Raw genomic sequence first — 72089 nt, forward strand, 5'->3', positions numbered from 1 at the left:
TATCATGTCTCACGTATCATGTCTCACGTATCATGTCTCACGTATCATGTCTCACGTATCATGTCTCACGTATCATGTCTCACGTATCATGTCTCACGTATCATGTCTCACGTATCATGTCTCACGTATCATGTCTCACGTATCATGTCTCACGTATCATGTCTCACGTATCATGTCTCACGTATCATGTCTCACGTATCATGTCTCACGTATCATGTCTCACGTATCATGTCTCACGTATCATGTCTCACGTATCATGTCTCACGTATCATGTCTCACGTATCATGTCTCACGTATCATGTCTCACGTATCATGTCTCACGTATCATGTCTCACGTATCATGTCTCACGTATCATGTCTCACGTATCATGTCTCACGTATCATGTCTCACGTATCATGTCTCACGTATCATGTCTCACGTATCATGTCTCACGTATCATGTCTCACGTATCATGTCTCACGTATCATGTCTCACGTATCATGTCTCACGTATCATGTCTCACGTATCATGTCTCACGTATCATGTCTCACGTATCATGTCTCACGTATCATGTCTCACGTATCATGTCTCACGTATCATGTCTCACGTATCATGTCTCACGTATCATGTCTCACGTATCATGTCTCACGTATCATGTCTCACGTATCATGTCTCACGTATCATGTCTCACGTATCATGTCTCACGTATCATGTCTCACGTATCATGTCTCACGTATCATGTCTCACGTATCATGTCTCACGTATCATGTCTCACGTATCATGTCTCACGTATCATGTCTCACGTATCATGTCTCACGTATCATGTCTCACGTATCATGTCTCACGTATCATGTCTCACGTATCATGTCTCACGTATCATGTCTCACGTATCATGTCTCACGTATCATGTCTCACGTATCATGTCTCACGTATCATGTCTCACGTATCATGTCTCACGTATCATGTCTCACGTATCATGTCTCACGTATCATGTCTCACGTATCATGTCTCACGTATCATGTCTCACGTATCATGTCTCACGTATCATGTCTCACGTATCATGTCTCACGTATCATGTCTCACGTATCATGTCTCACGTATCATGTCTCACGTATCATGTCTCACGTATCATGTCTCACGTATCATGTCTCACGTATCATGTCTCACGTATCATGTCTCACGTATCATGTCTCACGTATCATGTCTCACGTATCATGTCTCACGTATCATGTCTCACGTATCATGTCTCACGTATCATGTCTCACGTATCATGTCTCACGTATCATGTCTCACGTATCATGTCTCACGTATCATGTCTCACGTATCATGTCTCACGTATCATGTCTCACGTATCATGTCTCACGTATCATGTCTCACGTATCATGTCTCACGTATCATGTCTCACGTATCATGTCTCACGTATCATGTCTCACGTATCATGTCTCACGTATCATGTCTCACGTATCATGTCTCACGTATCATGTCTCACGTATCATGTCTCACGTATCATGTCTCACGTATCATGTCTCACGTATCATGTCTCACGTATCATGTCTCACGTATCATGTCTCACGTATCATGTCTCACGTATCATGTCTCACGTATCATGTCTCACGTATCATGTCTCACGTATCATGTCTCACGTATCATGTCTCACGTATCATGTCTCACGTATCATGTCTCACGTATCATGTCTCACGTATCATGTCTCACGTATCATGTCTCACGTATCATGTCTCACGTATCATGTCTCACGTATCATGTCTCACGTATCATGTCTCACGTATCATGTCTCACGTATCATGTCTCACGTATCATGTCTCACGTATCATGTCTCACGTATCATGTCTCACGTATCATGTCTCACGTATCATGTCTCACGTATCATGTCTCACGTATCATGTCTCACGTATCATGTCTCACGTATCATGTCTCACGTATCATGTCTCACGTATCATGTCTCACGTATCATGTCTCACGTATCATGTCTCACGTATCATGTCTCACGTATCATGTCTCACGTATCATGTCTCACGTATCATGTCTCACGTATCATGTCTCACGTATCATGTCTCACGTATCATGTCTCACGTATCATGTCTCACGTATCATGTCTCACGTATCATGTCTCACGTATCATGTCTCACGTATCATGTCTCACGTATCATGTCTCACGTATCATGTCTCACGTATCATGTCTCACGTATCATGTCTCACGTATCATGTCTCACGTATCATGTCTCACGTATCATGTCTCACGTATCATGTCTCACGTATCATGTCTCACGTATCATGTCTCACGTATCATGTCTCACGTATCATGTCTCACGTATCATGTCTCACGTATCATGTCTCACGTATCATGTCTCACGTATCATGTCTCACGTATCATGTCTCACGTATCATGTCTCACGTATCATGTCTCACGTATCATGTCTCACGTATCATGTCTCACGTATCATGTCTCACGTATCATGTCTCACGTATCATGTCTCACGTATCATGTCTCACGTATCATGTCTCACGTATCATGTCTCACGTATCATGTCTCACGTATCATGTCTCACGTATCATGTCTCACGTATCATGTCTCACGTATCATGTCTCACGTATCATGTCTCACGTATCATGTCTCACGTATCATGTCTCACGTATCATGTCTCACGTATCATGTCTCACGTATCATGTCTCACGTATCATGTCTCACGTATCATGTCTCACGTATCATGTCTCACGTATCATGTCTCACGTATCATGTCTCACGTATCATGTCTCACGTATCATGTCTCACGTATCATGTCTCACGTATCATGTCTCACGTATCATGTCTCACGTATCATGTCTCACGTATCATGTCTCACGTATCATGTCTCACGTATCATGTCTCACGTATCATGTCTCACGTATCATGTCTCACGTATCATGTCTCACGTATCATGTCTCACGTATCATGTCTCACGTATCATGTCTCACGTATCATGTCTCACGTATCATGTCTCACGTATCATGTCTCACGTATCATGTCTCACGTATCATGTCTCACGTATCATGTCTCACGTATCATGTCTCACGTATCATGTCTCACGTATCATGTCTCACGTATCATGTCTCACGTATCATGTCTCACGTATCATGTCTCACGTATCATGTCTCACGTATCATGTCTCACGTATCATGTCTCACGTATCATGTCTCACGTATCATGTCTCACGTATCATGTCTCACGTATCATGTCTCACGTATCATGTCTCACGTATCATGTCTCACGTATCATGTCTCACGTATCATGTCTCACGTATCATGTCTCACGTATCATGTCTCACGTATCATGTCTCACGTATCATGTCTCACGTATCATGTCTCACGTATCATGTCTCACGTATCATGTCTCACGTCACGTTCATGTCTCACGTATCATGTCTCACGTATCATGTCTCACGTATCATGTCTCACGTATCATGTCTCACGTATCATGTCTCACGTATCATGTCTCACGTATCATGTCTCACGTATCATGTCTCACGTATCATGTCTCACGTATCATGTCTCACGTATCATGTCTCACGTATCATGTCTCACGTATCATGTCTCATGTATTATGTCCTAAACGCACAACCAGACGAACACACATCAAACAGACCTTAAAGTCCTTAAGCCGAGTACTCTTGCAGGAGATCTGCCCATGATGGGTCCACTTGATGGGTCCACTCGATGATGGGTCCACTTGATGATGGGTCCACTATATGAAGGGTCCACTTGAAGATGGGTCCACTTGATGATCGGTCGACTTGATGATGGGTAGACTATATGAAGGGTCCACTTGATGATGGGCCCGCTCGATGATCGGTCGACTTGATGATGGGTCCACTTGCTGGGTCCACTCGATGATGGGTCCACTTGATGATGGGTAGACTTGATGATGGGTCCACTCGATGATGGCGTGTAAAGTAGCTGTCGACAGCATCACATAAATGTTCTCCCCAACTTCCGGTGAAAGTTCCGGTATCCAAATCACCCTGTGATGAAATAAGTAATAACATAATGAAGAATTTTGTAATGTTTGTCATCTTATCAACGATTTAATAAACTTGTTGTTTTGTTATACGGTAATTTATTTTTATCTTACAGTTTATTACTTTATTTCCATCATTCAGAACAAAGAGGAGAATACTTTGTATTGACTTCAGTGTTTTATTATTTACAGCAGACAACTCTGACTATACGTTAACAGACTGAACATTCAAGGGAAGTAGCTATGATATGTATAATACAAGGGACGTAACAATAACTAACAAGATATAATTTAAATCTTACTAAAATAATTTTATATTCTATATATATTGTATTATGTCTTTTGTGTCTATGTTCGAATCGTTTAGGAAATGGTCCTGTATAACATAATTTTGAAAAAAAAAAGACATGCTATAAATGTAGACCTTTATAATTTTCTCGGGCAAAAAAATACTTTAAAAAACAACACGAATAACAGCCGGGCTTTTAACGGAATCATTTTTTAAGTCTGTTAATCAGTTTGTGCATTTAATATGGTTTTGCATTGACTAATAATGTATATAATTTGATTTTTCTAATAGGTATTGGTAGCCTATGTTATTTTAAAGGGGTCGGATTTTTAGCTATCTAGTTATTTCTTTATTGTGTCACTAATATCGTTCAACGTGTAGTAAAGAACATTGCGTGTTGGCCAATAACTATTTTATAAATTATTTTTCTCAAACAAGAATAACAAAAATGAGGGATATAATGACGGGTACCGATGGCTAGTAGTTTACCATAGGTATTCGAGGCTATGCAAAGTAAATATCTCATGCTACTAACTACTTTATATACTTTGTATATTTCGTTTAGACCTATATGAGTAAGTGAAAAGTAAAAAGTTAAAAATGTTAGCCCTTATCAATTTTAAATATTCTGTACGATGATAGTATACAAAACTTACCTCAACCCTCGTCATCAATGTGATGCTGTTATGTAAATCAGCGTTGTTTCATGGCAGTAATAAAGATAAGTTATCCAGACACATGAAATATGAGCACCTCGTCGTTAATGTGATGCTGTTATGCAGGTCGGTGCTGTTTCAAGGCCATGAGAAAGATAAATTATCCAAACACATGAAACATTTTATTGAAATTCCTAAATTCAAGATGGAGGTCTCAGTCCAAAGGATCAGCGCCTGTTCCCAAAGACACATGACTAGATTCTGCACTAACAGATGGCCTACACTGCGCATGTCATCTCACAATATCCTGTCACACAATGAACTTTTACCATCCTAGGCACTTGTCAAAACAAACACGGGTACTGGATGACATTCTATTTGCCACTGTGCTACACACATCCATTGGCGGAACTAGAAAAAAGCCCACCCGCAGAATTTTTTTGGGGCCCCTATATATATATATATATATATATATATATATATATATATAAAACAATGTATGTATGTGTGTGTGTGTGTTTTGTATGCATTGCTACACCTCTTATCACATCGCCGTGAAACTTTGGGATGTTTTTGAGAATATTTCTGCGTAGGTTACTGCGAAAAAACATATTTCAAATTCGTGGGGTGGCGCCCTGGCAGGGCGCGATTTGTTTTTTTCTCTATATACGGTATATAAAAATAAAAGTCGATTTTGGTTTGACACCATTCATCCTATCGCCATTAAACTTTGGTGAGTTCCTTAGAACACTCTGGGGAAGGTTTCTGTAAAAAAATCATTTTTATTTTCGCAAGGGCGGCGCCACGGGAGGGTGCGATTTTTCTCTATATACAGTATATAAAAATAAAAGTCGATTTTTATTTGAAACCGTTCATACGATAGGCATGAAACTTTGGGGACTTCATTATAACACTCTATGAGAAGGTTCTGTAAAAAATCATTTTTAATTTCGCAAGGGCGGCGCCACGGGAGGGTGCGATTTTTCTCTATATACGGTCTATTAAAAAAAGTCGATTTTAATTTGACAACCTTCATACGATAGTAGGGGGTCGGCTCATGGTTGCTAAACCGAAAAGTCTCGAGTTCGAACCCTCGGGCAGATGAGGCTCGTTAGCTGGGGACAGGAGAGACAACTCCAAAAATCAAACAACTCCTGCCTTGTAGTTTGTTCTTGGTTGGACAAAGGCTATGGAAGCAAATCCAAAAAGAAAGCAGGCTGAAATCAGAGTTAATGGCCTCAATGGCGCATAACCAGTTGACACATAACGCTTAATTGTGTTGGAGGCGTGGTCGAGTCGGCAAAAAGCTCATGGTTGAAGAATTCGAACTAAGTCTCGAGTTCAAACCCACTGGCAGATAAATCTCGATCCCCTGCAACACTAAAATTAAAAACGAAGAAGAAGATACGATATTCATTAAACTTTAGGGAATTGATTATAACACTCTAGGAAAGGGTTCTGTAAGAAATCATTTTTAATTTCGCAAGGGCGGCGCCACGGGAGGGTTCGATTTTTCTCTATGTACGGTAAATAAAAATAATAAAAGTGAATTGCAGTGACACCGTTCACACGATCGCCATGAAACTTCGGGAAGATGTTGACAATATTCATGGGGAGGTTTTTGGGTAAAAAACATTTTCAAATTCGCAGGGGTGACGCCCCGGCAGGGCGCGATTTGTTTTCTCTCTATATAAGGTATATAAAAATATAAGTCGATTGTAGTTTCACACCGTTCATAGATAGCCATCAAACTTTTGGGAGTTGATTAGAACACTCCAGGGAAGGGTTCTGTAAAAAAATCATTTTTAATTTCGCATGGGCGGCGCCACGGGATGGTGGGATTTTTCTCTATATACGGCAAATAAAAATAAAAGACGATTGCGTTCGACACATTTTATCCGGGTGCCATAAAACTTTAGGGAGCGGGAGTGGGGGTGGGTGGTGGGGGGAGAGTGATTTGATTTTGCATGGGTGGCCGCCCGGCAGGATGCTATTTGGCGCCCTTGTCTTTCCCATGAGCGCTATGGTGACTACGATCGGTCTAAACAGTGTGATAGACAATGGATAGGATGGAGCGTTACAAATGCTCACTAAATTGAATCAGGCGTGTCCACTGGCGCCCTGGTAGGGTGCGATTTGGCTGCAAATAAAAATGTCTCTTTCGGCCCCCAAAATTTCACATGGGCCGCTGAGGGCCATATAATACGTTTTATTTTAATAATCAGAAAAATTAACTAAGGTTAGATTATTAACTGAGATTTTTTTAAAGTTCGCGTAACTAACAATCGATTAATTAAAAGTAAGAATGACCAAACCGATCAAACCATTGTAAAAAAAGGGATGACAGGACTTAATTATGAGTTTTTTAGAAACACAACCCACAAAGTCGAGACCAGCTTATGCCTGGTTACATAACATTTTTGAATGAAGTAACTGATGTTACATAACCTGTGACATTGTTACGTCATTTACGACATTGCGTTGTCAGGCTAAAAAAAAAGTCAACAGTATATTTTGATGCGACAAGGAAAGGGAATGGGGGTGGGAAGGGGAGTTTAATTTTATCATCACTGTTCAATAATGCAGTATTAAAGAAATCTTCTGAAATATGAGTTTCAACTGCGGAAAAGGAAACAATTTATTGTTTATTACATTATTGTGAGAAATAGGGGTGTCAGAACAGATCAAACCATTGTGAAAAAAAGGGATGCCAGATTAGTTTTGAGGGTTTAAGAAACACGTGAAGTCAAGCAACGTCTGGCGTGGTTAGTAGTTAGATGGGTGACAGCTTGTGAACACCACGTGCTGTAGATTGAATTTTTTTTTTTTTTTTAATTTTTATTTTTTTATAAAAATGTATTCTTTACTTTTTTTTCAGAAATAAATAGAAGACGAAGGTTGAAATTATTTTTCTTGAGTTATTTTTAATCAACGAATATTAGTTTTTAAGTGCGTGTTGCTTATGTCAAAAGGTTCATGTAGACATCATTATAAAATACTACTTTTTTGTTATTGTATATCTACGGCCATACAATGTTGAACATACCGGTTCTCGTCCGATCACCGAAGTCAAGCAACGTCTGGCGTGGTTAGTACTTAGATGGGTGACCGCTTGGGAACACCACGTGCTGTAAATTTAAATTTTTTAATTTTTTTCAAACATTTAGAATTGGGGGTGGGTGGGGGTGAAATTTATATTGTTGACAAACCTGTTTAATGAATATGGAATCTTCTGAAAAGGGGTGTTAGGCTACGGAAAGTAGTAGGCCTAAAGTATTAGGTTGTTTATTAAAACATCCTTCGGAAATTGAAAGCCAACCATTACATATTATTAATCAAACCCAAATCCAAGTTAGAACAAAGCCCAAACCCTAATCCTTGCCCAAATTACTGTAGGTGATAATCCGAGATTATTTTTATTATAACACACCCTTTATAGGAAGAGTCTATTCGTTTGATACAAATATTAAGAATTTTTTTAAAGCGCGCGTAACTAACAATCGATTAATAAAAAGTAGGGAGACAAAACCGATCAAACCACTGTGAAAAAAGGGATGACAGGACTTCATTCTTGAGTGTTTTAGAAAAACAGCTCACTAATTCGAAACCGACTACACCGTTACATAACACTTCATAAAGACATAACTGATTTTATGTAACCTGTGATCTTGTTACGTCATCCACGACTCCGATGTTTAGCTGTTGGACTTTTTAAAAGTGTGAACACTTTTCATGAACGAGATAGAAGGGCGGAGGGGGGGGGGGGGTTGATTGTGTTGTGATTGGCACAATTATTAAAGAATTATGAAATCATCTGAAAAGGGGTGTTAGGCTACGGAAAGTTGTAGACCTAAACTATTAGATTGTTTATTAAACATCCATCGGTAATTGGAAGCCAACCATTATATATTATTATTCAAACACAAATCCAAGTTATACCATAGCCCTAACCCTAATCCTTGTCCAAATTACTGTAGGTAATAATACTATGATTCCTTCATTATAACACACCTCTTATAGGAAGAGTCTATTAGTTTGATACCAATATTAAGACATTTTTTTACATGCGCGTGCAGAAAATTAAGTAAAGAAGTAGGGGTGTCAGAACAGATCAAACAATTGTGAAAAAAAGGGATGACAGGACATAATTATGAGTTTTTTAGAAACACAACCCACAAAGTCGAGACCAGCTTATGCCTGGTTACATAACATTTTTGAATGAAGTAACTGATGTTACATAACCTGTGACATTGTTACGTCATTTACGACATCGCGTTGTCAGGCTAAAAAAAAAGTCAACAGTATATTTTGATGCGACAAGGAAAGGGAATGGGGGTGGGAAGGGGAGTTTAATTTTATCATCACTGTTCAATAATGCAGTATTAAAGAAATCTTCTGAAATATGAGTTTCAACTGCGGAAAAGGAAACAATTTATTGTTTATTACATTATTGAGAGAAATAGGGGTGTCAGAACAGATCAAACCATTGTGAAAAAAAGGGATGCCAGAATAGTTTTGAGGGTTTTAGAAACACGTGAAGTCAAGCAACGTCTGGCGTGGTTAGTAGTTAGATGGGTGACAGCTTGTGAACACCACGTGCTGTAGATTGAATTTTTTTTTTTTTTTTAATTTTTATTTTTTTATAAATATGTATTCTTTACTTTTTTTTCAGAAATAAATAGAAGACGAAGGTTGAAATTATTTTTCTTGAGTTATTTTTAATCAACGAATATTAGTTTTTAAGTGCGTGTTGCTTATGTCAAAAGGTTCATGTAGACATCATTATAAAATACTACTTTTTTGTTATTGTATATCTACGGCCATACAATGTTGAACATACCGGTTCTCGTCCGATCACCGAAGTCAAGCAACGTCTGGCGTGGTTAGTACTTAGATGGGTGACCGCTTGGGAACACCACGTGCTGTAAATTTAAATTTTTTAATTTTTTTCAAACATTTAGAATTGGGGGTGGGTGGGGGTGAAATTTATATTGTTGACAAACCTGTTTAATGAATATGGAATCTTCTGAAAAGGGGTGTTAGGCTACGGAAAGTAGTAGGCCTAAAGTATTAGGTTGTTTATTAAAACATCCTTCGGAAATTGAAAGCCAACCATTACATATTATTAATCAAACCCAAATCCAAGTTAGAACAAAGCCCAAACCCTAATCCTTGCCCAAATTACTGTAGGTGATAATCCGAGATTATTTTTATTATAACACACCCTTTATAGGAAGAGTCTATTCGTTTGATACAAATATTAAGAATTTTTTTAAAGCGCGCGTAACTAACAATCGATTAATAAAAAGTAGGGAGACAAAACCGATCAAACCACTGTGAAAAAAGGGATGACAGGACTTCATTCTTGAGTGTTTTAGAAAAACAGCTCACTAATTCGAAACCGACTACACCGTTACATAACACTTCATAAAGACATAACTGATTTTATGTAACCTGTGATCTTGTTACGTCATCCACGACTCCGATGTTTAGCTGTTGGACTTTTTAAAAGTGTGAACACTTTTCATGAACGAGATAGAAGGGCGGAGGGGGGGGGGGGGGTTGATTGTGTTGTGATTGGCACAATTATTAAAGAATTATGAAATCATCTGAAAAGGGGTGTTAGGCTACGGAAAGTTGTAGACCTAAACTATTAGATTGTTTATTAAACATCCATCGGTAATTGGAAGCCAACCATTATATATTATTATTCAAACACAAATCCAAGTTATACCATAGCCCTAACCCTAATCCTTGTCCAAATTACTGTAGGTAATAATACTATGATTCCTTCATTATAACACACCTCTTATAGGAAGAGTCTATTAGTTTGATACCAATATTAAGACATTTTTTTACATGCGCGTGCAGAAAATTAAGTAAAGAAGTAGGGGTGTCAGAACAGATCAAACAATTGTGAAAAAAAGGGATGACAGGACATAATTATGAGTTTTTTAGAAACACAACCCACAAAGTCGAGACCAGCTTATGCCTGGTTACATAACATTTTTGAATGAAGTAACTGATGTTACATAACCTGTGACATTGTTACGTCATTTACGACATCGCGTTGTCAGGCTAAAAAAAAAGTCAACAGTATATTTTGATGCGACAAGGAAAGGGAATGGGGGTGGGAAGGGGAGTTTAATTTTATCATCACTGTTCAATAACGCAGTATTAAAGAAATCTTCTGAAATATGAGTTTCAACTGCGGAAAAGGAAACAATTTATTGTTTATTACATTATTGAGAGAAATAGGGGTGTCAGAACAGATCAAACCATTGTGAAAAAAAGGGATGCCAGAATAGTTTTGAGGGTTTTAGAAACACGTGAAGTCAAGCAACGTCTGGCGTGGTTAGTAGTTAGATGGGTGACAGCTTGTGAACACCACGTGCTGTAGATTGAATTTTTTTTTTTTTTTTAATTTTTATTTTTTTATAAATATGTATTCTTTACTTTTTTTTCAGAAATAAATAGAAGACGAAGGTTGAAATTATTTTTCTTGAGTTATTTTTAATCAACGAATATTAGTTTTTAAGTGCGTGTTGCTTATGTCAAAAGGTTCATGTAGACATCATTATAAAATACTACTTTTTTGTTATTGTATATCTACGGCCATACCATGTTGAAGATACCGGTTCTCGTCCGATCACCGAAGTCAAGCAACGTCTGGCGTGGTTAGTACTTAGATGGGTGACTGCTTGGGAACACCACGTGCTGTAGATAGATTTTTTCATTTTTTTCAAACATTTAGAATTGAGGGTGGGGGGGGGGGGGGTGAAATTTCTGTTGTTGGCAAACCTGTTTGATTAATATGGAATCTTCTGGAAAGGGGTGTTAGGCTACGGAAAGTAGTAGGCCAAAAGTATTAGGTTGTTTATTAAAACATCCTTCGGAAATTGAAAGCCAACCATTACATATTATTAATCAAACCCAAATCCAAGTTATAACAAAGCCCAAACCCTAATCATTGCCCAAATTACTGTAGGTGATAATCCGAGATTATTTTTATTATAACACACCCTTTATAGGAAGAGTCTATTAGTTTGATACAAATATTAAGAGATTTTTTTTAAAGTGCGCGTAACTAACAATCGATTAATAAAAAGTAGGGGTGACAAAACCGAGCAAACCATTGTGAAAAAAGGGATGACAGGACTTCATTCTTGAGTGTTTTAGAAAAACAGCTCACAAATTCGAAACCGACTACACCGTTACATAACACTTTATAAAGACATAACTGATTTTACGTAACCTGTGATCTTGTTACGTCATCCATGACTCCGATGTTTAGCTGTTGGACTTTTAAAAATTGTGAACACTTTTCATGAACGAGATAGAAGGGAGGAGGGGGGTGGGTTGATTGTGTTGTGATTGGCACAATTATTAAAGAATTTGGAATCTTCTGAAAAGGGGTGTTAGGCTACGGAAAGTTGTAGAACTAAACTATTAGATTGTTTATTAAACATCCATCGGTAATTGGAAGCCAACCATTATATATTATTAATCAAACACAAATCCAAGTTATACCATAGCCCTAACCCAAATCCTTGTCCAAATTACTGTAGGTAATAATACTATGATTCCTTCATAATAACACACCTCTTATAGGAAGAGTCTATTAGTTTGATACCAATATTAAGACATTTTTTTACATGCGCGTGCTGAAAATTAAGTAAAGAAGTAGGGTTGTCAGACCAGATCAAACAATTGTGAAAAAAAGGGATGACAGGACATAATTATGAGTTTTTTAGAAACACAACCCACAAAGTCGAGACCAGCTTATGCCTGGTTACATAACATTTTTGAATGAAGTAACTGATGTTACATAACCTGTGACATTGTTATGTCATTTACGACATCGCGTTGTCAGGCTAAAAAAAAAGTCAACAGTATATTTTGATGCGACAAGGAAGGGAATGGGGGTGGGAAGGGGAGTTTAATTTTATCATCACTGTTCAATAATGCAGTATTAAAGAAATCTTCTGAAATATGAGTTTCAACTGCGGAAAAGGAAACAATTTATTGCTTATTACATTATTGAGAGAAATAGGGGTGTCAGAACAGATCAAACCATTGTGAAAAGAAGGGATGCCAAGATTAGTTTTGAGGGTTTTAGAAACACGTGAAGTCAAGCAACGTCTGGCGTGGTTAGTACTTAGATGGGTGACTGCTTGGGAACACCACGTGCTGTAGATTGAACTTTTGAACTTTTTTTTTTCATCTTTTTAAATATTTATTTAAATTGTATTTTTATTTTTTTTTAAAATAAAAAAAAGGCGAAGGTTGGAAGTATTTTTCTTGAGTTATTTTTAATAAACGAATATTAGGTTTTATTAGTGTGTGTTGCTTATATCAAACGTTTCATGTACACATCAGTATAAAATGCTACTTTTTTGTAATTGTATATATACGGCCATACAATGTTGATGACAACTTTTCCGGTCCGATCACCGAAGTCAAGCGACTTGGAAATAATGTGTTAACATGTAATAAGGCTTTGAAATAATGTGTTAACATGTCTTAAGACTTTGAAATAATGTGTTAACATGAGTTAAGGCTTTCATAAAATGTGTGAACATGTGATAAGGCTTTCAAATTATATGTGAACATGTGTTAAGTCATTAAAACAGTGTGTTAACATGTGTTAAGACTTTCAAATAATGTGTTAACATGTAATCAGGCTTACAAATAATGTGTTAACATTACAAAATAATGTGTTAACATGTGTTTAGGCTTTCCAATAATGTGTTTACATTTGTTAAGGCTTTCAAAAATGTGTTTACTTGTGTTAAGTCTTTCAAAAAAATTGTTAATATGTGCTAAGGCTTTTATATAATTTTGTTATCATGTGTTAAGGCTTTGAAATAATGTGTTAGCATTTGTTAAGACTTTAAAATAAAGTGTTTACATGTGTTAAGGCTTTCAAATAGTGTGTTAACATGTGTTAAGGCTTTCAAATAAAGTGTTAACATATGTTAAGGCTTTCAAATTATGTGTTAACTTGTGTGAAGGCTTTCAAATATTGTGTTAACATGTGTTAAGGCTTTCAAATAGTGTGTTAACATGTGTTAAGGCTTTCAAATAAAGTGTTAACATATGTTAAGGCTTTCAAATTATGTGTTAACTTGTGTGAAGGCTTTCAAATATTGTGATAACATGTGTTAAAACTTTCAAATAATGTGATAACATGTGTTACAATTTTCAAATAATGTGTTAACATGTGTTAAGTTTTTCAAAAAATGTGTTTACTTGTTTTAAGTCTTTCAAATAATTTGTTAATATGTGCTAAGGCTTTTACATATTTTTTTTATCATGTGTTAAGACTTTAAAATAAAGTGTTAACATGTGTTAAGGCTTTCAAATAGTGTGTTAACATGTGTTAAGGCATTTAAATAACGCGTTAACATGTGTTAAGGCGTTCAAATTATGTGTTAACTTGTGTTAAGGCTTTCTAATATTGTGTTAACATGTGTTAAGGCTTTTAAATAATGTGTCAACACGTGTAAAGGCTTTTAAATAACGTGTTAACATGTGGTAAAACTTTCAAATAATGTGTTAACATTGTTAAGGCTTTCAAATAATGTGTTAGCATGTGTTAAGGCTTTCACATAATGTTAACATGTGTTTAAGCTTTCAAATAATGTTAAGGCTTTTAAATAATGTGTTAACATGTATTAGGGCTTTCATTTGATGTGTTAACATGTGTTAAGGTTTCAAATAACGTGTTAACATGTGTTAAGGCTTTGAAATAATGTGTTATCATGTGTTAAAGTTTTCAAATAATGTTTTAACATATGTTACTGCTTTCAAATAATGTGTTAACATGTGTTTAGGCTTTCACATAATGTGTTAACATGTGTTAAGGTTTTCAAATAATGATTTAAGATATGTTAAGCCTTTCAAATAATGTGTTAGTATGTGTTAAGGCTTTCACATAATGTTAACATGTGTTAAAGCTTACTAATAATGTGTTAACATGTGTTTAGGCTTTCAAAATATGTGTTATCATGTGTTAAGGCTTTCAAATAATGTGTTAACATGTGTTAAGACTTTCAAATAATGAGTTAACATGTGTTAAGACTTTGAATAAATGTGTTTCATGTGTTAAGGCTTTCAAATAATGTGTTAACATGTGTTAAGGCTTTTAAATAATGTGTTAACATGTTTTAAAGCTTTTAAATAATGTGTTAACATCTGTTAAGACTTTTGAATAATGTGTTAACATGTGTTAAGGCTTTCAAATAATGTGTTAACATGTGTTAAGGCTTTTAAATAATGTGTTAACATGTTATCATATGTTACGACTGTTATATAATGTGTTGTTATATGTGTTATGTGTTACGGCTTTCATATAATGTATTAACATGTGTTAGGGTTTTTATACAATCATGTTCCAGTGTGTGCATGCGCGCTTGTGAGTGTTTTATATTGTACGAGCCGACCCGCGGTGTATAACACGCCGTTATTTAGTTGTCTTATTTTCTACTTTTCAGTAATTCATAATTTGTGAAATCTACAGTACCACTGCTGCCACTGAAAATATTTTCTTCAAAACATTATCAGTAGCTCGTTAAGGACGATAACACCCTCCCTCCTCAGCTCACCAGAACATGTAATGGGGGGGTGGTAGGGAGCGCGCTTACAGCTTGGTGTTTTCTATGGTCTCCAAGAAGAGAATTATATGTATATAGATTTTATTGTATTTCGGGACACCCTTCCGACTTGTGCGTTTGTGCTGGTTATTTTTTTTAAATCGTGCTTTTATTCCTGTTTGCTGACGTGATGGTGCCTGTTTTTCGCTTGCGTGTATTTACTTTTATTGTTAAAAAGTTTTGCGGCCGTGATGGTGAGTATTTTTCGCGTTTTCCCGCACTTTTTTTCGTCTATACGCGTGAGTGATTGTGCCTGTTTTTCGTGTGCTTGTAATTCCGGACATCGTTCCGACCTACTGCGTGTTTATTTATGCGTGCATTTCCGGAAATTGGAGCGCGTGTAAGAAGACGTGCTTGTGCGTTTTTGTGTGGTTGTGTATTTACGCAGATAGTTTGTGTGCGGATGTGTGTGTGCGTGCATTTCCGAAAATGAGTGCGAGTTTTTCGAGCGTGCTTGTGCGAATTTCTTTTTACGCGTACATCCACAAAATGATGCTTTTGCATTTGCGAAAAATACATGCACACACAAATACGCACAAGCACGTTCGCACACTGGTTCACTCAATTTAGGAAATACACGCGTACACACGCCCGCTCAACTTTTTTTTGTCTAAAAATTTTAATGATAAACAACAATCTGCGAAAACTCTTTGGTAAAGATTGCTAAAACTTTTAAATATTAAATCACTTTAAATTAATGCATTTTTATGCCTATGTGTGAGTTATACGTTTATGTAAAATAACAGGATACACCAAGTTAAAAGCCAAATATTTTAATGCATATCTTCAGTGTTTTAGTTTAGGGTCTTGATAATTAGGTCGACAACCTTCTCAGCAATCATGATAACAGAGGCCTGTAGATTCCCGGAGACAATGTCTGGCATTATAGAGGCGTCCACTACGCGCAGACCACGTACTCCGTGTACTCTAGGATTAGAAATAAATAAATATAAATTATATATATATATATATATATATATATATATATATATATATATATATATATATATATATATATATATATATATATATTCTTAACACAAGTTAGCCAATTCGGACACAGAATGATAGAAAAATGAGATTCAATTGAATTACCTCAACTGAGAGTCCACCACGGCCGTAGGGTCATCTCTAGGTCCCATCTTGCAGGTCCCCACGGGGTGATAGTCACTACATGGCCTCAGCTTGACCAGACACTCCATGTACTCGCGAGATCTGAACGTGAACCGGGAACACTGGGACACGGGCGTGTCGTCAGTTAATTCAGCCCCAATAGCCTGCATGGTGCTGGTATTGACAATCTTTTCACACTCTCTGATACCTGAGGGGAGGATTTCGGAAGGTCAACGTCAGATAGAAATCCGACTATAATGTTTTTGCTCGAACCTCACATCAAACAATCAGGCATCTCTTCGAAGAATGTCTACCCCCCCCCCCCCCTTGTCGAACGAAATAGAATTTTAGAATTTATATACAAAATATATACTTTTACCAGTCTGCTCCCCGCACCCCTCTGAAAAGTTCAGGTGCCCCCCCCCCCTCCTCTGGAGAAACAAGTCTGAAGAAACACTGCAAACAACACAACACACACCTTGTCCTAATTTCAGTTTCGCTTACCTTGAATCAAAACATCGATATCGTCCTTGTCACTGAGATAATTAGCATAAATTATCGGCTTATCGAAAGGATCGTCCGAGCGAAGTGTTATCCTGCCTCTACTTTTTGGCCGTATCAAAGTTGGGTTACACATCAGTCCGTACTGTGCTGAGTCTCTCTTCTTCATCTCAGCTAGTATCTGTCAGGATATTAAAAACAAACGTACGTAGTCACGTGATTAGAATCAGGGTTGGAAAAATCTGAGCTAATGTTGGTGACTCACTTCCGGTGTGTAGCCCAGGGTGCCGTCTGATGTTCCTGGAAGAAGGACAGGGAACTCGAGCTGTAGTTCCGGCGGGAAACTTGAGTTATTGGACAATGATTTGAACGCGAGAGCCTGGTACGGAGGCGAGGCGAGAGGACCTGTTAGAATACGTTGTACAGTGTTTAACTCTACCCGTGAGCAATGTCTTCTGTAAGATCATTCGAACTAAGTCTCTGTTCTACATGGCCTAAAAACTGTGCATGATGTATGCCTAAGAGGATGCTGTACACATGCCACAACTTACAAATGGTCTAAAAAATGGCTTTGTACAAGGTACGATTCTGTACACATGTAAAAGCTCACAAAATGATCTAAAAACTGCATGTGTACAATGTACAAACGACATACAACACATTACTATGTGACCTAAAAGCTGCTTTGTGTACAATCTACATAAAGATTCTGTACACTTACAACAACTTACAAAGTGATTTAAAAACTGCTTTGTGTACAATGTACAAAGATTATAACGATTCTGTACACGTACAGCAACTTACAAGGTGATCTAAAAAAAACTGCATGGGTACAATGTAGAAAAGAAGATTCAGTGCACATTCAACAAATAAACAATATGACCTTAAAAACTGCTTTACCGTACAATTTACAGAAGACGACTTAATACACATGTAGCAACCATTTGTCTTAAAAATTGAAGATTCTATATCCAAGCAGCCACTTACCAGTGCCATTGATAACATACTTGATGATGTTCGCTGGGTCTGTCCTGTAATGGCGGTTCAGTGTCAAGGACTGATTGATCTTGATACCAACTTCAAAGAACAAGTGGTCCTGTAGATTGTACCCGACAGGGAGATCTCGCTTGACTTGTATCTGGAGACATGAGGTGGACACATGTAGAACACTGCACACAGACGTCGTAAACATAGATGGCAACAGATCAACTCCTAGAACATTCTAATTAGTTGGTTAATAACATCTCCAGAAAATTAAACTTTGTAATTATATTTAAATGTATGGTTTTTCTTTTCATGTTATATATATATATATATATATATATATATATATATATATATATATATATATATATATATATATATATATATATATATATATATATATAATAACTTTCAAGGCTTCCAGATGTTCCTTAGGACCAACACCAGACAGCATTAGAATCTGTGGAGAGCCAACCGTTCCTGCTGACAGGATGACTTCATGTCTGGCTTTGACTTCCGTCTCTTTCCCGTTTCTGATGAAAACAATACCTGTAGTTCTGTCCCCGTCAATTTGTACCTATAACACAGTCAAACGTTAACCCAATCTAAAACAACTGCTGGCGTTTGTTAGAATGTTTTATGACAAATGATGCTCTGACAATGTCCTATATCAGACAGACATCTGTTACTGTAGACAGACTTATCACGTACTTTGGTGACAGTAGAGTTGAGCGAGACGTGAAGGTTTGTCCTGTTTAACGCTGGGTGGATGTAAGCCCTGGACGTTGACCATCTCTGGCCGAATTTGACGTTGACCTGAGGCCTAGATATTCCTGTGAAAGAAAATTGATATTTCCTTGTGGTAGCTCATCGATTTTTATTGTTTTGGATTACTGATCAACTAATGTGTTGCAATAAAAACAAAAACAAAGACTGTAATTGTTATTTTAAAACTTGGTTTTACGAGGGGTCGAATTTTATACAAATCTGTGATTGGACATATGAAGTTCTAGGTACCCAGACAAATGCGCACTCTGGAAACTACGCAACGGAAAATTGGGCAAATAGAAAAATTGCGCTAATATAAACTAATTATACTATTACAGTTTAATTTTGTCATATTTCGTGGAAATAAGTTTTATTATGCTACAATGAAATTGTAGTCACTCTCTGTTTTAATGTCTGTATATGCTCGATTAAAAAAAAATAATGCCCTTGCGCAATTTTTAGTGCGCATTTTTCCTCTACGCCTTTTTCCGCTGCGCATCTTTCCGGTCACCGTAGCTCTATAGCTAATGGTGGTACGTAAGAAAGTGATTGAGCAGATACCTTCTTGTGTGGCACCGTTGTAGTCTGGGTTCACAGTGTAGCCGGTGTCTCTCCCAGCTTCAAGCAGCCGGTCAACGATGGGCAGAGGTTCCGTGATGCTGACAGGGACGGGCCCACCTTTTCCGTGATAGTCTGTGGCGTGATCATGTCAGGTGTTACATTTGACAGAAGTTAAGTGCGCACTGCGGTTATGGAATCACTAAAACATATCTCGTGTTAAATCACAGCCGTTGAATGGCATAACTGCGCAATGTTACGTTTTCCAAAAGATTTTGAATATATATATATATATCTATAATATAAGCGGGCTGTGTCTGTCCTTCCTTCCTTCCTTCCGTCCGTCATCGCTATAGATTTTGGGACTATAAAAGTAAACTACGCACCATGCTGTGCTTTTCAGTGCACCGCAGTGTCTTATTATAAGTATTAGAGTAGGGTTTGTTTATATAGCGGCATAGAGCTATTTTATAATTTCCACTGTTTGTACAATTTTGCATAACGTAAAGAAAATATTAAATACACGCACATTGCTAAAACATATTAAAAGGATCAATGTCAAATATAGTTTTCGTTAATATTCCTAGAAAAAGTGGATACATTTTAATAACATAATAACTGTAGGTTAGAAAAATCAAATGAATTTAACTCTTTTCTAATTTTGACAAAGGAGGTAATTTAAAAATACATTAAACTCACGCTAATAAAAAATGTGAAAGCAAATATACGTTCGTCATAGAAGGAAATAGTGTTGCAATAATATAATTAGCAAAATGTGAATGCAAATTATGTGGATGTGTAAGAGGAAATTATTGTTAGAAAATTATAATTAGCATGGATTGATAAAAGGCAATCTTTTATTTATTTTATTCACTGAATGTAGGCCCTTCTGTTTATTACTTATAATTTTTAATCAACTATTCAGCACTATTATAGACGCGTCATCACGTTCATTAGGTGCGCAATAGTTTTAGTTATGAAACTCTATTGTAAATTTTTAAAATTTAAAGTACTGGAAAAAAATGCGTGAATGGATAAAGTGAAATATTGTAGGTAAAACACGGATATTTTAAATACTGCCTATTATTTATACTGTTTACTAATTATTATTCTATCTTTCGGTTTGAGGACAAGCTAGGGGTTTTATAGGAGAGGCGTAGCGAGGGGAGGGCATATGTCCCCGGGTGCCGACCTTAGGGGGCGCCAAATTGGGTTGGAAAAAATTTGCGAGGGGGGGGGGTGGAAATCGAAAGTTTTAGGGCGGGGGGGGGGGGGGACAGGGGTGCAAATCGAAAGTTTGAGGGGGGTGCAAATCACCGGAAAGGGCGCGATTTGGCGCTACGGGCTAGACTGTGAGCAATATGCCTTTATGATTGCATTTAAATTGTGTTTATGTTATGAGTGTTGTGTTTGTTTTTTTCGTTTTTTTGTTTTTTTTTTTTTTTTTTTTTGCGTTCGTTTGTGTTGTGTTTAGTTTTGTTCTGTTCCCAAGTTGGTACATTTAAAAAAGATTTACCGTGGCGGAGCACGGGATGCAGCTAGTATATATATATATATATATATATATATATATATATATATATATATATATATATATATATATATATATATATATATATATATATATGTATGTATGTATATGTATATGATAAACATAATGTTAATAACCATTTTCACTCTTGCTACTTGACTATTAGCTATTCATCGTTCATCGGAAGAGGCATTTTTTAATATAATCTCTACAACTTACCATTATTTCATTGTACCGCAAATGCTTCTAAAACTATAATACTGACAACGCCGATCAGAATATAATAGCAAATTATTTTTTCAAACCATTGCTTCAAAGATTCTCTTTAGGCCATAATTACTTTCCAAATCAATATATTTTAGTGATAAATATTTGGACAAACGGAATAACCTGAGTTCCTGAGTTCCGGCACCAGCATGTCCTCCATCTTCTTGAAGTAAGGTAAGACATGGTTGTAGTCCCAGCTGTTATCTCTGACGTACCTGGCCCACCTGTCAAAGTCGTGTCTGGAGCCTCGAGTTATCTGCATGCCATTGATGCTGCCAGTACCGCCTAGAACTTTACCACGAGGCCAGTACGAACGCTGTTGAGATTTCACTTTATGATGAATAGTCATATTATCAGACATAGAAAAAATTGTACATCTTTTAAGTAAAAGCCATTACTTTACCTACACTATCATTGTACTCATGCCATTATCGTACTGACACCATTATCTTACTTACACCATTATAGTACTCACACCACTATCGTACTTACATCAATATCGTACTTACACCATTATAGTACTCACACCATTATCGTATTTACGCCATTATCGTACTTACATCATTACATACTTACACCGTTAACAAAACCTTTCATTACACCCGGCTGTGGCTCCGTGAAATACTGCCAGTCGTTGTCTGTTCGAAAGTTGAGGGACGCGAAGGCTGGCACGGTGATAAAAGGGTTCCCCCTGTCGTCCCCACCAGCTTCTACCAACAACACGGTGACGCCCCTGTCTTCTGACAGACGACCTGCCACAACACATCCTGCTGACCCGGCACCCACTGGGGAAGGTGTAAAGTAAAAGGAAAAGTAGATAAAACAGTAAAGTAAAAGTAGATAAATCAGTTAAGTAAAAGTAGGTAAATCATTAAAGGAAAAGTAGATAAATCAGTAAATTTAAATTAGATAAATTAGTTGAGTAAAAATAGATAAATCAGTAAATTAAAAGAAGATAAATCAATAAAATAAATTTAGATAAATCAGTAATGTAAAAGTACACAAATCAGTAAAGTACAACTTTCACTTAACTGATCTACTTTTATTTATTGATTTATGTGTCTAACTCTACGTTTACTTTACTGATTTATCCAGTTTCTTACTGATTTACCTACTTTTACCTACTAATTTACATATTTACTTTTACTTTTACTTTACTGATTTATCTACCTTTTCTTTTTTTTTAACTGATCTATCTGCATACATTTTACTTATTTATCTACCTAGTATAAAACTAGTATAGCAACGAGTGCAATAGAAACGTACCAACTATATAGTCGTATTCCGCTTCCAGCTCATCTGGGAATGCTGTTTCCGTAGCTTGGCCATGTATAACTACAAGCCCACATGTAAAAAGTAACCGAGCGAGTAACTGTGCGTGTTTCATCTTAGCAGAGTTGTGTCCCATCTGACTCAAGGAACACGTTGCTTCATTGATCAGAAAAAATTGTGGTTTGTAGGTTAATTAGACTAGTAATTAAGCGTAAGATCTATACGTGATGCAATCCAAATTGTGTACAGTTTTAAGAAGCAGCTTTCGTGGGAGGCTGTTTTAATTAATTTTTAAACAGCTGGGGGAGGCAATTTTCCTTTTATTTTATACTGACTTGTAGAAGGGGAGATTATTTCAATTTTTTTTTAAAAGGTATGGGAGGAGGGGGGGAAAGAAAAACAATATTTTTTAACTGAATGAATGTGCTACTTCTGTAAGATCCCTTATTTTCACATTTTCAGTAGCTGGAGAACTACCCCACACACGTTTCCCCTTCCCCAAGCCATCGTCCCATCCCCCACCCTCTAGAACAGGGGTCTCCAAAATTTTCAGTCCGAGGGCCGCATTAACTATCAAATTTCAGTTCGATGGCCAACTTCTTCCAGGAATGTCTTTGATTTTTCTGGGCAAGTTTCTCCGCCATCACCAACAAACGGTTTTTCCGTGGACAAAAGGATCTCCGCGGGCCGGATGAGAGGACATCGCGGGCCGTAGTTTGGAGACCCCTGCTCTAGAAGATTTAAGATGATGAAATGGTGATGAAATGGGTTCTACACGCTGGAGAGTTCTACGACAAAAAGGGGCTGGCTTGTCGAGTGGTCACGTATTAACAATCTATCCGGGATAGACCTCACTCATGTTGAGCCAAATCTCAAACTATCCGGGATAGACCTCACTCATGTTGAGCCAAATCTCAAACTATCCGGGATAGACCTCACTCATGTTGAGCCAAATCTCAAACTAGATTTTTCTGTCAACAAAAACATCAGACTTGATGTGATAGCATGTTGCATACCATCGATGTTGATCACATGATTCGGCATTCGCTAATTTAATGCTTCGTCTTTTATCTATATCGTTCTTAATTATTTTGTTGAAGGGGAATTCCTCCAGCATATTTGAATACGACGAGTCAACTTTTCATGCGACAAACGGCTCTGATTTCAACCTGCTTTTCTTTCTGGGTTTTCTTCCATTGCCTGTGTCCATCCAAGAACAATCAGCAGTTGTTTAATTTTAGAGTTGTCTCTCCTACAGCGTTTGATGCCCCCAGCTAACCTGTGATGTGAACTCAGGGCTTTTGAAGTTACATCATACGCTCTTAGGTCCGACCATGTCAAACCCTAATACATGATTAGTAACAGGTGAACTCTACTTGACTTGCCCCATAGCTAGTTGGATTCGAAAAGGGAACTGAACTTTTTTTTTTTTACAAAGAAATATGTTAGAAAAACAAACAATCAAAGTCCAATCACTTTAATAACACGCAAAACTCGTACAAAGATGAGTAAAACAGTAAAATAATGACATCAACACAAATCCCCATATGCCAGCCATACGTACAAATAGCCCAAATACGCTTTACGTTCTTTAAAAAACAGATTTTGCGAAAATTAAAATTGTCAAAATATTTTTTCACATAACTTACAATCCGCCTCCATACCACTCATCCTAATTATGACATCAAAACTGTGTTTTTCATACACGCTAAAGTAATGTACTAAGATATATAAAAATGCTTCTAGAGCAAAAATATATTTTTGTCATAGATTTTCATCCGTAGAGCCGACTCAATTAGTGACATGAACAATCAGAAATTATGTCAATTATTCCATTTATTTATCTAAGCGTAGCTTAGTTTTCAATGTGCAGTAGGCCACCTTAAAAATAATGAAGATTAAAGAAACAGTAAAAAATGTAAAAATGTATAACCACTTCCCCTTGTGAACAAAGTATATTGTTTCAAACTTAAAACAAACTAGCAAGAAACTACAACTCTTCCCAGATAAAATTTCTGCAAAAAATTAGATAATTCCCTCCCTTAGTGCTACAGTATAGTTTGAAACTTTGTGCAGTCAATGGGTGTTAACTATGTGCAAAGTTTGAATACATACGATAGCCTAGCATAGGTATATTTAACGTAGATAGAAACTCATGCATACACCCGTACAGATATTGGACTCTATTGGACAAAAGTTCTTAAAACATAAATAAATCAGAACAATTTTGTGTAAGTTAGTTAATACCTAACAATGACAATGAAATCTAGTAGTTATTTTAAGAAGTTACAGTAATTCATAAATAAAGAATATGTTTGTAAAGGATCTTTGTTTTAATTCAAAAATAATATATTGTATATTGACGAGTATATATATATATATATATATATATATATATATATATATATATATATATATATATATATTGTGTGTGTGTGTGTGTGCGGGTGTATGTGTGTGTTAAAGTTTGAATGAATGTGTAGCCTATATATGCTACAACGTGCATCCTCTTCCCCGGCTCTCATTATTATTTGCAGATGCGATTGGCTGTTCTATTAGTTACCCCAGCGATTGGCTGTTCTATTAGTTACCCCAGCGATTGGCTGTTCTATTAGTTACCCCAGCTACCAATCGTCTTCCTTTCAAACAAATCTCACAGTTCTTGAGGCTCGTCTACCCACGGGTCTAATGGTCGAGTGTGCCAGCACAATTTGTCAAATCTCAACCAATCAGAAATTAATAATGATCACAGATCAAATCATAAAATACGCTGGAATTTTAAAATCATTTTATAAAAATATAAATAAGCACATACAAAGAGAGATCAGTGTGTTATAAAAATGAAATACAACATCAGAAGCAGAAAGTCTGTTAGAATTGAGTGTGTTAAACTACCATGAGCTGAGTTTTCCTGGTCTTCTGCTTGGATGGTTAGAGTCTTGAGAGGGTCGTGTTCTCGGAGAGAGTTGCTGTCACTAACGATGCGCTCCGCGGAGATGGGGTTACAATCCTCCACGGCCAGGATGTAGAGGTAGCTGCTGGTGAACAGCCAACAGTGGAAGTCGTCGGTGTGCCAGGACTTGGCGATGATTCCCCGCGTCTGACCTTTGAACTTGACGGTGCCGTAACACGTGTGGTTGGCGGCGATTTGCTCGTCCCTGTAGGTCTTGTTACTGCAGGTCTCCCTGTCGTAGGCGACCGTCAAGGTCTGGCAGTCGCCGGAGCATTTTCTGACCAGCAGCTTGCAGTTTTTGTACGTGGTGGGGTACACCGCAGGGGAGGAGATGTTGCAACTGCTCACCTTTAACTCGCTACTGGAGATGAGCAGTTTTGGCTCGTCTTTAGCCCTGGGTTTACCGTAAAACAGAGCTCCCGTGTTCTTCTCGCACGGTATCAGTTCCCCGGAGCCGTTACGCATCGATGGTCGTATACGAAACACCAGCATATCCGTGGCGAAATTCTCGATGTGCGCGCATGCGTAGGTGGGCTGACAAACTGCGTCGTCGCCGCCTGTTTGTACTAGAGTGTACGAAAACTTGAGGCTCTCTTTGAAGCAGCTGAACTGGCCGTACGTCCCTGAGACGCCGCTTCCGTTTATTGTTATTTTAATATCCGGAGACAGCGTTGACCAGGTGCCAGTAAGGTTGTGCGAGAACTGGCAGAATCTGTTGGCATCGACATATTTCTGACAGCGACCGCATTGTTTAGGGCACGATGAAGGATTACTGCAGACGTCCTTGCCGTTCTTACACTTGCTGCCACTGCTTGTTGTACACTGCAAGTGATTTGCTTGAAGGTAGGGCACTAAGATGCCAGACAACACGTTAGTATCACCTGGCCCAATTTGTCTCCGCAAACAGCTACCGTCCAGAGTCAGGTGAAAATTTTCCGCAGTTGAAAAAGGTCGGTACACAAGACACCAAAACATGTTATCCACGCCTTGCATCTTTAAGATCAAAGAAGTGATCTCGTTTTTTTCCCACCCACCCACGCATGCCATCCTAAACAGGTATTGTTCCCGCGGAAAAACCGAACTGGCTGCGAGTGCTCGGGGCAGACAGTCGGGTCCAAAGTCCAGAACCACGCTGCCAGAGTCCGTGTAGTCGCACTTAAACTGGATGCTTGGACTGTACGAGGTCATTGACCTCTTGCAGGAGGAGTCGGAACCGACGTCCAGGTACAGCTGAAATCCACCGATGAGCGGGCAGGAGTCCGTGAAGTATTTTCTCACAGCTATCAGCACTACCGGGTCCGCCATGTAGGTGTCTTCTAGACAGTTGATCTGTGGAGGGCATGGGACAAAGTTTATAATCAGGTAGTTTGACATCATAGTCAGGTGAGACATTCGTGATAACATCACACGTTTAAACAGGTAGTTTAACATCATAGTCAGGTATAACATCGGTGATAACATCACACGTTTAAACAGGTAGTTTAACATCATAGTCAGATAAAACATTGGTGATAACAGCACACGTTTAAACAGGTAGTTTAACATCATAGTCAGGTATACGTCGGTGATAACATCATAGTCAGGTATAACATCGGTGATAACATCACACGTTTAAACAGGTAGTTTGTCATCATAGTCAGAAAAAACATTGGTGATAGCAATTTTTAATAATATTTTTGTTGACCAGATATAATTAGCGTTAGAATTATGCAAATGATAGATGTTCTATTTACTGAGAGGGGGGAGGGGAGGAAGATTTTCCTGTTTTAGCAAGACAATTTACCCGTTTCGGCAAATTTCCGGTGTCCGAGCGGCTGATCCTCAGGATAAACTGAGACAGCTGTTCCAGGTGGATGCACTGGAAACTGGCACCGTAGGCTGTCTCGCGCTTCACCAGGTATCTGTTGCCGCCGTAGGCAATGTCGCAGATGATGCGGTACTGTAGGGGAGAGATGGTGGTATATGTAGTGTCAGATGAGGGGTGAGATGGTGGTATATGTAGTGTCATATGAGGGGAGAGTAAGTGGTATATGTAGTGTCATATGAGGGGAGAGATGGTGGTATATGTAGTGTCAAATGAGGGGAGAGATGGTGGTATATGTAGTGTCATATGAGGGGAGAGATGGTGGTATATTTAGTGTCATATGAGGGGAGAGATGGTGGTATATGTAGTGTCATATGAGGGGAGAGATGGTGGTATATGTAGTGTCATATGAGGGGAGAGATGGTGGTATATGTAGTGTCATATGAGGGGAGGGATGGTGGTATATGTAGTGTCATATGAGGGGAGAGATGGTGGTATATGTAGTGTAGGGGATATGTTATATGATGGAAGAGATGGTGGTATATGTAGTGTCATATGAGGGGAGAGATGGTGGTATATGTAGTGTCAAATGAGGGGAGAGATGGTGGTATATGTAGTGTTATATGAGGGGAGAGATGGTGGTATATTTAGTGTCAGATGAGGGGAGAGATGGTGGTATATGTAGTGTTATATGAGGAGAGAGAAGGTGGTATATGTAGTGTCAGATGAGGGGAGAGTTGGTGGTATATGTAGTGTCAGATGAGGGGAGAGATGGTGGTATATGTAGTGTCATATGAGGGGAGAGATGGTGGTATATGTAGTGTCATATGAGGGGAGAGATGGTGGTATATGTAGTGTCAAATGTGGGGAGAGATGGTGGTATATGTAGTGTCATATGAGGGTAGAGATGGTGGTATATGTAGTGTCATATAAGGGGAGAGATGGTGGTATATGTAGTGTCATATGAGGGGAGAGATGGTGGTATATGTAGTGTCATATGAGAGGAGAGTTGGTGGTATATGTAGTGTCATATGAGGGGAGAGATGGTGGTATATGTAGTGTCATATGAGGGGAGAGATGGTGGTATATGTAGTGTCATATGAGAGGAGAGATGGTGGTATATTTAGTATAGGGGATATGTTATATGAGGGGATGGATGTTGGTATATTTTGTGTAGGAGATATATTATATTATAGTATATTGAAAACTCGCTCAATACATAAAACATAGATAGTCGTCTCTCATGATGTCCTTGGCCCTCATCTGTGGATTTCATCTCAGTAATAGAGTAGTGGGCACGATATACAGTCCAACGACATCTATAAAAATATATATAGAGGGGCCGTGTGTGCAAGTATTATAGAGGGATGGATGTATGATTATCGAAAGTCAAAAGGGTTATAGAACAACATGTTTGTATGTTTACAGGGAATGTAGAAGGTTTGTATGTATATGTTGACAGGACCGATAGAGATGCTATTGTTAGTTTTTATCACCGAGTCTGAGTTTGTCGATAGCGATCTTCTAACATCTTTCTCTATGCTGGTCGCGAAACCACTTTCCTCGAGCTGCCTTTCTAGCGAGGATTCGGCGACATTTTGGTTGAAAATGTCAGTTAAAAATCTAACTCATCAGACAGTCACAGTTTCAAGGTCGTGACAGCAATGCAACGCACACAACATACACTAGAACACACCACCACACCACACACCATTACAGACACCGCACCACACACCACACGCCACCACACCAGCATATCAAACACCACCACACCACACACCACCACACCACACACCACCACACACACCACACCAGCACACACCACACACCACTACATACCACCACATACCAACATATCACACACCATCATATCAACACCACCCCACACCATCATATCACACACCACCACACACCATTATATCACAAACCATCATATCACACACCACCACACCACACACCACCACACACCACACACCACCACACACCATCATATCACACACCACCCCACTACACACCATCAGCACCACACACCACCACACCATACAAGCCACCACACCACACACCACGGACCGTCACACACTAACAAACTATCACACCATCATACCACACACCAGCATATCAAACATCACCACACCACCACACCACACACCACCACACACCATTATATCACACACCATCATATCACACAATACACACAACCACACACCATTATGTCACACACCATCATATAACACACCACCCCACTACACACCACCACACCACTACACACCACCACACACCACACACCACCACACACCATTATATCACACACCATCATATCACACACCACCCCACTACACACCACCACACCACCACACACTACCACACCACCACACACCACCACACACCACCACACTACATACCACATACCACCACGCCACCACACACCTCCACACATAACCAGGCACCACCACACACCACACCGCCAACCTACCTTCGTGGTCCTATGGTTACGGCTGTACTCCTCCACCTCCATGATGTCATCCCCCTCCACCCCTACCCTGTACACCCGCCGTGACGTCAGCGACATCTGCTGGTCCCAGGTACGGTACCGGAGAAAAATATCCTCCATGGGAAAACAGCTCTGGGAGCTGCTAAGGGACAGGAGCAGGAGGCAGATGGTTAGCCGACTCCATAACTGTATTAGGCGCCAGGTCGTCATTGCCACTGGTAGATGAAAATGTTACAATCAGTTTAATGTTTAATGATTTAATGCATCTTCTGTAATCAAATAAATAACATACACGTACGATTTGAAAAAAAAAATCGTGTAAAAATAAATTCCAAACATATCACATTCTGAATACATCACCTGTAATACAACAAAGATCATACGCGCACAATTATACGTAATCGATCATGTATACAATATATTAGAATGATTTTACTTTCTCAACGCTTCGCTGTAATTTTTCAACAAACCTACGCATAACGTCCGATGCTAAACATCATACAGGAAATATAAAAAACAAGAAACCGCTTATGATTGCTCGCTTCATTTTTTTTTTAAATCGAGAACATCTGTAAGTAATCTTAAACATATAATTAACATTACTTTCATATCTAGTCAATTATAAACTGAACTCAAAAGTATCAAAGCCCATGTGCGCACTTCTCCCCCCCCCCCCCTCTCTCTCTCTCTCTGTCCCAAGCCTAAGAGATCATTGACTTCAACGATATATGGAGGACTTAAAGATGTGGACTTTTGTTGAAAATAATATGTTGAATGTTTTAAATGTATCAACTAAATTTTATTTATCGAAATAAAATAATAATCAAGCAATATGCGAATGTAGAAAAGTGGCTATGGTTTTAACAAGACCGCAATAAACAATGACGTCACATGCCACATGTTTAAACTACGGAAAGAACGCAACATAAATGGCGTCATCTTTAGAATATAAAGGAATGAACAATTTTTAAAAATTTTGATTTAGATCTAGATTCTATAAATCTACGTATCATGACGTACGCTATGAAATGTATACAATTTTCTCGGTCAAACTAATACAAATTACTTTTAAAAAATCCACATAATGACCATTGAACAGCCGGGTTTTTAGCAGAATCATTTAAGTCTCTTAATCAGTGTGCGCATTTCATATTATTATGGTGCTGACTAATAATGTATATAATTTTGTTTTATTTCTCTAATAGATATTGGTAGCCTGTTATTTTAAATGTGTCGGATTTTTAGCTATTTAGTTATATCTTTTGCTTTGTCACTAGAAAAGCACATCGCGTTTTGACTTAAAACTATTTTATATCTTCTATATATATACAATTCTCTTCTGGGAGACGCTAGAAAACAAGCTGTAAGCGCGCTCCCTACCACCCCCACCCCTACATGGTCTGGTGAGCTGTGGTTCACTCTAAATGTTTACAAACAGAGCCGGGTTTAGTGACGACTATTAGGGGCAGATAATTTAGTTTGAAACGATTTTAAACGTAGGGGGGGGGGGGGAACTAAGTGGAGTTTACTTTAACGGAGGAGGGGGGGGGAGGAGGGGGGGGGGGGTTATCGTCCTTAACGAGCTACTTAGAGTGTTTTAAAGAAATATTTTCAGTGGCAGCGTTGGTAGTGTCGAATTCACAAATTATGAATAACTGAAAAGTAGAAAAAACAACAACTAAATAGCGGCGTATGATATGCCGCGGGTCGGCTCGTATTATTTACTAGGCATGCTGCCCAGCTTCGCTTAGGCTTTCAAAAGCATTGAGAATTTGAATGCTTAACTAATTCGCCCGAGGGTCGGTCTACGACCTCAGGAGTTATGAAGAGGTTCCTACGTGGACAAATTTTTTTCGATTTATAGCTCATATAAGGCGCCGGTCAGTCGAGGTCTGTTTTGACCCCCTCGTCGTAGACCTTTAGGCCAACCGGCACCGGCCCCCGTGTTCTGTCGCCCCAAGGCAAAATCCTGCCAAATTTGAAGCGCCTGCGGCGCCGGGAAGTGCCCGATGTCGGGCACCCAACAACTTTGCTTCATATATTATAGAGATTAGCAAATTGCATAGATAAACAAAGATTTCCAAAGTAGTTCCTTTCTTTATAGTCTAAAATAGGAAGATTCACATATAAAAAAAATTAGGTTTGACTTGGTCTGGTATCAAGTACACTACCATCTCAGCTAATTAGGTACCTTTTAAAATATGGAGAATAAAAGAAGTGTTTAAAAAATAACTTACACGAACATGTCTATTTTTTTTCAAATTATTTTTTTACCCAAAATTAGCCAGTTTAGTTGCTAAACAAACACAGATTTCTATAAAATACTTAAGTCATGAAAAAGTTTATTATAGAAATTTATTTTTGAAATAGATTCTACAGTAGATAGTCTAAATCTAGATCTAGAATAGATCTTAGCGACGTAGCGTCTAAGTGTAGTTTTTGCGAAGATTTAGATCTAGTCTAGATCTAGAATCTCTAGATCTAGAATCCAAATAGATAAAATATTTTTTTAAGTTTAGGCTGAGAATATCGTCTTGTGTAGTCTACATTTCATAGCGTACATAGCTCTAAATCATATTTGAATGAAATAGTTCATTTTTTAAAATTCTAAACTTGGAAGATGACGTCATCAGTTTCGTGCTCTTGTTTTAGTGTTTTAGTGTAAACAATAAGTGACGTCATTGTTAAATGCGTTCTTGTCCCAAGTTTATACACTTTTCCGGTTGCATAAATAATACCGTTTCTCTATATTCAAATACGCCTTTATTTTATATTTTTCTTCTTTAAATAATATTGTGGTTATACATTTAAAACATCTAACATATTATTTTCAACAAAAGTCCGTAAAAAGTTCTCGATATATCGCTGTAGATTCTGATGTGATGTCCGGCGAAAATATTTTGCGGACAGACAGAGAGAGAGAGAGAGAGAGAGAGAGAGAAGTGCGAACGTGGCCTATTATAGATTTAGATACCAAATAAGTATAACATTAAATTAATATATAGGCGTATAATTCACGTGTAACGGGAACCGATGGCTAGTATCGCATAAATATAAACAAGCTACGTTTAACCTCGTGGCCTCCGGTCCACATCGGCAATAGGGCTGGTAAGTAGGTCACCAACCAGTTCTACGGCTCAATAAATTCTGCATGAGCGATAGAACTGGTTGGTGACCTACTTACCAGCTATATAATGGAGACATCGTCCAGTACTATAAGTAAAGTACCTCATGATGTATTGTTTCTGTTCCAACTATGTCACAGTAGGAACAGAAGACATGACTATACAGTTTGAATGCGGTTAGACCAAGCTATTTGAATACACGGAGATGGTGCCGGCCGGTACTGAAGGGACATTTCCTTACTGCTCAACTTGAGGAAAGGCAGGGTCGTATAAAAGAGACATTTCCTTACTGCTCATGTTGTGAAGGATGGGCCGGTCAAGCCGTGAGGTCGAGGCTTCCGTTAATGGAGTGTTTTAATGACATGGTCTGTACGGGTGCCAGGCTGATATATCAAGGTCATGGTGGTGACACAAAGAATAGAGGCCAATATATCAAGGTCATGGCGGTGACACAAAGAATAGAGGCCAATATATCAAGGTCATGGCGGTGACACAAAGAATAGAGGCCAATATATCAAGGTCATGGCGGTGACACAAAGAATAGAGGTCAATATATCAAGGTCATGGTGGTGACACAAAGAATAGAGGCCAATATATCAAGGTCATGGTGGTGACACAAAGAATAGAGGCCAATATATCAAGGTCATGGTGGTGACACAAAGAATAGAGGCCAATATATCAAGGTCATGGCGGTGACACAAAGAATAGAGGCCACCAATATATCAAGGTCGTGGTGGTGACGAAAAATACAAAGGCCAATAAATCAATGCAATGTTGGTAACATAATGGCCAAAGACCGATAACTCCTAATAATTATGGCGACCAAACTACAAAAGAATTTAAGAAAAATATTAAGAGGCCAAAAAATGCAGATATTTTTGTGGACCAAAAATACAGATGTCAAAAAATCAAGAAAATGTGCTGATATAATGAACAGAAAGGCAAGTACATTCAGCTAATCAAACAGAGTTTGACGTTTTTGTTACCACTTACAAAAATGATTCTCACATCTACCAATAACGTGAACAAAATGTTATTAAGAATTGAAATTTATTTTGTGCATCTACCACCGTTTATATTAAGTCTGATTCATATTTCATTTGCTATAGTTTTTTCTTCAACACAAGTCACTTAACACAATCTCTTTAAATTCAATTACATATTGTAAAAGACATAAAGTAAACAGTCACTAAATATCATAAAGATAGAACTGTGTACTGAACAAGTGTTTACAACGAACGCCACCACGCAATGTTCAACCCATGAAAACAATTACGTGAATGCTAAAAACACGGCTTCCTCTGGCATGCTGTGACGAAATCTCCCTGATATCGCTAGTACTGTTTATTTTATCGTAGGTACCCCCCCCCCCCCCCAACCCCCACCTCCTCTGTCTGTCCCCACCAGCTCGCCGTTAATTTGAGGAAATAGCTATCGATCTATCAGCCCCCCCCCCCATCCCACGCCTCCTCCTTGTTCTAATGGCGGCCATGTTTTGGCTGTACGCTATCGGCACTCAACGAGCAATCAACAATGTAAAAACTGTGTCGTCAGGTCGCTAGAGTGCCAGCGATTACCCGCCTCATTCCTACTGGTATCAACTACTGAACAACATACATGCAACTAAGGCAGAATAGCATAATAAGACACTTAAAAGGAAGAAGTGGGGAAGGGGGAGATAACCCTTGTATTGGATTTAAATTCTCTCCCCTTATCTAGCCGAGACAATTTGATTAAAAAGAAATTCCATCGGGAATACGCAGCCTTTCTTTTTTGTTCTTTATCTCTTTTTTTTCAAATCGTAGACAAGAGAAACGGTTAATTTTTGTGTCATCCTCAATTTCTATTTTCGTTTTCAATTGCTGTACGTCGTCGTGATGTTGGAGCCCCCCTCCCCCCTCTCCTCCCTCCCCCCCCCCCTCCAGTGTAAATTAAAAGCGTATGGGTACTCAGTTCAACAGGAACTTGTTGATTAGCCGTACCGTTATATAAAATAGCTACCACGACGCTTACCATAACAAAAGCATTATGCTGTCAATAGTGCTAGCCTTTAAACTACAATACAACAATGACATCTATATATATAACTAGCCGTCCCGGCCAGGCCCTGCTCTGGCTTCTGTGAAAAACCTTTCTGTTAAAGACCATTACCTGTGTGTTTAGTAATCATCATAAACCCTGCATTGCCCACCCAAACCACAACCAACCAAAACCAAAAAAACAAAACGCAAATAAAAGCTAACACAATTACAAATACAAACGAAAACAAAAACCTAACAACAAACCAACCACAAACACCAATACGAACACAAAGAAAAAAACAAACAAAAAAGCAAACGAAAACAAACCAAATCCAAACGCAAAACCAACCACAAACCCAAAGAAAAAGACACAAACGAAAACGCAAACGAAAACAAACCAAATCCAAACGCAAAACCAACCACAAACCCAAAGAAAAAAACACAAAAGCAAAAACAAACGAAAACAAACCAAATCCAAACGCAAAACCAACCACAAACACAAATACAAACACAAACCCAAAGAAAATAAAACACAAACGAAAACGAAAAAATAAAGAACAAAAACGAACCAAATCAAAACGGAACCACTAACTCAAACCCAACCTAAACACAAAGAAAACACTAACGCGAACATAAACGCAAAGTGCTCACGGGGCTGAATCGCCTGCTTCAGCTTAATAAACGAATATAGTACCCCAACTTATTCATAGTCTTTTGCACTCACTTTAATGAACGTAGGCGCGAAACCGAACACGGGAGGCCCGGGACCCCAAATAGCACCCTGTCTGGGCGCCAGAGGACGCACCATGACGTCACCGCCTGATTGAACTTAGTAAACGACTATAGTACATAACTTATTCATAGTCTTTTGAACTCACGCGAACGTAGATACCCTAGCGTACACCGGAAAGCCCGGGGCGCCAAATAGCACCCTGTCGGGGTGCCGGAGGACGCCCGGATTTGATTCACTTAAAGACTATAGTAACCTTTCTTATCCATAGTCTATCGCACTGTTCAAAACAAAATTATGCAGCATAGCGCTCACATGATAGCCCAGGGTGCCAAATCAAACCGTGCGGGGGCGCCGGCGGACGCGCCTGTTTCAATTTTGTGAACAAAAATGATAATACTCCAAGCTTATCCGTAAAATGGAAAGAAATAAACATATAGGATTTGTAGGACCTGGCTTATTAAATGTTATTGATTTTTTTTAAAATAATTATTCAACAGTATGTTCAGTGTATAGAATAAATAAAAGGCAGTGTTAAAAATACCTAACGACATTGCACTTAATCAATCCCCGCTAATTATGTAATTATTTTTTTTTCTTAACACCAAAACAAAGTAATAATAAAAAGTAAATTCTTTCTTCTTATGATTTTTTTTAAAGGGAAGTAACTGCGCAGTCAATACATTTCCGACACAATTTTAGAAATTTTATAAACGTCGATACACTTTTAAAAAATTTTATGTCGTGTTCATAATTGAAAATTATTCTTCTAAGTACATGGAATGAAAATTGTTTTTAATGTAGTTCGATAGTAATTTTTTAACTTATGAATTTAGACAAATGCGCACGATAATTATCTAACACTTAAATCCATCGAAAACCAACGACATACATATGCGTTACAGAATTGAGCTTTATATATTAGATTCTCTTCTGGGAGCCGTTTGAAAACAAGCTGCAAGCGCCTCCTTACAGTCCCCTCTCTTCCTCTCTATCACTATCACTACCACCCCCACCCCACCCCCACATGGTCTGGTGAGCTGTGGTTCACTCTTAATGTTTACAAATTGTAGAGCCGGGTTTGTTGACGGCTATTATGGGCAGATAATTTAGTTTGAAACGATTTTAAACTTACAGGAGGTAACTAAGAGGAGGCTGCTTTCACGGGGGTGGGGGGTGGTAGGGTAGGGGTTGGGGGGTTAGTGTTTTAAAGCAAATATTTTCAGTGGCAGCATTGGTACTGTCGAATTCACAAATTATGAATTACTGAAAAGTAGAAAATAAAACAACTAAATAGCGGCGTAGGATACGCAGCGGGCCGGCTCGTGACTTTATATTCCGCCTTATCAGTACGATACGACGAATGTTTGGGTACGACAAATCAATAATAACCTGTACCCTTAGTTCCACAGGCAATGTGATAATGACTTGAGTCAGCGTAGGACAAAAACTACCCTACTACGGTATCCGGGGTAAGGGGGATAGATTTATGAGGGTGATGTTTGTAGCTGACCAATTGTCAAGTGGTAACACTTTCGACAGATAGCTTGGAAAACACTCAAAACAAAGACTGGAGATTGCCGTCAATGTAAGAAAGGTTTATGTGAAGATCATGTACGTAATAATGTAAAAAACAACTGTCTAACAACTTACTGTTTATACTTCATCAGTAAACAAATTAATCAGTTTAATATTCGTTACCCTAACCGTTGCCTTAACATAAATATATGAACTCTAATTCAATTCTCAAAGGGAAATATATTACTCAACACGAAACAGAGTTGTCCTGTCGTAATTTTATATACAACCCGTTGTATACAGGATAGACCGGGATGGTGCAAAGGTAGAGTGATAGAATGATAGCCCAGAAGTCTCGTGTTCGGATCTCAAGTTCTTGTCTGCAGAGGCGTAGCGACCCTTCCCGGCGCCCGGGGACATACTTTCAATTTGGCGCCCCCCTCGGGAGCAAATTTTCGATTTGCACCCCCCCCCCTCGAACTTTTCATTTGCACCCCCCCCCCTCAAACTTTCGATTTGCACCCCCCCCCTCGAACTTTTCATTTGCACCCCCCCTCAAACTTTCAATTTGGCGCCCCCCCTAAGGTCGGCGCCCGGGGACATATGTCCCCCCCCCGCCCCCCCCTCGCTACGCCTCTGCTTGTCTGTGAGACGTCCCTGAGTCTACTCAGCTCAAATGATTTCCTGGCACGAGTCTATCAAAGTTTAAAGCGAGGGGACTTGAAGCTGATCATACACGCTTCAACAACATGAGGCTACATATTCACATAAAATCTACTTCAACTGCACTTTTCACACATAAAGGTGCAAGAGTATCCTGGGTTTTACTTACTTTTGAATTAAAGAACAGAATTTGAAAAAAAATAGAATGTATAGACATCTAGAAACGTGAAATCATTTACTATTAAACAACATTCAAAATGGCCTCCACTAGCATCCGTTCAATACACTTTAGCACGGCGCAATTTCTTTCCAATACTCTTCTATTTTATGGTGTATTAAAATACCACACGTTGAGTTCTCTCAGCTATTGCCCAGACAAAGTTTGAAAGAAAGCTGAGCACACAAGTCACCCTACCACTAGCTAAATAAAAAAAATAAAAAATAAAAAAAATAAAATAAACTATTAAATTTTTTGTATGACATATCTTTCAAACAGTACTTCCGTTTTTCATTCATTTTCAATTTTCTGTTAAATCAAGTACAATTTTCCAAACATCTGCACTTCGTAATGTAGTCATAATGTCATACTATCCTTAGAGCATAAATACTTGGAAATCTAAAACCTTGCTTATGTTAAAAGCAAAACACATTTTACCTATTTGTTTACCTTTTTAATGATAGCATGTTTATTAATGTTAAAATGTAAAGCGTGGTTCTTTGGTGTGTTTTTTTTTGCCAGAACCACCCAAAAAACACCTTAAAAAAACCCTCACCTTTCTAGCACTCACCATGTAGGCAACCCAAATAAAAGAATTCTGTTCGTGACATGAGCGCCGAACCCCACCCCACCTACCCCACATGGAACTCAATTATTCAGCATCTTAATTCAAGTCCCACCAGTTGATTCGTTTAAATCATAAAACAGGCACCGCCCCCCCCCCCCACATCACTCTTGAACAGACACCCTCCCACCCCTTCTACTACACCTGTTTTTTAAGTTACACAAAAATAATGGTTCTGACGTTAATTATTTCCCACCCCTCCCCCACTCGTCCCGACCCCCCTCCCCACCTCCCACTAAGTCTTCTCCCCGGGACTCGCATTATTGATGTGTTGTGTCTCGATTTCCCACGCTGGAACTTTTTTCTCTGTACATGAATAGAACAATGGATGTCTAGGGACAAGAGGTCTGGGAGCTTAGCTGTGTCCTTTTTATATCGTCCAGCTAGACGTTTGCAGCTTCATTCAGCTATAATGGCATTACTCTAGACTTTTACTACTCACTTTAGCTCTGTTAGACTTTAGCAGCTTACTGTAGCTCTGTTAAACAATAGACTTTTGCAGCTGAATTAACCTCTGTTAAACAATATACTTTTGCAGCTTACTTAAGTTCTGTTAAACAATAGACTTTTGCAACTGACTTTAGCTCTGTTAAACAATAAACTTTAGCAGCTTACTTTAGCTCTGCTAGACTTTTGCTAGACTTTTGCAGCTCAAGTTAGCTCTAAGTTAGCTCACTTAAAGACCATTGCAGCTCACCTTAGCTCTTTTCAAGACCTTCGCTAGAGTAAATTTTTTATCTGAATCAGAACATTGAGGGCAGTGTCTTGGTCTACTGCTTGTATGCTAATTCGCACAAAATAAAAAGTTTACATTTTTAAATTATTAGGATTAATTATAATTTAAAATGCATTATACATTTCTTAACTCAATGAATTAACACTAACACAAGTCAGGAAAAAAATATTCTATTCAAATCAAATGAGTTCAGTCTTAAGGCTTATGGCTATGTTATGAGGTTGTTACATTGAGGTAGTCAAGTGGTTTGGCTCACTATATGAGGTTGGGGGGCAGAGGCGTAGCGAGGGGGGGGTGCGGACCGCACCGGGTGACACCATTTAGGAGGGTGACACCAAGGCATAAAATAGCAAAATATATAGAGAAAAATGATAATTTCACTTAATTAAGTGTTAAATAGTCTTTTAAGAGGTGCAAATCAAAAGTTTGAGGGGGGGGGGGGGGGGGGAGTTGCAAATCGAAAATTGAAAGTTTGTCCCCTGGAAGGGTCGCTACGCCTCTGGGTTGGTGACACCATTTAGTGCCGCACCGGGTGACACCCGACCTCGCTACGCCACTGTTGAGGGGTAATACAGGAGTTGGAGTGTGTAGAAGACTAGAGGTATGGGTAAGTACAAGAGGAGAGGATCAATATATCCGCTGGAGACCACTACACACCATGGGTATCTTCACATAAATCATTTTAAATGTCTAGCGATGAAAAAAAATCATTTTCAAGCTGAACTGTTGAACTTTTGCTTAACTTAAACCCGATGAGTTAGGTTTTAAAACCACGAGCAAAGCTAACATCGATGAAGGTTTAAAACCGCGGGCTAAGCTAACATCAATGAAGGTTTAACCCCCCCCCCCCCCTAGCTTAATTAACCCTATGGTCGTCACGCGATACGTCGCTCATTACTGAAAGATCCGACATTAGCAGCTCACGTTAGTGTTGCCGGGGTATCTCTGGAACTAGATCTTGACATTCTAGACCTAATGTTGTAGATTAGGTAGCACAATAAGGGGACTGAAAGGCTGGAGTCTTTAAGTTAAAGTTAAAAACTTAATAGAATTTTTTTCAATACAAAAAAATAGAAACAGAATTCCCGTTGATAAACAATTGAAGTTACCCTTTCTAGCTTGCCGATCGATAACGAAGATGAAATTAAGTTCACCTGTTTCTGTGACATGGGAGTGTGGTCAGTATTTTCTCCAGACACCTTTACTTTCTCTCAATGTGAGCCAGGTACCCATAAGAACTGGATGGACTCGAATCCGGGGTCCGAACTCGAGATTTACGTTTTAGCAGACGTGCGCTCTTCCGGCCGACCACGTCGTTCCATGCTTTAAAACAAGTTAATTAAAAAGTCTAGTGACATTTAAGCGCAATTTCCTTATGTTATCTAAAAATAGCTCTGTCGTAGCAGCGTAAATCAAGAGCAGGGTTAGTAAAACCATTGATTAGTTATTAAAACGTATTTTATTAATTTTTTTTTCAGTATTTTACATGTTTTATTTGCAATAGAGTTACATGACTAAAAACCATTGCGCGCCTACTGAACGTGATGACGCAGCCATTGAACGTGATGGCGCAGCTATTGAACGTGATGACGTGTGTGGTGTGGTTGGATAAATATGCCAATTCGGTCCAAATTTTAATTAATTCAAAAATTTTTTTGTGACCGAACGAAAGGATATTTTTGAAAACTTTCTTCGGCAATATTGTTCTTAATTATGGCAGGAATCGATTGGTACATGTTTCAAGTCGCTAAGTGGTCTGGTTGCCGAGATATGGGCCAAAAACGGCTTTTTATAGAGGTTTTTTGGCTTTTCCGGGAAATCTATGAAAGAAACCCGGAATTTTTATGGCCTATGTTCATCCTCGTAACTTGCTTAACATAATTGCTTTTGGAACTAGTCATTGATATTGCTTCGTTGAGGAGGAGATACGACTTAAAGCTGCGGACACACATCCATCCATCCATTCATTCATACATCCAGAAATGACGGGTTAATAAACGCAATGGACACGAGCGAGAAAACTCTCAAAGGTATTTGAGAGGTGTATAAATTAGTTTAAAAATCCGGCACAGCGTAGTTACAATTAATATGGTTATAAAATCCTGTCTGTCTGGTTTATTTCGGACTTTACTAAAGATTGGGTCTATTTGATGTTTTAAAAATTTTCGGTAACTAATTGAAAATTTAAAAACAAGCCAAAACAATTTGGTTTTCACGTGTAATGGCGACATAAACAATGGCATCCTGCTATTGGATAGGCCGACATTGATTTTATTGTACACATTGTAAGCTTAAAATAGAAAACTAGGTCATGGGGTTTTTAATTTGCATTGTCATTTAAAAACTTGATCTGCAAAGTTTTGTAAACAAATAGTTATCGATCACTAAGTTACTGTACAGCCAATCAATATTTGTCTTACGAAAGTGAAACATCCGGTTTTAACTTAGGCTTGATGAAAATAAATAGAAATGTAGCCTTAAACTCAACAAATTATTTTCAAGTTCTCTGGATTTGCAACTTTTATAGCATTTATTCTAAAAATATAAAATTTCTAAATTAATTTTAGGCTTAAGTTTTTATTTTTTATTTTTTTTTACGGTCTAATTCTAAAAAGCACGTTTTTATTCCATGTCAACAATATTATGGAAGGAATCTCGTCAACTCGCTCGCCTCCATTCTCCAGAATGGAAATTGCGCTAAAAATTAACTCCTTACGAACTGTAATCAGACATACGGTGTAACTCAGAGACTACCCATATAAAATTTTCCGGGCAACATATACATATATTAATAAACGGCTAATTCTAAAAGTGATTTTGTCTTATTGTTTAAATAAACAGCCGTCTTAACAGAGTGAAACGTCTATGTCTAGTGTGACATGTACAACAACAATAGATGTTCTGGCATATTTAATAACTGGAACCCTAAGTTTAATTTAAAAGAAAAATTCAAAGACTAAAGTTTGAAAGTAGGTAGTGACGCCTCTATAGTCTAAAGCTGTAGGTGGCTGCTACCATTCTACCCCACTCCCTACCCTCCCCCACACACTACTCCACCCCAACTACCAGTACGCCTACTACGTCATAGCCATCTTCAGGGAACCTGAAGAGCTCCGTGCTATCAAAACAACGGCTGTTGTAACAAACCAGTTGCCGCACCCCCCCCCCCACCTTCTCATCGTTCTTCCTCTCCCCCTCCCATCGTTCTCCCCCCCCCCCCCACCGTTGTGCCCTGAAACAACCATACGTTCATTGCCGTCATGTATTTTAAAAAAAAACATTCTATAATAAGATACTAGGTTATTGCGTCCACATAAAAATGAAGGAAAAACATCACGAAATAAATAACATAATTGCCTTAGTTAATGAAATAATTAAATATTTGTGAGAAAAAAATTCAAGCAGTATAACTTTATTAGAAAACAAAAAAATTTACCAGACCTCTCACTTATTGAATCAAAGCGAAACCTACTCAATAGATATATATATATATATATATATATATATATATATATGTATATATATATATATATATATATATATATATATATATATATATATATATATATATATATATATATATATATATATATATATATATATATATATATATATATATATATATATATATATATATATATATATATATATATATATATAAACAAAAGTAGCGTCGATACATCTGGTACGTTTTCGATTTTTTTATAAGCTACATCAAACATTAGTCACCTGTGTGTATTGGTTACATCAAACATTAGTCACCTGTGTGTATTGGTTACATCAAACATTAGTCACCTGTGTGTATTGGTTACATCAAACATTAGTCACCTGTGTATTGGTTACATCAAACATTAGTCACCTGTGTGTATTGGTTACATCAAACATTAGTCACCTGTGTGTATTGGTTACATCAAACATTAGTCACCTGTGTATTGGTTACATCAAACATTAGTCACCTGTGTGTATTGGTTACATCAAACATTAGTCACCTGTGTGTATTGGTCAAACATTAGTCACCTGTGTGTATTGGCTACATCAAACATTAGTCACCTGTGTGTATTGGTTACATCAAACATTAGTCACCTGTGTGTATTGGTCAAACATTAGTCACCTGTGTGTATTGGCTACATCAAACATTAGTCACCTGTGTGTATTGGTTACATCAAACATTAGTCACCTGTGTGTATTGGTCAAACATTAGTCACCTGTGTGTATTGGTTACATCAAACATTAGTCACCTGTGTGTATTGGTCAAACATTAGTCACCTGTGTATTGGTTACATCAAACATTAGTCACCTGTGTGTATTGGTTACATCAAACATTAGTCACCTGTGTGTATTGGTTACATCAAACATTAGTCACCTGTGTATTGGCTACATCAAACATTAGTCACGTGTGTATTGGTTACATCAAACATTAGTCACCTGTGTGTATTGGTTACATCAAACATTAGTCACCTGTGTGTATTGGTTACATCAAACATTAGTCACCTGTGTGTATTGGTTACATCAAACATTAGTCACCTGTGTGTTAGTTACATCAAACATTAGTCACCTGTGTGTATTGACTACATCAAACATTAGTCACCTGTGTGTATTGGTTACATCAAACATTAGTCACCTGTGTGTATTGGTTACATCAAACATTAGTCACCTGTGTGTATTGGTCAAACATTAGTCACCTGTGTGTATTGGTTACATCAAACATTAGTCACCTGTGTGTATTGGTGACATCAAACATTAGTCACCTGTGTGTATTGGCTACATCAAACATTAGTCACCTGTGTGTATTGGCTACATCAAACGTTAGTCACCTGTGTTTTAAACATACTCAACCGGTATGTAAGGTAAAGAGGTGGGTGTGAGAGAAAGGAGGGGGGGGGGGGTGTAAAAATACCTGGTTGTCTTCACTTCCTTAACCAAAGTAAGTTGAAGGAAATCTCAACGGGCGGCAGTATAGTAAGGTTAAAACTATTTCCGTAGGTAGGTTGGCTAGTCAAAGACAATCTACTGGGCTAGTCTAGGTCTATCTACTGTGCTAGTCTATGTCTATCTACTGGGCTAGTCTAGGTCTATCTACTGTGCTAGTCTAGGTCTATCTACTGTGCTAGTCTAGGTCTATCTACTGGGCTAGTCTAAGGTAATCTACTGGGCTAGTCTAGGTCTACCTACTGGGCTAGTCTAAGGCAATCTACTGGACTAGTCTAGGTCTATCTACTGGGCTAGTCTAGGTCTATCTACTGGGCTAGTCTAGGTCTATCTTCTGGGCTAGTTTAAGGCAATCTACTGGGCTAGTCTAAGTCAATCTACTGGGCTAGTCTAGGTCTATCTACTGGGCTAGTCTAAGGCAATCTACTGGACTAGTCTAGGTCTATCTACTGGGCTAGTCTAGGTCTATCTACTGGGCTAGTCTAGGTCTATCTACTGGGCTAGTCTAAGGCAATCTACTGGGCTAGTCTAGGTCTATCTACTGGGCTAGTCTAGGTCTATCTACTGGGCTAGTCTAAGGCAATCTACTGAGGTAGTCTAGGTCTATCTACTGGGCTAATCTAAGGCAATCTACTGTGGTAGTCTAGGTCTATCTACTGGGCTAATCTAAGGCAATCTACAGGGCTAGTTTAGGTCTATCTACTGGGCTAGTCTAGGTCTATCTACTGGGCTAGTCTAGGTCTATCTACTGGGCTAGTCTAAGGCAATCTACTGAGGTAGTCTAGGTCTATCTATTGGGCTAGTCTAGGTCTATCTACTGGGCTAATCTAAGGCAATCTACTGTGGTAGTCTAGGTCTATCTACTGGGCTAATCTAAGGCAATCTACTGGGTTAGTCTAGGTCTATCTACTGGGCTAGTCTAGGTCTATCTACGGTGCTAGTCTAGATCTATCTACTGGGCTAGTCTAAGGCAATCTACTGGGCTAGTCTAGGTCTATCTACAGGGCTAGTCTAGGTCTATCTACTGGGCTAGTCTAGGTCTATCTACAGGGCTAGTCTAAGGCAATATACTGGGCTAGTCTAGGTCTAAGGCAATCTACTGGGCTAGTCTAAGGCAATCTACTGGGCTAGTCTAAGGCACTCTACTGTGATTGTGTAGGTTTAAGGCAATCTACAAGGATTATCTCGATCTATATAGATTGGAGGTGGATTAAGATTGTGGAATAAATAATGGGATGCAGTAGATAGAACATCTAAGATGGGGATGGAAGATGATGGTCGGTGATGCAAGATGGGTGATTTAAAAATAGCGGTTTGCTTAAACCAACCACAGAGATAGTCTAGACATGAAATAACAAAGATTGTTTCTAGACATGAAATAACAAAGATTGTTTCTAGGCATGAAATAACAAAGATTGTTTCTAGACATGCAATAACAAAGATTGTTTCTAGGCATGAAATAACAAAGATTGTTTCTAGGCATGAAATAACAAAGATTGTTTCTAGGCATGAAATAACAAAGATTGTTTCTAGGCATGAAATAACAAAGATTGTTTCTAGACATGAAATAACAAAGATTGTTTCTAGGCATGAAATAACAAAGATTGTTTCTAGGCATGAAATAACAAAAGATTGTTTCTAGGCATGAAATAACAAAGATTGTTTCTAGGCATGAAATAACAAAGATTGTTTCTAGGCATGAAATAACAAAGATTGTTTCTAGGCATGAAATAACAAAGATTGTTTCTAGGCATAAAATAACAAAGATTGTTGGAAAGACTTTTATAGCAAGCTTCGAGAATGGCAAACAAAACAGACACTGGAGTAAGACAACTTCAAATTGTGAAGACAAAGCAAAGAAAACACGGGAACAACAAAAGAAAGCGAATAATAAACAGGGCACAAGGAAACGTTTAGACAGGAATTTTTTAAAAATAATATCACTTAGATCTAGCATTTAAACCAGCTGTTTGATCTCCGCGGAGAACGCACGAGGTAAACGTTGTTCGGAGCGTGTTGATGTCTGGGTAGTGCTTTCTTCTGTTCGCACAGTATTTGGCTGTTTTTTTTCGCTGACAGGTTTCTTGGATATTATTAGTTCTATATAATAAGATATTGTTCTTACTCATAAAATAGGCACAGTTAATTCACATGGCATTGGATTACGAAACTTATTCGCTAAATTAAGCAGCCAGTATTTCTTCCAGACTTTTTTCTCCGGGGGGGGGGGGGGGGCACTTGATATTTTTTTTGGGGGGGGGGGGGGGACGGGTCTACATTTTTCGGGGGGGGGGGGGAGGGCGGACACTAGTATGTTTACTATATTATTCGAACTCGCTCGGGGGGGGGGGGCGGGGGGAGTGCAGTAGACTTTCTTGGTGTGGGGGGGGGGGGGCGGCTCCCCCTGAAGAGGTGCCTGGAAGAAACTCTGTAAGCAACGACTAGACACAGAGCTAGTTCCATGACGAATGCAGCCCCAGACAGTAGCATGGATCGAGTCTGCAGCGAATGGAATCAGACCTGTTGGGATCAGACCCAGTCCTGCATTAACGAAGGCACGTGATGACCTTCTGCTGCCTAAAACATCTGGTCCGCGAAGTAAATAGGGTGCGCGTGGGTCTATATTTAGCAACACTGTTGGTAAACAGTTAACAGATACGCCCGCATGAGCTATTTATAGATGGAGGGAAACTTTGAGACATGTGGCCTCATTCATTGATGACTCGAAGGTTGGAGACAACTTGAAACACAAGTTATATGATAGCGAAATACCAGTAGAGTACAAGTAGAATACAAGTAGAACACAAGAAGTATACATGAGACATTGAAGTAGAAGTGGTATACATGCAATATACAATTGGTATGCAATATGAAGACGTGTGTAAAATACTTTAAAATCCCACCCGTCGCATACAAATTGTTTTACTACCTGTACTCAATTTGTATGCGTAATATCCATTATGTTATACTTTCATTTCCATTAACTAAATTAATTTGTACTTGTACTATATGTGCGATTGGTGTGTCCATATGTGTGTCATATTTGCAATTGGCGAATGTCTGGCATATGCTATGACTGAAATGTTATTATATTTGGTTGCAATCAGCGCATCCATGCGCCATATGTATGATTGGTGCTTCAATATCCATGTTAAATGTGCAATTGTAGTCTATGGATACGACACATGTGCAACCAGTATGTTCATACACACACACACACATATATATATATATATATATATATATATATATATATATATATATATATATATATATATATATATATATATATATATATATATATATATAATGTGCAAGCAATGTGTCCATAAAGATGTTGTGTGTGCAGATGAGGAAGGGACGGTGTGGTCAGCACTACGCTCAGCCTTCTTTACTTTCCCTGAAGTGTGCTAGGGTCGAATCAAAGCTGAGATGGCTCAGGTAGACCCTACAGACTTGAGTCCAGGATCCGAACTCAAAACTTTCATGTTAGCAGTGGAAGGCTCTAGCACCCCGGGCACGCCGTCCCAAATTCTGTTGATAAATTTCGCTAACGTTTACCAGTAAAGTTCAGAACAAACATCCACAGTATGGATCAACTTGCGCTATCTCAAATAAAAACAGAACAAGCAATCTCTCTAAAGATAAAACAGCGCCAAGCTCCATATTGCATGAAGTTGCTAGGACGTTAACCCTTCATTAGAATATTTGCAGGTTTTTAATGGCATTTTTTTTAAAGATGAAAGGTAGAAATTACAGGAAATTAACGCCATTTACCGTTTGATGTCACTTCCATTAGAGCAGTGATTACTTCATCACATTCGTGTACTGAAATCAGAGGTGGCTGGTGGTGTCATAAAACATGTTAGGTGGTGTCATTTAAAATGTGGTGTCATTAGAAAAGTGTTAGCTTTCTCTAATGTCGATTTCAGGGGTCGACAATGTTATCAGGCTAAACCTAACCCTAATGTAACCCTTTAAAAATTATATTGTAGTAAAGTGACATTGTGTTATTGTTGGAGTTATAATAGATAGGACAGTAGGGTAGTTGTTGTTGTAGGTAAGGTTGAGAAATTACCTCTGGGTCTATGAAATTACCCCCCCCCCCTTCCCATTCAATTATCCCCCAGATGAATTACCTGTCTGTCAATTATCCCCCCAAGGTAAGAACACCCCCCTCCCCCCGCCCCCCTCATCCCACCTAGAGAATACGTATTAAATATGTAAATCGACACAATGATAAGCCTGTCAATTATGGTAGTTATGTCAGTGTGTTTTGTCTGTGTGCCATTTGAGGCGCTGGGTAGTTAAAATTGTAAGGTATTTCAGACTAGATGATAATTAAGATAGTATTATAGTTAAGACAGTAGTATACGTAAGCCATTAGAGTAATTAAGACAAAATGTTAGTTAAGATAGTAGTATAGGTAGGACATTAGGGTAGTTAAGAAAGTAGTATAGTTGAGACAGTAGGATAGGTAAGACAGTAAGCTAGAGAGTATGATAGTTAAGACAACAGGGCAATTATGACAGTAAGGTAGTTAAGATAGTAGCATAGGAAAGACATTAAGGTAGTAAGAACAGTATGGTACTTAAGAAAGCAGGGTAGTTAAGACACCGTGGTAATTAGGCCAGTGGGGTAGTTGTGTCATGAGGGTAGTGTGTCAGTGTGGTGCATGTGTAAGAAGTGTTGACGTCTCACCTACAAGAGGTATCTATCTGCTCACTTAGAACAACAAGAAAAGTTGCGCGTGCTATTAGATTTAAAGCATGCAGTTCTGGCAACAGGCAGATGTTGTTTCGATGTGAAGGCAGGTTTTTTTTTTATAGCGTCAATATCGCGGCGGGAGATTTATGGTTTCTAATTAATTCACGCCTTGATTTCTGGGTGCTGGGTACGATCGTATCTAGAGTGATTAGTGTCATACTTTGAGTACATTCGTACATGGGGTAATATGTGTCTTACATTGAGTCATTCGTACATGGGGGAATAAGCGTCATACATTGAGTTAATTCGTACATGGGGTAATATGTGTTTTGCATTGAGTACATTCATACATGGGGTAATATGTGTCATACATTGAGTTCATTCGTTCATGGGGTAATATGTGTCATACATTGTGTTCATTCGTACATGGGGTAATATGTGTCATACATTGAGTTCATTCGTACATGGGGTAATATGTGTCATACATTGTGTTCATTCGTACATGGGGTAATATGTGTCATACATTGTGTTCATTCGTTCATGGGGTAATATGTGTCATACATTGAGTTCATTCGTACATGGGGTAATATGTGTCATACATTGAGTTCATTCGTACATGGGGTAATATGTGTCATACATCGAGTTCATTCGAACATGGGGTAATATGTGTCTTACATTGAGTTAATTCGTACATGGGGTAATATGTGTCATACACTGAGTTAATTCGTACATGGGGTAATATGTGTCATACACTGAGTTAATTCATACATGGGGTAATATGTGTCATACATTGAGTTCATTCGTACATGGGGTAATATGTGTCATACATTGAGTTCATTCGTACATGGAGGAATAAGTGTCATAAATTTAGTTAATTCGTACATGTGGTAATATGTGTCATACATTGTGTTCATTCATACATGGGGTAATATGTGTCATACATTTAGTACATTCGTACATGGGGTAATATGTGTCATACATTGTGTTCATTCGTACATGGGGTAATATGTGTCATACATTGAGTTCATTCGTACATGGAGGAATAAGTGTCATAAATTTAGTTAATTCGTACATGTGGTAATATGTGTCATACATTGTGTTCATTCATACATGGGGTAATATGTGTCATACATTTAGTACATTCGTACATGGGGTAATATGTGTCATACATTGAGTACATTCGTACATGGGGTAATATGTGTCGTACATTGTGTTCATTCGTACATGGGGTAATATGTGTCATGCTTTGAGTTCATTCGTAAATGGGGTAATATGTGTTATACATAGAGTTCATTCGTACATGGGGTAATATGTGTCATACATAGAGTTCATTTGTACATGGGGTAATATGTGTCTTGCATTGAGTACATTCGTATATGTTGCAATTTGTGGCATCTACTTACATGTCTGGCACTTACCCAGCGCCTTACCCCCACCCCTACAGCTATCTAGATTTTTTAGACGAATTAACCTACATCATTATTTTTCTGTGTAGAGTTAAATGGCTAATGCACATTGTTTGTAAATATTTCAGTAAGGTGATATAGTTATTTTAACAAAGTGAAATCAAAGTGTGGATGTTTACCTGGATTAGCAAAAAGTGGTTGTTGTTTTTGCTGTGGTTGGCGAAATGAAGATGTTGTTAGCTGTGGTTGGCGAAATGAAGATGTTGTTAGCTGTGGTTGGCAAAATGAAGATGTTGTTGGCTGTGGTTGGCGAAATGAAGATGTTGTTGGCTGTGGTTGGCGAAATGAAGATGTTGTTGGCTGTGGTTGGCAAAATGAAGATGCTGTTGGCTGTGGTTGTCAAAATGAAGATGTTATTAGCTGTCGTTGGCAAAATGAAGTTGTTGTTGGCTGTGGTTGGCAAAATGAAGTTGTTGTTGGCTGTGGTTGGCACGAAGTAAAGCAGGAAGTGCATATGTATAGTTTTTAATAGTCACAAACAAAATGGCTTTCGTATATCCCAGTATAAATCTGAGTCACAATAGTATACCTTCGAGTCACCAGTGTAACTTAGAGTCACCACAGTGTAGGTGAGTCACCAGAGTGCAACTTTGTGTCACCAGAGTGCAAGTTTAAGCCACCAGAGTCGAACTTGGTGAACACAAAGTATAGATTCAACTCAAAGAACTGTAGTAACGAATAAAAAACGAATAAAAAAACTCTTTTGAATCGGTTTTAAGAAATCAATTTCTTATAGAACTGTACAACTACAGCTGGTGCGGGAACATTTCAATATTCCATTCATCAAAATAATGTCTGCCATAACCTATTTAACCTACACTTTGAATGTTGGACATAGACTAGTTGCGTATAACCAAGCAAATGTTCTAAGGTATAAGATTGGGTACATGTTACCTCACATACATGCTTTATATCGACATAAATACTGGCAAATCATCACGTTAGCTATTGGCTTTATGTCGACATAAATACTGGCAACTCATCACCTCAGCTATTGGCTTTATATCGACATAAATACTGGCAAATCATCACGTCAGCTATTGGCTTTATATCAATGTGAATAATAAACAGTAAACTGGCTACATATCAATAGCTTGAATTCACTTTTGTCTACTTTTCACTTTTTATGGTGGATAATATCATCTCTATTGATGCATTTATATTCACTGATATATTGATTTGGCTACATATTACCCAATAAATTGGCTAGATACTAACATATATATTGGCTGCATATTACCTCATGTATTTGCTACATATCATCTCATATATTAGCTACATATTGCCTCCTATATTGGCTACATATCACCTGATATATTGGCTACATATTGCCTCCTATATATGCTACACTTTACATGATATATTGGCTACATATCACATGATATACTGGCTACATACAACCTGATATATTGGCTACATATCACTTCATATTTTGGCTTCATGTCACCTCTTATATTAACTACCATTACCTGATATATTGGTTACACATCGCATACTATATTGGCTGCCTATCACCTTATATATAAGCAACATATACCTAACGTATAGACCAGACGTCACAACTAAAACCCAACTCAGCAAGACGAGACGTCACAACTAAAACCCAACTCAGCAAGACCAGACACGTTTCCCTGGTATTTATTCCCTTCACATCTCCGACTCTTAGATCTGTAACATTCCCACTCACACACCACAAGACACATTTCACTCACACACGACAACACACATTCCCACTCACACACGACAACACACATTCCCACTCACACACGACAACATACATTCCCACTCACACACGACAACACACATTCCCACTCACACACGACAACACACACGACAACACACATCTCACTCACACACGACAACACATTTCCACTCTCACACGACAACACACATTTCACTCACGTTTGCCCCTGACAACACACACGACAACACACACGACAACACACACGACAACACACACGACAACACACACGACAACACACACGACAACACACATTTCACTCACGTTTGCCCCTGACAACACACACGACAACACACACGACAACACACACGACAACACACACGACAACACACACGACAATCACACGACAACACACATTTGACTCACACTTGCCCCTGCCAACACACACGACAACACACACGACAACATACACGACAACACACACGACAACACACACGACAACACACATTTCACTCACACACGACAACACACATTTCACTCCCACACGACAAAACACATGTCACTCACATTTGCCCCTGCCAACTCACACGACAACACACATTCCCACTCACACACGCCAACACATACGACAACACACATTTCACTCACATTTGCCCCTGCCAACACCCCGTACAATCGGTTCTGATATGCCAGATTTGCTGTTTTTTCCCCCCGTTCAACCCGAATACCAGCCGCATAATTTTGTCAGCCTTTTGTTTTCGTATCTGCCGAGTAGAATGGGACAGGTTAGAGAAGTATAGGCCAGCTAATCGCAGTTTGTAGATTTTGATTATTTTGTTTAAATTCTTCAGTTTTGATTCACAAATACGAACATAGTGAGTACTCTGTACGTTTTGTACATCTGTACACCATGTACAGGCTCCAAGTGTATGTGTACTATTCCATGGTACGCGTACACCCCCGTTGTTTCTATAATAAAATTTTGTGTGTACAAGCAACTCCTATGTTTGAATGGTGTAAACAGAAGCACGCGTGCCTCCATGCAAGATTTTTAGCATAAACTAAATCGTTATTCCCATCTTACGCCTCAACTGCTGACATTCCTATTGATCCTCCATCTTTTATGAGCTGTTTCTTGATGTTTACGGAAGACTGAATCATCATTTATTTAGTAATTTATTCGCAGTTATGGAGCACTATGTTGTCATTTATATATTAACCGCTACTAATAAAAGTCTTCTAAATTAGCGATAAGCTATGTTTTATATTAAAAAAGATCTACTCATTTAGGAGTGGTTCGGCAGAGAGCGTCTGATTAATAATTTCAAATGTTCCGAGTTCGAACCCCCGGCAGATTAAGGCTCGTTCGCTGTAGAAAGCAACCCATCTAGGAGAGAAAACTCCCAAATCAAACTACTTGCAACCAGTATCTCTTCTAGGAGCTCTGCCCCCCCCCCTCCCCCCTCCCCCGAAGAGAGTCTCACCCCCCACCCCGAATGAAATGAAATTTATATAGATAATATATACTTTTAATAGTGTCCGCCCCCCATCCCCCCCCCCCCCCGGAAATCTTAGTCCGCCCCCCCCCCCCCCGGAGAAAAAAGTCTGGAAGAAACCCTGCTTGCGAATCAGGTAATAAAAGTAGGCTGAAGTCGGAGTCAACAGTTCAAATGGCTCATGATAAAGCTGACACGTTAAAACTTAATTGGGTAGGAAGTAAAGCCCTTCAGTCTTTACAATTAAAGAACGAAGACGTCAACCTGTATGTTACATGTAACCTACCCGTACGTCATAAACGGCAGGCTAGGTTTTAAAAAACTTAGGTATATTAATTTAGCCAGACAGTTAATTACAGATGAAAATAATACTTTGCTTGATATAAATCCGTTACCTCATTTTCGTTTAGTGTATCTTTTTGAATGTAAAAAGATTTGAAATAACCCATATGCTCTATGTTATTTGACACGACTTTTTGTATACCTTATATGCTGTTTGTTATTTGACACGACTTTTTGTATACCTTAAATGTTGTTTGTTATTTGACACGACTTTTTGTATACCTTATATGCTGTTTGTTATTTGACACGACTTTTTGTATACCTTAAATGCTGTTTGTTATTTGACACGACTTTTTGTATACCTTATATGCTGTTTGTTATTTGACACGACTTTTTGTATACCTTAAATGCTGTTTGTTATTTGACACGACTTTTTGTATACCTTATATGCTGTTTGTTATGATGGGGAGGACCGAGGCTCGACACCAAAGTGGTTTAGTAAAAAATAAAAACGATAACAAACACATAATAAACACATAACAAACACATAAACAAACACATAAGAAACACACACAACAAACATGTAACAAACACATAAGAAACACATAAGAAACACACATAACAGACACACAACAAACACATAACAAACACATAACAAACATAAGAAAAACACATAACAGACACATAATAAACACATAACAAACACATCAGCGCCAGATGTCTGTGTCTCATTGCATGCATCAGCTAACCATTGTTTTTACCTGAGTAGACAACATTAGAGTGTGTAGTTTTCATCTATTATGTGCCCGACGTTTATGTGTTAGCGTGAGGCCAACATATGCACGCTTATATGTGCTCTGGTAGTGTTCACGTGTAAGGTGTAACAATAGAAACGGTGTAGTTAACTGCGCGTAGCGGTGCGCCCGGTTTTATCGGTTGATATTTTTAACCTTTGACTCAACTCATCTTGCAGAGTACGGTCGAGTGTCTGCTGTTTTAAGAGAAGGCGTGTTGTATGTACACACAACATAAGAATGTTCCAACACACACACACACACAACAACATAAGAATGTTCCAACACACACACACAACAACATTAGAATGATCCAACACACACACACACACACACACACACACTCGCGGTACTACAGACAGATGGCGACGAGTTAGACGGATGTACTCACCTAGACTGATAGAAGCAGGTCGCGGGGTGTGCTGCACGAATCACTGCTCACACTACGCGTGGGGCGGGCTGGGCGCACTGTCCGACTGATCACCATTTACACTTGGTTCTCTTGTACGTCCGCTAAGTCGAGGGATTTGGGGAGAAATAGAACGAATGTCTCACCCATTGGAAGCCGTCTCCCCCCACCCCCCAGAACCACCTCCCCCCACCCCCAGACCCACCTCCCTGCCCGTCCCGCCACAAGTGCTCGCGGCACACGAGAGCTGCTGTGTGCGGCGGGGCGGGGGAGGGGGGAGAGATGGGAGGGAGAGAGGAGGAGGAGGGGAGTGAGTAGTTTTCGTGACCTCTGAACTGTGATGCCAGTTGGCAACTGTGAGGAATTTATGGCAGCTCATTGATATGTGTTTACTGCTGCAACCGTCCAAAGTAGAATGCATCACAGTTTTATGGCCGTCCAAAGTAGAATGCATCATAGTTTTATGGCCGTCCAAAGTAGAATGCATCATTGTTTTATGGCCATCCAAAAAAAGAATGCATCGTATTTTTTTTAGAGCCGTGCAAAATATTATGCACCCTATTTTCGTATCCGTCAAAAATATAATGCAACATATTTCCTTGCCGTCTAAGATTTAAAACACCTTATTTTTTTTAGCCGTCCAAAATAAAATGCATTATATTCTTATAGCTGTCCAGAATTTAACGCATCATGTCCCTATAGCCGTTCAATAAAGAATGCATCGAATTTTTATAAACGTCTTTAAATATTATAGATCTACTCCATATTTTTATACCCGAATGGAATATAATGCGCCATACTTTTATAGCAGTCCAAAATATAAAGCACCATTTTTTTTTTCGGGCTGTCCAAGAAATAATACACCCAATTGTCTAATCGTCTTTAGCATGATTCACCCTCATTCAGAGTTTCTTCCAGGCATCTTCGCCCCCCCCCCCCTCCCCCCCCCCCCCGAAAATTTCAAGTGGCCCCCCTCGAAGAAAAAAAATCTGGAAGGAACACTGCCCTCATCAAAATAAATAGATGAAAATGCGCCGCTTTTTACAGCTGTCCTATACACAATCCTATCCGTCAGTCGTATCATTGAATTGTTTATAGACAAGTAATCTAATGTCCTCCCATCAGTGGAAGGTAAGCAAATAATTAGTGTGTGCATTTAACGATCAGATCTGCAATCTAATACAGCCTTTTTTAAACCTGATCTTTGACTTCCTACCGTTCCATAGACCTCACTGTTACAGCATACTGGATTTAACTCAAAACATCGTCTATCAATAAATCGATGGATATTGTACACAGCCAGCACTATACTGCTGTCCCAATTTGTGGACTTGTGCCGATATTTAGTACAAAAACATTACGTTTAAAATGTGGGGGTTTGTGTGTGTGTGGGGGGGGGGTGTACTTTTACATAGACGCTGTGAGGTCAACAATTAAAACCCTCAAAAGATGAGTACAGTTTTTAAAATGTTTTGTTGTGATCACTTTAGCTGTAGCAGGGAAAGATAACCGGTACAAATACCCATTCGGCAACGTTGAATAAATTCACATAATATAAAAGGTTATGTCCCTTGAGGTATTTTTACCCACGGACATGGCCAGAGCAAACTATCGATTAGGCGTGTTTGGTTATTTGTTAACACACCATGAACTGTCGATTAGCCGTGTTTGGTTATTTGTTAACAAAACATGTACTGTCAATATATTATTTGTTAATTAATGAACTGTCAATTAGGCGAGTTGTTTTTTATTAACAAAACATGAACTATCAATTAGGTTTGGTGCTACTGTTAATAAATTAACTATCAATTAGGCGAGTTCTTAATGAAACACTATTCTGTATCCCGTTATATCATTAGGTGAAGGAAGGGAATGGGATTGTTATATAATATGAGCGATGGTTTATTTAAATGTTATAATGCTATATAAGATATAGGTGTGTTAATCATGTTATATATCCGTGGTGTAAAATAGAGGCCAAAACATTGAATACATTCTTACATTTTATTTTCCTTCCAGTATTTTGTTTTAAGTACGTGTAAGAATAAATCCGATTGTATGTACTTTACTATGGAAGTATATATACGATAAAAACTTTTGTTTATTCTTCTTATATAATATTGAATAGTGTTAATTCAAAATGTGTGCATCTCAACAAGCGATGACTATACTGATATGTTTACACTTGGCACAAAAGTTCTCTATAAGATAATAACATTACAATTAATTTTTACATGCTAGCAATTTTTTTTATTAAAAGGTATATAACTCCGAGTTTGTTTTATCGGGCAGAAATAACGCGATTGTCTCCCTTACAACGCAAAATTTATGTGACACGCTCTAGTAACATACATTTTTTGGTAATCTGTCGTTTTAGGTACGTAAAATCGGCCGAGACAAGTAATGTGAAAAAAAAACGTGATTCATTAATTATTAGTAATTATTTTACATTTTTAGGAGGATTTATGTTTTGAAAGTTACAAAAATATTTCAAAGTTTCATTAATGTACCTGTTTTTTAACTATTGTATTAAAACTTTTCAGTAATAAATAAATCCTTCTTCATCAGATGCAACCAAGCTAATTTACTTAAGCAGCCATCTTGTTTAAGTTTTTATTTTTGTGTAAACTTATAGTTGGAGATTCAGGGGAAGCCACTCTATTTTACAGATGGCCTCTTTTTATATAGCAAATCCTGCTCGCAAACACTTCTGTTTAAAGTTAATTTCTTGCTGTTTTGATATATTTAACCATTGCTTTTGGTTTATTATTTAGTTATTTATAATATTTGACACAAATATATCACAATATACTTCTATTAAAGCCTTAACAATTAGGCAACTTTTTCGCACATTACTAGCCTCGGCCAATTTTACGCACTTAAAACGATAGATTACCAAACAAACTTTAGGTATAGTTAGGAATAGTATTATTCGTACACATCCTTTTTAAATATTTTAAATACGAACGTCAACAGGCTAGTTAATTTTTATGAAAAGCGTCGTTGTATAACAATGTTATAATGTGGATAACTCTGTGTGAAAATTATTAATATATTTTAACAAGTTATCTCTCTTGGATCATTTTACTCTATTTTATTATTTCTATAAATTATTTTACTTATTCACTTAAATTATACTTTACAATATCTTTATTTAAACTTTACATTATATTTACTTACCAGTATATTATGTGCAATTATAAATCAATACAACATCAAAATAATTTCAATAATAATCAACTATGTATATTATTAATTTTGCAAAATATATTTGCAGAATGATTAAAATGTTTTTCATAGAACAGAATTGAAACGTGCTTAGACATGCGCTTAAACAATTAATTACACCCACAATAAATAAATATTAAAGTTATAATTATCAATAATGGATATTGGTAAAACTAATTTAATTAACGTTAGCCCACTCTCAGCATATTTATTGTCTAGGCTAAGAATACCATTGGTATCAGTAGACGAGTTCAATTGAGGACGTAGTTGATAGAAAAGTTTGAAAATAATCTGCCAATTTTTAAATATTGTGGGTATCTTTTGAAATTCTAAATTAAATTTTGAAAATATTTGATTACTGATTTCTATCTAACTGGTAAATTATATCATTATTATGTTAAATACGTGTGATTTGCTTGTTCTAGCAGAATAATGCTTTGTAATTTATTTAACGTTTTGCATTTTATGTAATTAGAATTTTCTTTAAATACACTATTTCAAACTAGCTTATCCTAAAAACATTTTAACAGAATGTAATGAAACTTGAAACAGTAGTTACAATGTATGTTTACCTAAAACCAGAATGAAAATTTTAAGATAGCGTTGCTTGCTTTGGTTTTACAATCTCTTTGGCTATTTATTTTCTTTTTCAAAATTCAGTTTTCTCAATAGTGCCATTATTACAAACAAGAAATTTGTTAAAATTTTTTACTAAAATCAATGCAGTGAAACTCTCACATAAGTTATAAGACATGTCCATCTATTACCTGACTGACAATTGTGAGGACAGCAATGTTTATGTAGGTTTTACAGCTTTAAGTTAAAATAAAGCGGGAGTGATCTCCTCTAAACTTTGTCGAATATTCTTATATAACACTACGGGGTATGGCAACTTGGGATAAAGACATAATTTTCAATCCATTTTTAATTACTTAAACTTTTTAAAATAGAATAGAATATAGTAGAGAAAAAAAAAAGAATTGCACACCAAGTGAACGCCAAACAATCTATGTTAATAGTGCGGAATATTATTAGTATTTTCATATGCGCTGTTTTTTTTTTTTTTTTTTTTTTTTTTTGAGAAAACGGAAATAGCGTAAATTACCACCTCCTGTCAACAAAAATAAATCAAAATCTGACAGAAGTCAGAAAATTAGATCTTTGTACATATATGTGAAATTTCTATCTGAAGCAGTACTCAAGTTTCGTGTTCACAGACATACAGACACACAGACAAACGGACAAAATTGCAAAACTATGCTTTTTTCAAGGCCGTGTAAAACCCAAGATATGTGAAAATCTAGATTGCACGATTACAATACTTACTCTATACTTAGCATACGAAAAAGTAAAAAAGTTAAGTTTCCCTATCCAACCTGACGGTCCATAGGGCATCTGAAATAGAGTTCACCTGCTTCTTAAACCTGGCATATGAAGGGGTAGTGTGGTCAGCACTATGCCCAGCCGCATTTACTTTCCCTAACGTGAGTTAGGTACCCATCAGTGCTGAGTGGTCTAAGGAACGTTCTACTGACTTAAACCTGTATTCAAACTCGAGACTTACGGGTTATCAGTCCAGCGCTCTACCTCTAGGCCACACACATAAAACTGCCTCCTCCTCCTGTATATCTCACCACCTACTTTGGACGTGATTTGGCCAGGGAACGACCTACCGCGCATGACTTCAGATCAGCAAGCGTGCGCTCTACCACCAGACCATACCGCTCCCTGTTCAGATTAAAACTTTGCGCTGGTTGAGATTTTACTAGAACCCTTCATTTGTGTTGAGCCTCCACCGGGACTAACTTATACAGCAACAACATCTTACAGCGGAGATGTGCCACAGGGGCGAATTTTCACAGAGACGAAATGTCACTGGAGCGAACTAAAAAAGAATTTTATTTTACTTCCGTTCCGGTGTTTAAAATTTGGCGATGACTAATTGTTTCGCTACGCCGTCAAATTAAAAATGTGCCATGCAATATGTCGGTTATTTGTTAGCTCTATTTGACATACACTAAATATATGTCAGGTATTAGTTAGCTCCGGAGGACATACGCTTAACATATGTAGCGAGACGTTGCGAACTTAGATGTGAGGCGGGTGGACGAGGGGAAGACGGGTGGGGGAGGGGAGACGGGTTGGGGAGGGGAAGACGAGTGTGGGAGGGGAGACGGGTTGGGGAGGGGAAGGCGGGTGGGGGAGGGGAAGACCGGTGGGGGAAGGGAAGACGGGTGGGGGAGGGGAAGACTGGTGTGGTAAGGGAAGACGGGTGGGGGAGAGGGGAAGACGGGTGGGGGAGGGGAAGACGGGTGGGGGAGGGGAAGACGGGTGGGGGAGGGGAAGACGGGTGTGGGAGGGGTGTGGGAGGGGAAGACGGTGAGGGGGGGGGGGGGAGATGGCCGTGTATCACGGGAAAACAAAACGTCACACGTCACGGTCGGTGAACACACCGTGACGACACACGAGACAACTGCCAGGAGGGTCCAGGTGATCAGGTTCCATCAGACATCAGATGCCAGACATCTGACATCAGACACCTGCAACTCTGGAACAATTATCCCCTCAAAGGTTGTCACATAGCCCCCCCCCCACCTCTTATGTTCGCGGCTGCCCAACTGTTGTAACCTGCCACGCAGTCATGTTGTAAAATACCTGTGTATAAACTGCTTTGCTGTACCTACGGTTTTACTACTGGGCCAAAATGTTGCATTACCCCCCCCCCCCCACACACACACTACATATACTTAGAAAAAAAAAGCCCATCACACACAATTCATATACTTACAAATACGCCCCCCCCCCCCCCCGACTCAATCGTTTTACCATCTAGATATCCCATAGACAGAAGGAAGTATTCAAAGCCGAGCAGATGGTGTGTACTAAATTAAAGAGCGATGTGCTAAAGTTCTGTTAGTGCTGTGTATTAAATTAGAGGGTAATTGTTAGTCGGACACTAGATGGCGGCAATGTTCGCCTCACTGTCACAATATGGCGGCAATGTTCGCCTGACTGTTATAATATGGCGGCAATGTTCGCCTCAGTGTTATAATATGGCGGCAATGTTCGCTTGACTGTCACAATATGGCGGCAATGTTCGCTTGACTGTCACAATATGGCGGCAATGTTCGCCTCACTGTCACAATATGGCGGCAATGTTCGCCTCACTGTCACAATATGGCGGCAATGTTCGCCCGACAGTCACAATATGGCGGCAATGTTCGCCTCACTGTCACAATATGGCGGCAATGTTCGCCCGACAGTCACAATATGGCGGCAATGTTCGCCTCACTGTCACAATATGGCGGCAATGTTCGCCTCACTGTCACAATTTGGCGGCAATGTTCGCCTGACTGTAACAATATGGCGGCAATGTTCACATGACTGTCACAATATGGCGGCTATGTTCACATGACTGTCACAATATGGCGGCAATGTTCGCCTGACTGTCACAATATGGCGGCAATGTTCGCCTGACTGTCACAATATGGCGGCAATGTTCGCCTAATGTCACAATATGGCGGCAATGTTCGCCTTACTGTCACAATATGGCGGCAATGTTCGCCTGACTGTCACAATATGGCGGCAATGTTCGCCTGACTGTCACAATATGGCGGCAATGTTCGCCTTACTGTCACAATATGGCGGCAATGTTCGCCTTACTGTCCCAATATGGCGGCAACATCCACCTGTCTAGCGGCAATATTCCCATTGAGGACCAGAGTCATCAGACGACACACCTCATCAGACGTCCATTCCACGTCAGACCCAGACCACGTGACTTCCTGTGTCGTCTGGCTTTTATTGTTTCTCAAAACATTCCTGCCCGCGCTGGCCAGATTGGCCATACGAGAACCCACCCCCCTCCTCCCCCTCCCCCACGTCAACCGTGACAGTAACCTTCCGTGGCGCAGGAAGCTGTTCTTTTGACCTGCGCAGTCAGGGGGCCGGGGGACACCCAGGCTAAAGTTACTGACAGAGGCAGGGTCACGGTCCCGGGGTGGGGCCTGCTCTGGGGTGGGCGATTCATCGATTGGGTTCGGTGTCAGCGCGGGAACAAAACCCGCCACGGCACCGCCGGCACGTCGTGTGACGGCAACTTGTCATCGGCTGGAGCATCACTCTGCGACGTCCCGGAGCTCGGCCGGATCCGGTTTCACCCCGCCGGCTGATGACGTGCTGGATTGGCGTATTTGGGTAGGGACTGTGTTTTGTGTGTGGGAAAGATGGGCTGCGGGGCTCGGGCTGTAAAAATTAATTGATCAGGATTAAAAAATAATGAGAAAACCTGGGCGGGGGTTATGAAAAAGGAAATGACGTCACTTTTGATCTGTTTAATTTGATTCACTTTCTGATACCACGATTACACTCGCGAGTTCCGTGTGAACATTGATTTTCCTAACCTATATATATATATATATATATATATATATATATATATATATATATATATATATATATATATATATATATATATATATATATATATATATATATATATATAATTTATGGAGACTTAAGTAGAAAGCAACGTCCATGCGTCATGAGGTCCAGAGTGCCCCCCCCCCCACCCCCCAATCTCCAGCATCAGTCAAGTTCCGGAAATTTGACCACACGACAAAAACGCCACGTCTCGTCTGTTTATTTTTAATACCTGCCACCCCGGGGCGGGTTGATGCGTGATGGGGTTGACATGCGCCAGCCCCGGGCAGGTTGGGTGTGGGCGATACCAGCTTCACTGAAGCACGGGAATTATTTTTTTTTTTTAATAGTTGCAAGTGGGAGAGACGGCATGACATGACCACATTACCAACATCATGAGATTCTAAACGTGTAGATGACAGCATGGCATGACACCTGTGTAGATGACAGCATGACATGACATCATTGTCAACATCGCGAGATTCTAACTGTGTGGATGACAGCATGACATGACATCACTGCCAACATTGCGAGATTCTACCTGGGTAGATGACAGCATGACATGACATCATTGGCAATATCCCGAGATTCTAACTGTGTAGATGACAGCATGATATGACACCTGTTTAGATGACAGCATGACATGACACCTGTGTAGATGACAGTATGACATGACACATGTGTGGATGACATCATGACATTATTATTAAGCATATCAGACTATTATATAAACGTATGACTGCTGTGTAAGACTACTTGATTTGTGGTTGGAATGTCGTAACGTGTAGACTGCATCCTACTGAGTGTAATTGTTGTTTTAATCAAACATCTATTTCTCAAATGCATAAAGTATAGCTCATGTGATGATTAAAATTCTCAATCTTTAAGCCCACCGCATGAGGTTAAGTATATAAATCAAATGTCTACTGCACTTTATAAAGTATTGTTGACATTTGGAAGAAATGTCACATGCTTAGATAAAGCATAAATTATGTTTCAAGCAAATGTTACATTGCTAAACGTTATGGTTGAATGCACGTAAAAAAATTATTATTGATTGTTTCAAACTTCGCAATCGTCAAAATAAAAGAATAAAAACATTCAAACTAATAGATTTTCTTATCTCTCAAAACCCTGCTCTAACTCAACATTAATTCCGTTCACACTTATCTCAAACTTCTGAAATGCCAAAATAAACATCGGAAAAATTTAACGGCAATTTTCTCACACGAAATCAGCGAGTTCAATTGACACGGACCAAATACAACGACACGGATCAGCCGGGATCGTCATTATGTTGTTTTATCAGCATTAAGTCATTTGGACAGCATTAAGTCATTTGGGCAGCATCAAGTCACTTTAGCCGCCACCTCCGTTGAATGCTGTGTACGAAAGCTCATTATTTTACAACTGGCAGCTTCACTTCTGCGTCCCTGCTCCTCTAAACAGTCCCCCCACCCCCATCACGACTCCCCCCACCCCCCAAGACTAACGCCGGATCGAACGAGACCTTGTTATCCCCGTCGCAGAACCGTGACGACGATTAAACAATTATCTCTCCAATTTCTCGGTAACTGTACGAAGCGGGGAGAGAACTCCGATCCCCCGAAATACAATAATGACAAGGGCAATCATCTCACGTTTTAACCATCACGTAACAAAGTCGCCGTCATGTTTGACGCTTGAATCATTTATTTTTCCACCCCTACACCCCCACACCCCACACCCCCACCCCCCCAACATCCACGTTAGTTCAAGTGTTTAACTATATTGACTTCAGACCCGGGCCGATATTCGGTTTATAATCGCTTCACGCCGGGCGAATGCATTTCTTACACATTTACCATCCACTTCACAAGGGAGACAACGTTCGAACGATTCCTCAGAGTAATTTGCCTTGTCTCCGCGGAAGTCAGCCGCGTGGAATTGTGGGTAGTTGTCGGAGCGACACTTTCGATTTGAAGCAGTCACACTTCACGTGTGTTGATAATTCCGTTTGTTTTTCAATTTCTTCAATTATATTTTTTTTTTACTGTAATGGTGTCGTAGGTTTTTAGGTAGCATAGTTTTTTTTTTTTTCAATCCGCTGTCTGAAAATATAAATTTGATATAAACTGTACAGTTGTTTTGCTTTTCAATGTTTTCAATTTTTTTTTTTTACTGTATATATTTTTTTGGTAACATGGAGTTCTTTTTTTTTTTATCCTCTGTCCGAAAATATTAAGTTTATAAAATGCTAGAGTTGTTTTGTATTCTAATTAATGTAGTATCGCTGTTAAGGGTTTGGGCGAATTTTTGGGTTAGGGTTAGGGCTACTGCTAACGTTCGTTAGTAATATTCGTTAGGGAAATAGTAAACGCTGTAATAAGGGTCCAGGTTTTAGAGTTAAGATTAGGGTTGTTCTGGTGAGATGGTTAGGGTTAAGGGCAATAGCGTAGCGAGGGGGGGGGGGGAGGGCGGGGGGGGGGGGAAACTATGTTCCGGGCGCCGACCTTAGGGGGCGCCAAAATGGGTTGGAAAAATAAATTGAAAGGTTGAGGGGGTGCAAATTGAAAGTTTGAGGGGGGGGGGGGTGCAAATCGAAATCTTGAGTGGGGTGCAAATCGAAAGTTTGAGGGGGGGGGGGGGGGGGAGGGTGCAAATCGAAATCTTGAGGGGGGGGGTGCAAATCGAAAAGTTTGTCCCCGGGCGCCGGGAAGGGTCGCTACGCCTCTGGTTAAGGGTACGAATATATTAACTTGATTAGTTTAGGGCTAAGTTTAGGCCTAAAGTTTGGGTTGTTCCAGTGAGATAGTCAGAGTTAGGTTGTGAATATATCAATTTGATTAGTTTAGGGCTATGTTTAGGGCTAAAGTTAGGGTTGTATCAACTTGTTAGAACTAAAGTAAAATGTATCATTTCAGATGGTTAGACTTTTAGAGCTAAGGTGAAGCTTGTATCGACAGTTCCCAACATACCATATTACACGACAAAAGTAACATTTAAAAGGTAGTCCATCGACAAAGGTAACATTTAAATTGTAATCCATTGAGACAGCCGCACTTGAAATGTTTTCAACATAACCTCCCTTGTCAATATCACAGTATGATCCGTGATATATTTTTTAACCGCTCAAGTTATTCTCCCATTCAGTTTAAATTGAACTAGTTAAAAATAAATTTGCTTCCAGTCATTTGTCCCGCACTAGTTTTTCTGTCCGTCAACTCCCAAAAGCTACGGAACAATTATGTCAGTAGACTTAGCTGCGCTGGGAGCACAAGCGATGGGTAAACAAAAAAATAGTTCTCTTTAATCCCGATGTTTACCTTCAAATTAGAAAAAAAGGGGGAAAAAATATTGAAAGAATTTTTACTGTGTGCTGATAAAAGTAGGCATGTTGGTTCAAAGGTTAATGGGTGATTGTTTTTAAACAAAGATTAATTGATAATCATTTTTAACCAAGATAATAATAGATTGTATAAGTCACGCTGAATATCATTCATTGTATGACAACAAAAAAACCCAGAATATTTTTTTATATTTTCATATATATTTAAATAGTAAATAAATGTGCTTTCAGTGTAGTTAAGTAACGTTAATGTGAATAAAGTGTACAAATATGTCAAACATTTGTCAACCTTTTACGAACATTTACAATACGACATTTTATGCAACAGACATACCTAAACACCATTGAATTGTAGTTGTCTCCTTGTCTTCTTTGTCAGCTAATTACTGATTAACATGTTAAAATTGATCTATTGAACCCTTTGCCTGTCGAAAGGCGCCTTCAGTCTAAGACATTGACCAACTCATCCTAGAAGTTTTTTAAGGCATTGACCAACTCTTCCTAGAAGTTCTTCATAGCACCAAATCAATGTCCCTTAATTTAACGAGAATACAATTATTTTAACAAACACAACTCTCCCTACCCCCTAACAACAAATCCAGCCCCTGTTAGATATTAGTGACATATAATCTAATATGCCATCTTTGATCACTAGATTATCAGCCCCCTCCTTATCCCACCCTCTGTCCCCACCCCCGCCACACCCTTTCACTTTAGCCACTGTCCGATGTTAACGTAATATACTAACAACCATTTGTTACACATTACAAAAAATATCACCCCCCTCCCCGCCCCACTAGTACTTATTTTCCGCTCCACGTGTTATGTGTTTATATGTATATCTTGGGAACGCACGGTTCGTTAAGTTAATTATTTAATTAACTTATGTCGTCACTAATCTCCCATTAGAGAAACACACACAACATTCACCCCTAAGCCAGATTTTCGACGCTAAGAAAAAAAATTGTAATTGTTCTAAGGTTATAATTAAAACGTCTAATTAAAATAACGTGTCTTATAGGCGCCACCTGGGCCCCGTCCCACCTACATCCGGGTACGTCAGGGGAGATTAACTGTACAAACACCGACCGTACGGAAACCGTACAGCTGCCGGCCGTCACGGTCTCGCTGGTGCTTCACTACATCTAAATAAACAAAATGCCGAGCCTCAGAAGGGAGGTAATTGTACACGGGCCTTTGTTTGGCCGCTGGAATTAACTAACAAAAAAGTCATGGCGAGCAGAGGTGCATCGTCAAAGTGTAACAGCATCGATCTCCTGCGACAGTTTTTTTTAATATCGATTTTTGTGGGTAGTTGACAAAAGGAACTTATAAAGACATTGAGTTTGAAAAAATGTCGCCTGAATCCGGTTGTTCAGTGGATAAAGGGTTAATGATAGCTTTGTGATTTCTGTCACTCTAAGGTTATAGATTTTACTCGAGCTGGCTGTAATTTATGCAAATTTTCGTGTGTGAACTCTGAGGGATGATCGTATTGATCTGTGAAGCTGAATGGCTCGGCGCGGTCCTGAGGCGAAATGACAGGTTATCAATGCGACGGCCATTATCCCTTTACCCAGGCGGTGTTGGGGCAATTAGCAGTCACAGAAAATTAGTCCCGCCTCGTCTTTTTTTTTAGAGATAATTTCTGTTGTAATTGTGACAAGTTCGTAACGGTTAAACTACGGGTAAGGTGTTGGTGGAGGATGCTGGTGGTAGGTTGGTGGAAAGATGCTGGCGTCAGGGTTTACAGAAGGGGTTGCTGGCGATAGGGTTTACATAGTGATGTTGGCGTCAGGGTTTAGATAAGGTGATGTTGGCGTCAGGGTTTATATAAGCTGATGTTGGCGTCAGGGTTTATATAACGTGCTGTTGGCGTCAGGGTTTACAAAAAGTGATGCTGGCTATAGGGTTTACATAAAGTGATGTTGGTGTCAGGGTTTAAATAACGTGCTGTTGGTATCAGTGTTTACAGAAAGGGATGCTGGCGATAGTGCTTACATAATGTAGTGTTGACGTCAGGGTTTATGTAATGTAGTGTTGGCGTCAGGGTTTATGTAATGTAGTGTTGGCGTCAGGGTTTATGTAATGTAGTGTTGGCGTCAGGGTTTATGTAATGTAGTGTTGGCGTCAGGGTTTATGTAATGTAGTGTTGGCGTCAGGGTTTATGTAATGTAGTGTTGGCGTCAGGGTTTATGTAATGTAGTGTTGGCGTCAGGGTTTATGTAATGTAGTGTTGGCGTCAGGGTTTATGTAATGTAGTGTTGGCGTCAGGGTTTATGTAATGTAGTGTTGGCGTCATATATATATATACATACACCACACGCATCCAAGTAGGCCTATTTACAATCTTCACAACCGCAACATCAAGTAATATCAACATACCACATACACATCCAAACATTGACAAATCCGGTTACCTGCACAGCCAAGTATAATCCACACATCCACATGTTCACACATCCACTCGTCCACACATTCTCCCACACGTTTTGTGTGTGTACCTGTATTTGTCTAACCAAGCTCCCGCTACCTATGTGGAGCGAGTGAGTCAACCATACCATTGGACGATTTTATCACGAACACAGTCGATTTTAACACGAAATATTTTAACGCTGTAGATTTTAACACGAAATATTTTAACGCGGTAGATTTTAACACGAAATATTTTAACGCGGTAGATTTTAACACGAAATATTTTAACGCGGTAGATTTTAACACGAAATATTTTAACGCGGTAGATTTTAACACGAAATATTTTAACACGGTAGATTTTAACACGGTAGATTTTAACACGAAATATTTTAACACGGTAGATTTTAACACGAAATATTTTAACACGGTAGATTTTAACGCGGTAGATTTTAACACGAAATATTTTAACGCTGTAGATTTTAACACGAAGTATTTTAACGCGGTAGATTTTAACACAAAATATTTTAACACGGTAGATTTTAACGCGGTAGATTTTAACACGAAATATTTTAACGCTGTAGATTTTAACACGGTAGATTTTAACGCGGTAGATTTTAACACGAAAAATTTTAACGCTGTAGATTTTAACACGAAACATTTTAACGCGGTAGATTTTAACACGAAATATTTTAACGCTGTAGATTTTAACACGAAATATTTTAACGCTGTAGATTTTAACAAGAAATATTTTAACACGAAGTGTTTTAACACGAAATATTTTAACACGAAATATTTTAACGCTGCAGATTTTAACACGAAATATTTTAACGCTGTAGATTTTAACACGAAATATTTTAACGCGGTCGATTTTAACACGAAATATTTTAACACGGTAGATTTTAACACGAAATATTTTAACGCGGTAGATTTTAACACGAAATATTTTAACGCGGTAGATTTTAACACGAAATATTTTAACGCGGTAGATTTTAACACGAAATATTTTAACGCGGTAGATTTTAACACGAAATATTTTAACGCGGTAGATTTTAACACGAAATATTTTAACACGGTAGATTTTAACACGAAATATTTTAACGCGGTAGATTTTAACACGAAATATTTTAACACGGTAGATTTTAACATAAAATATTTTAACGCGGTAGATTTTAACAAGAAATATTTTTACACGAAATATTTTAACGCGAAATATTTTAACACGAAATATTTTATCGCGGTAGATTTTAACAGCCTGGTAGGGTAATTTTTTTAAATGTGATTTTAGTGTCTTTAGTGGTACGTGGTACATAATGGTAGAGCGCTAGGCTGCTAACTCGAAAGTCTCGAGTTTGAATCCGAGTTAAAGTCCACCCAGCTCTGATGAGTACCTAACTTATGTTAAGGAAGTAAAGGCGGCTGAGCAAAATGCTGACCACACCTTCCCTTTTATACTGATGTCAAGAAACACGTGAATTCTACTTCATCGGCCCAAAAGATCACTAGGTCTATAGAGGATTCTTTAACTTTACATTTATAACATCAACAATGGGAACGTTAGTGTGTAATCCACTACTAAACTCACAAAATAAAATCACCATGGCCTGATATAGAACGACAAGTCGTACTTCGGTACCAATGATCCAATTTTTTAGAACCGCTGAACGAAGACGTAGAATGTCCTCATATGACATACTCATGAAAATTCACGTATGTAAAAGGTACATTCTGACGTCATTGTCAACACTGACTTTTCGGTGCATCGAGAGGAAAGGGGAGGGGTTGCAGGGTCTATTTGAAGATCTATTTCGAAGCTAACACCGAAACTTATATTTTATTACAATACTTCCTCTATACTCTCACTATTTAAAGTAAAAACATGATAATGGTTTTTTTTTCATTGGGATTAATACAAAATAATTGCACTGATTAGGCGAACCAACACAAATGCCTAGAAGTCATATGTAATAACCACATATAAATATTTTTGAAGAAGAACATAAAAGATAGTATAGATGTACAAATATTAGCATTCCTGCATTCACAATCAAGAATAAAGAACAACAAAAAAAAAGAATAATAATTTTTAAACTATGGAATTTTAAGGAACGAAATTCTGTTAAGGCTAATGTTAGCTTTCACATGCAGTTTTTTTTTTTTTTTTTTTTTTTTTTTTTTTATAAATCTGGGGTTTGTTTTTAAGTGTGAAATATCCTGTGTTAATGTTTTTTTTTTACAACAAAAAAATCTATAACGTATATATATGGTTGGGGGTGGGGGTGGGGTGGGGGTTCTGACTGGTTGTACAGGTGTCGTAACACAACGAGGTAAAAAACTTCTCCAAGGCATCATCCACGTCATTAAGCCACGACCGTAGGTCTTGAGAGAATAGAGGAACCCCCGCTTGTTTTAGAGTTACCATAAGTAGCACGCTGGAGCTTCGCCAGTCTTATAGGCCCAACACCTGCGCAAATATAGATAGAAGGCCCGAAAGCCCGGGGTAGACACCTTGCGATGCGTGAAAAGGATTGAAACGAGAATATACATTGACTACCCGTCGTTTCGCTTTGTTGCGGGATTCTCCGCCGGTGAATAAAAAGGTGTCAGAAAGACCGACTTCTTGCGAGACGTTAATTGCTTTGGAACCCTAATTGAAATTCAAGTTAGAAAATCGTCAGGACGCGGGGGGAATCAGCAGTGTGGTGTTTCCTTGGGCTCGCTTGACTTGGGCTCAGCTCGCTGTGGCGGAAGCTGCACTCTGCGCGGGCTTTGGTCAACAGAAGCTGCGACGAGCGGCGAGGGCTTGAGTGCTTGCTGAGCTAACATTTCAAGCCCTTACCTCCCTTGACACTGGGCTTGTTGCCGCTAGGGGGCCAAGCCGGCTGTGTGATGCAAATCAAAGTTAATGTAAAACCCATCACGGAGGGGACTGTTCAAATGAAAGGAAATGAAAGTCAGATTTATTTAAACAGTTGTTCTGTGGGGAGAAGGAACTTGTTCGCTTCTAAAGGCGAGAGGTTCACACTGATTTACATCGGCGCAAACAGGGCACTTCAACTCTACTGCCTCGGTGTCAAGTGCGCTGCCTCATCTACCTCATCCAATTACCTCAGTGTAGAGCAGGTACAACACCTCATCTATCTCATCCAATTACCTCAGTGTAGAACAGGTACAACACCTCATCTACCTCATCCAATTACCTCAGCGTAGAACAGGTACAACACGTCATCTACCTCATCCAATTACCTCAGTGTAGAACAGGTACAACACCTCACCTACCTCATCCAATTACCTCAGTGTAGAGCAGGTACAACACGTCATCTACCTCATCCAATTACCTCAGTGTAGAGCAGGTACAACACCTCATCCAATTACCTCAGTGTAGAACAGGTACAACACCTCATCTACCTCATCCAATTACCTCAGTGTAGAACAGGTACAACACCTCATCTACCTCATCCAATTA

At 38.8% G+C, this 72089-nt stretch overlaps 2 protein-coding genes and 3 non-coding genes across 5 annotated transcripts; 3 read left to right on the plus strand and 2 right to left on the minus strand.

Annotated features, from left to right (window-relative positions):
• Positions 1-7955: 7955 nt before the first annotated feature.
• On the plus strand, positions 7956-8074 carry LOC131949044 (5S ribosomal RNA). The gene has a single exon (XR_009388109.1). It is a non-coding gene; the product is annotated as a 5S ribosomal RNA (ribosomal RNA).
• A 1675-nt stretch (positions 8075-9749) lies between these two features.
• On the plus strand, positions 9750-9868 carry LOC131949046 (5S ribosomal RNA). Its single transcript, XR_009388110.1, has one exon. It is a non-coding gene; the product is annotated as a 5S ribosomal RNA (ribosomal RNA).
• A 1676-nt stretch (positions 9869-11544) lies between these two features.
• LOC131949047 (5S ribosomal RNA) lies at positions 11545-11663 on the plus strand. The gene has a single exon (XR_009388111.1). It is a non-coding gene; the product is annotated as a 5S ribosomal RNA (ribosomal RNA).
• Positions 11664-16349: 4686 nt separating this feature from the next.
• On the minus strand, positions 16350-22746 carry LOC131949042 (glucose dehydrogenase [FAD, quinone]). Its single transcript, XM_059310809.1, has 11 exons — positions 22581-22746; positions 21891-22099; positions 21438-21630; positions 19520-19651; positions 18902-19023; positions 18600-18767; positions 18194-18344; positions 17472-17611; positions 17210-17387; positions 16688-16913; positions 16350-16519 (listed from the first exon to the last, which is right to left on the minus strand). The coding sequence occupies exons 1-11, from the start codon at positions 22720-22722 to the stop codon at positions 16387-16389; spliced, it is 1794 nt and encodes a 597-aa protein (XP_059166792.1). The 5' UTR covers positions 22723-22746; the 3' UTR covers positions 16350-16386.
• Positions 22747-25022: 2276 nt separating this feature from the next.
• LOC131949043 (uncharacterized) lies at positions 25023-55362 on the minus strand. Its single transcript, XM_059310810.1, has 4 exons — positions 55216-55362; positions 29817-30049; positions 27323-27478; positions 25023-26868 (listed from the first exon to the last, which is right to left on the minus strand). Exons 2-4 carry the CDS (start codon positions 30042-30044, stop codon positions 25411-25413), a joined length of 1842 nt encoding a protein of 613 aa, XP_059166793.1. The 5' UTR covers positions 30045-30049; positions 55216-55362; the 3' UTR covers positions 25023-25410.
• Between the last annotated feature and the right edge of the window lie 16727 nt (positions 55363-72089).

The sequence above is a fragment of the Physella acuta genome, unplaced genomic scaffold (genome assembly GCF_028476545.2).
Source record: "Physella acuta isolate Inbredline_101_S28 unplaced genomic scaffold, ASM2847654v3 ptg000670l, whole genome shotgun sequence".
Lineage (NCBI taxonomy): Eukaryota > Metazoa > Mollusca > Gastropoda > Physidae > Physella > Physella acuta.

Bases quoted from the DNA above. Each gene is read 5' to 3' on its own strand.
- LOC131949042 (XM_059310809.1), bottom strand. From the start codon at position 22,722: ATGGGACACAACTCTGCTAAGATGAAACACGCACAGTTACTCGCTCGG. The intron at 19,024-19,519 runs GTATCTGCTCAA...TTTCTTTCACAG, and splicing joins CAACGGTGCCACACAAGAAG to GAATATCTAGGCCTCAGGTC. The intron at 17,612-18,193 runs GTAAGTGGCTGC...GTATTCTAACAG, and splicing joins GTATGTTATCAATGGCACTG to GTCCTCTCGCCTCGCCTCCG.
- LOC131949043 (XM_059310810.1), bottom strand. From the start codon at position 30,044: ATGACGACCTGGCGCCTAATACAGTTATGGAGTCGGCTAACCATCTGC. The intron at 27,479-29,816 runs GTAGGTTGGCGG...TCTCCCCTACAG, and splicing joins GTAACCATAGGACCACGAAG to TACCGCATCATCTGCGACAT. The intron at 26,869-27,322 runs GTAAATTGTCTT...TGCCCTCCACAG, and splicing joins CCGGAAATTTGCCGAAACGG to ATCAACTGTCTAGAAGACAC.